Below are 72,089 nucleotides of genomic sequence, written 5' to 3'. Positions count from 1 at the left end.
TATATGTTTTGTACGCGTTACTACCGCCATCTGTATATGTGCACATCGCTATCCCATCACTTTAGTCGTCTCAGTCTGTATGAATGATGCCAATTTTTTGGACAACTACAAATATGTGAATCTGTTTGGCTCTTATGTTTCATGAGGGACGCAGCAGCTGCACAATGTGATCAAAAGTATCCGGACACCCGCAAAAACATACTTTTTTCATATTAGGCTCATTGAGCTGCCACCTACTGCCAAATGTTCCGTGTCAGCGACCTCAATAGTGATTAGACATCGTGAGAGAGCAGAATGGGGCGCTGCGCGGAAATAACGTACTTCGAACGAGGTCAGGTGATTCGGTGCCACTTGTGTCATAAGTTTGTATGCGAGATTTCCACACTCTTAAACATCCTTACGTCCTCTGTTTCCGATGTGATAGTGAAGTGGAAATGTGAAGGGAGAGCACAAAAGCGTGCAGGCCGACCTCGTCTGCTGACTGAGAGAGACCGCCGACAGTTGAAGAGGGTCGTAATGTGTAATAGGCAGACATCTATCCAGACCATCACACAGGAATTGCAACCTGCATCAGGATGCACTGCAAGTACTATGACAGTTAGGTAGTAGGTGAGAAAACTTGAATTTAATGGTCGAGCGGCTGCTCATAAGCCACACATCGTGCCAAACGACGCCTCGCTTGATGTAACGAGGGTAAACATTGGTCGATTGAACAGTGGAAAAACGTTGTGAGGAGTGACGAATCACGGTACACAATGTGGCGATACGATGGCAGGGTGTGAGTATAACGAATGTCCGGTGAACGTCATCTGCCAGCGTGTTTAGTGCCAACAGTAAAATTTGGAGGCGGTGGTTTTATGGTGTAGTCGTGTTTTTCATGGAGGGGCTTGCACCCCTTGTTGTTTTGCGTGGCTATCTCACAGCACAGGCCTACATTGATGTTTTAAGCACCTTCTTGCTTCTCACTGTGGAAGAGCAATTCGAGGACGGCGCTTGCAACTTTCAACACAACCGAGCCACTGTTCATAATATACGGCCTGTGGCGGTGTTGTCACACGACAGTAACATCCCTGTAATGGACTGGCCTGCACTAAGTCCTAACCTGAATCCTATAGAACACATCTGGAATGTTTTGGAACGCCGATTTCATGCCAGGCCTCACCGACCGACATCGATGCCTCTCCTCAGTGCAGCACTCCGTGAAGAATGGACTGCCATTCCCCAAGAAACCTTCCAGCACCTGATTGAACGTATGCCTGCGAGAGTGGAAGCAGTCTTCAAGGCTAAGGGTGGGCCAACACCATACTGAATGCAAGCATTACCGATGGAAGGCGCCATGAACTTGTCAGTCTTTTCACGCAGGTATGGGTGTGTGTGATGTCCTTAGGTTAGTTAGGTTTAAGTAGTTCTAAGTTATAGGGTACTGATGACCACTGATGTTAAGTCCCATAGTGCTCAGAGCCCAGCCATTTTTCACCCAGGTGTCCGGATACTTTTGTTCACATAGTATAAGTGGCAGCCGAAGGGATCTTCAACCTTGCATGGAATACTGACGTCGCCGAATGTCAGTTTTAGAGAGCCGACGGCTGCACATAAGGAGAAGATGCCTGAAACTTCTCTCTATGGCTCTCTGTGTCCTATGTTTTTAAAACAATGTGAATGTGTCTCAAAACGAAAAATGGAATATCTGAAATTCAGTTGTGTGATAGCCTTTATATAACAGTCACATTTGCTAAAACATGTATGTAAAACTGCTTACGTAGCAGTGTTCTGTATTAGGTGTTAAGAAATAAAACGGGTAGTGTTTCGGAAGGGAAGAGAAAAGTGTTTCTGGAATTTATATATTTGCAGAATGTTCAATCCACATTATGTGCAGTGAGATGTGTGAAGATGTGTTTTAGAGTCATATTTTTCTGAAAGGAAATTTATATTCTATTACGATGTGATGGGGAAATGCTGTTTACTCTCTCACTTAGTGAAATCATGAGAACCTGTTGTAAATGGAATATTTTCAAACGTTAAGAAACCGATGGACGTCATCAATGAAAAGTGATAGGTTTTATAATTCAGAAAGCTACAGAAATGATTAAAAATTATTCAGATTTTCAATACCCTAGCCAGATATATTAGCATTCGCTAATCTTGGTGTTAACAGTCGTCGTTGATCGGCATCGTATCTTTGATTCAGCTCGTGTAATTACATTTGCACGACAAATTTTTAAAGTACTAATTTTACTCATTGTCCGCAAGTCGGTCACTAGGGCAAAATGAACGTGTCTAAATAATATAATTGCTAATATTCGGATATCCCTAAAAAGAGATTTGCGATGTGACCACCCTGAAATAATATCTCAAGTCCTTTACTGGACGACGAAGGTGGATTGGTATGTGGTTAGCCTCCGCAAAACAATGGGGAAGTTGGTTAAGTAAGACATTTCTGCGCCGTTATCTAGAAAACAAAATATTAGCACACAGCGAACGAAAACTGGTTTGCGACTGAACTGAAGATATGCCGTACAGTACAACACAGTGTGTCGTTTGTAAAATCGAAAGGGGAATCACGGTCATAATCGAACGGAGCGTCCAGCGTAATTCACGTCCGTCTGACAGCTCCGTTACTGATCACTCATGAGTAGACAATTAGCGGACAAAGATTTTCGATCGCAGAGATAATTCGCAGGAGGCTCAGTTGTATGCAGAGAAGTAATGTCGTTAGAAAATATTCTTTCAGTGCAGAGAGCGTTGCTACAAAAACTGACATCAAACGTAAATAAAAATGTTCTAATGGAGCTGATTGCCGAGAAATATGATGCGGTTCGACTCCACAATCTGTAATCTGTTACCGGTGGTGAGCCTAGAAGTAGGTATCGGGAGAACGATATAAAAGTTAAGAACCAGTTCTTGTGGGAAACATCGAGAACAAACCGATGTTTATCGAAGGAAATAGTGGTTGAGCCAAGATACTGCACGTCTTCAATACTGAAAATTCAATAACTTTTTCCTATATCCGACGTTATTCATTATTTTGAAGTGAGCTACATCGAAAGACACATCCATATTCGAAAGTATGAAGTCTGACGTCTTGATGGTGGCTTCATTGCTTTCTTTGGAGGCTTGATAACGAGCGAAGGTTTTCTGTTGGTAGGGCTATCGAGAAAGTAAACTTATGAAAGGATCCCTGAAAATCGAGTAATTATAAAAATACTGGTATGGTGTGGTATGTAGAATGTATGAGACTGATGATGTATGGTCAGACATTCGGAAAAACCTCAGCCACACAATTCCGACAGCAAGATCCGACCAGTGCGAGAATTATCGCACAGTAAGCTTAACAGCTCATCATTCCAAGTTGCTGATGAGAAAATGTAGAGAAGAATGGAAAAGAAAACTGAGGACCTATTAGATGACTATCAGTTTGAGTTTAGGAAAGGTAACGGCACGAGAGAGGTAGTTCTAACGTTGCGGTTGATAACGGAAGCAAGAGTGAAGAAAAACCAAGGTACGCTCTATAAATAATATGAATAATAACATTACTTCTGCGTGTGTGATTGAGAATACGGATCGGATAATTAATAATATTTCAAAGTATTAAGATTAAACAATTTTATTTCCTCACACTTTATCTGGCATGCGAACAATGGCATTGGTGGTTGAGGTCGTCCGTTTGCTAAATATTTTTGCATTACTGTGTGCCTTGCAAGTTCCCAAAACAAAATATCGGACCTCTTGCAGTAAAAATAGCCGTGAAGAATGATTTATGGTTCTAATATGCTAAGGCTTTATAACTTTCCATTAGATTGCACACAAACCTCTACCATGTCAAATCATTGTTAAAAGTACTAAAATTAAAAAAAAGAAGACATAAGGTGAATGAAATATATACTCAAGAACTCAAATATGCACATAAATAATAATTGTTGCTTGGCAGAATATTAATATAAATGAGTACGTGGACGCATCTCTTTAAATTTGCCTATGTGCAGCATGTAACAAAATGTCGGGAGTCACGGAGCAATGACAAAATGCGTCCTGACAGAAACAGATTGTCTCACCATTCTAAGTAGTGCGAGAGGAGTCAGAGCTGAAGTACATTATTATAACATGTGCTGTTTTTTACCGCAACTACATATTGTTTATCGATAGCGCTTCATATCATGTCGTTGACACCGCGAAAAAGTTATACTATCGCTTTCGCGTGCAGATGAGCCCTTAAGGCTAGTAGGATTTTTTGATCTACAAAAAGTGTTCGAGAACCTAAAATGGTGCAAGATGCTCGAAATCCTGAGCAAAATGGGGCCCAGCCATAGGGAAATACAATACACAACTATACGAGAACCGAGAAGGAACAAGAAGAGTAGAAGACCAAAAACTAAGTGTACGGATTAAAAAGGGCGTAAGACGGGGATGTAGTCATTCGTCCCTGCTGTTCAGTCTATACGTCGAAGAAACAGTGACGGAAATGAAAAACTGATTCAAGACTTGGATTAAAATTCGAGTGAAAGGATATCAATATTAAGATCCGCTGATTACGTTGCTGTCCTCAGTGAAAGTGAAGTAGAATCACAGCTCCTGTTGAACAGCATGAACTGTCCAGTGAGAACAGCATGTGGACAAAGAGTAAGTCGTAGGAAGGCAAAAGTAATTAGAAGTAATAGAAATGAGAAGAACGAGAAACTTATCATCATAATTAGTGATTACGAAGTGGACGAAGTTAAGGAACTTTGCTACCTAGGCAACAAAATAACCAGTGGTGCACGGAGAAAGGAGGACATCAAAAGCAAACTAGCGATGGCTAGAAGGGTTTTCCGGGGGAAGAGTAGTCTACAAGTACCAAACACAGGTCTTAATTCGAGGAAGAAATTCTGAGAATATACGTTTAGAGAACAACACTTTATGGCAGGGAAACTGGACTGCGGCAAAGACGAAATGTAAGAAAATAGAAACATTTAAGATGTTGCGGTCCAGAAGAATGTCGTAAGTTAGATGAATAGATAAGTCAAGGAATGAGGAGGTCTCTCGTTGAATCGGCGAAGGAAGGGAAAATAAGGAAAACACAGAGAAGAAGAGGCAACAGGATAACAGGACATGTGTTAAGACACCATGGAATAACTTCCATAGTACTAGAGGGAGCTGTGGGGGCTAAAAACTGTAGGGGAAGACAGAGATTCGGATACATGCAACAAATAATTGAGAAAGTCGGTTGTTACTCTGAGATGAGAATGAAAAGGTTGATACAGGAGATGAATTCGTGGTGGCCCAAAATGGAAAGGAAAGATGCTAATTAAAGTGTCTGAATATTTACAACCTTGTATTCTACAACATTTCACATATTAATGCGGCATAATATGAGTAAAGAAAATGAATTATGTAGCTGCTTTCTGCAGCCTCACGAAACGATTTGACTTCCATTTACAGCCCCTTCTAGCCAAATCTCTACAGAACGAAGATGAAAATAGGTACTACGAAAGCAAAGAGACAGTCCCTGGTACATACTCGGCAAAAACAATAGAACTGACAATTAAAGGCATAGCGACATTAGCTGCCAGAGGGGCTTGATACAATTCAGTGGAGAAAGTTGAAAACTTATGCCGGATCGGGACTCGAACCCGGATTTTCCCTTTTTCCGTAAAGAGTCGCCTTCCTTTACCCGCCACTTTTCAACCTAGCCATACGCTACTGACGTAATGCCCCCGCCCATAAGTCTCAGCAGTCGCAACGGTCGCTGATTCCCGTAGCAGTTCAAGATTGTTCATGGCTCCCCACCGAAAAGATCATTGGGCTGTCTCGACCTAGTTGTATATACGATAAAACTGAATTTACAATATTTATTGTTAAAACTACATTGCTCTAAATACGTAGAATACAAATATTTTGACGTGAAATAACTAATCTTTATGAATAATTTTTATATAAATTTATCTTTATGTATACGCAGGAATAAATATTCGCAGAGAACGTGGCATTACTAACATGGGACTGTCGTGATCACATTACACCACCAATAATGTGGCTGCCCAATTCCCCGTACTGCTGAATTTTATGTTTACTTCATCGGTCTGCTTCAGTTAGCAGGTTGGAAGAGCGGAAGAGAGAGACACAATTCGAAGAAGAACATGGCAGTGGCCCAGGGGTTGGTTTATTATACAGTACGATATCATCGAAACAATTAACCGGACACGCTGACGGGAAGGAAGCACACTTTGCGGAAAGCCTTACTCCCAAAATTACGATTTCCCTAGTCCCAGTATGAGAGATGGAACATAGTGTGTCTCCCAGCTCGAAGCTTACGTAATCAACATGAAGGTTTGCACATGGAAAACCAAAAATTCTTTCTTGTGCCATCCACTATCGGAACACAAAGAAGAGAGCAAATGAAGGCAGTGTTTCAATTGTGTCAAAGAATTGTTGATTGTCATTTCTCATTTTTATTTTAACAGAACCTGATTAAATGAATGGATTGGTTGATAGGACGCTTCTTGAACCACGAAGACAATGTCATTTAGGTAAGTGTGTGTGTGCGTGTGTGTGTGTGTGTGTGTGTGTGTGTGTGTGTGTGTGTGTGTTTGTCGCTCAAATGCCTCTGAGCACTATGCGACTTAACTTCTGAGGTCATCAGTCGCCTAGAACTTAGAACTAATTAAACCTAACTAACCTAAGGACAACACACACATACATGCCCGAGGCAGGATTCGGACCTGCGACCGTAGCGGTCGCTCGGTTCCAGACTGTAGCGCCTAGAACCGCACGGCCACTCCGGCCGGTTGTGTGTGTGTGTGTGTGTGTGTGTGTGTGTGTGTGTGTGTGTGTGTGTGTGTATGAGTGGGAATGTAGAGAGAACAAGATTTGAATGGAAAAGTAGGTTCAAGGTAATTTACGTTTCGGTAGCCACGTAGAAATTGCAAGCGACAGACAAACATGGAGAGCGGCTTTTAGCTGTCTACAAAAACAATGACGATGGTAGCGACATACTTACTTTAGAAGTTCACACTCAGATCAGAGATGAAGCAGGAGTTTTTGTCATCCTTTTCTTCTTATAAGAGTGGCTGTGTACGGTAGTAAATCAGCAACGGTGTAAAGCAGAATTTGTAGGTCCTCGGATGTTAGGCCAACCTCGGGCATGGATGTGTGTGATGTCCTTAGGTTAGCTAGGTTTATGTACTTCTAAGTTCTAGGGGACTTATGACCTCAGAAGTTAAGTCCCATAGTGCTCAGAGCCATTTGAACCATTTTGTTAGGCCAAGGTGGCAGATACGAACGTGATAGGAGAAATGAGAAGCTGGGTTGGTTTACTGGTCTGCTTTGTATTGCTTCTTCACATGTTAGCAAGGAACATGTAGATCAGCCAAGACACTGCTTTTATACACTGACAAACTAAAACATTATGACTACTGCCCACCGCGAGGTTGGATGTCGACTGGTGGCGTTGCGGGAATGTGACACGGTCATGAAAGTATATAAGTGGACCAAAGAGGGATTGGGAATCAGTCTAGCGACGACACAGGCCGCAAGTGGGGAAATCTATGACATAAGCGAATTTGACAAAGGTGATCCTGTATTACCCAGAGCGTGTGAACGTGCCTATCGAAAACGGTGTAGCTGGTTGAATATTCACGTGCTACTGTAATGAGCATCTACGGAAAGTGGTGGCATGAGAGTGAAACTACCACTGGGTGATAACTGGTTGGACGTCCGCGACTCTTCACAGAACGTGGGGCTGGAGGTTTGCCTACTCTGTAAAGCAGGAAAGGTGGCGGTCTGTGACATTTCTGCCGAAAGAGCACAATGCTGGCGCACGCACAAGTGTTTCGGAGTGTATCGTACATTACTGAACATGGTGCTCCGCAGCAGACGACGCCTACATGTTCACATATTTGCCCAATGACATCATCAATCACGATTGCAGTTGGCACGGGATCGTCGAGGTTGGACCGTGGGTCAATGAAAATATGTAGTCGGATGAATCAGTATTTGCTACACCAGGTCGATGGTAGTGCCCACAAATGCTGTCATCCACGCGGTTCGAAATGAGGACCGCATCAGGCACGCAGGTTGGTGGGAGCAGTATTATGTTATAGGGGATATTCTGCTGCACTCGTATCGGACCTGTGGTAGTAATGGAAGACACGCTACAGGATGTGGACCACCTGCACCCCTTAATGCTTGATGTCTTCCACACTGGCGATGTCATCTTCCAGGAGGCATGTTCCAGAGGCAGAAGCGTGCCACAGTGTCATAAGCAGCATGATAGTGTACGATATCCCAGAACCAGAACCGTGCTACACTGGTTTGAGGAGCATGGTAGTGTACTCACGTAGATATCCCAGAGCTAGAACTGGGATACAGTGGTTTGATGGGCACGATAGTAAAAGCGGTAGCTCGTTTTTTTACAGGTTATTGTCCCTTGCAGTAGGGGCTGTAATTTTGATATTTTTTCTAAACCAGCAAGGTAAAACAGAGGCCACTACTTCCACCACATCAAGTGGATTTAGTACTCACGTACTCACACTGAGCCGTGAACACTTCCCAGTTTATCAATGGGGGATAATCGAAAATTATTATTACTAGTATCGGTACCACGCGTGCAATGGTCGTGCCAGGCGCGTGGTATTGAATCTTTTTCCTATAATTAAAGGCGCTAGACCTGCACGACCTTATAGCAACCGTTATCATTAGAATAGTTCTGCATTGTTCTTCTGTGCAACTAAGGGTGATTTCACGTAATGAAAGGGAGAATGTAAATATTAAAGGACTCATTTATTTAACAGTTGAATATTGAACACTTATACAACCAAATGGGAGTGGGGGAAGAAAGAAATGAGTTCAGCAGCCTGCCCCAACGCACGTTCATAATAAGCCATGATGGCAGGAGAAAAGGAATTTTAGAAACGATCGCCGTATTACCAAATGGAGTTCAATTTACTAAAGGAAAGGTTTGTGGGCATGCAACGATCACCACCATGAATTAGCCAAAGACTAAGAATGATGCTACGGGGCGTGAATCGCTAGGTAGCCTCCTGTACTAAAGGAATACAACCAGCAAGACGCGAAACTATTCATACAGGTGATACTAGATAACTCTGGCTCGCGGTCCGACTACGTTAACGTAACATGAAGGGGCGCCAGACACTCACCACGTGGCGTAGGACAAAGTGAACAAGTTTTCAAGCTAGGAAGACCTAAATTCTGAGTCAAATTTAGCACGGGGGAACTGAAAGAGCTACTGCCAGACGAAGCGGGAAAGTGAGCATGAAAGTATACACTTTAGTGCCAAACTGCAATCTACTATGACTAACCAACAGATCGCTCACATTATGCCCAACTGCACAGGGAAAACCTACAGTCTTATAACCCGAAAATATTGCGTAAACCGTAATTTAAGGAACGCAAATCAATAAAATGACCTATAAGTTTCCCTCTGGGCCGCAGGGCGCGAAGCTACAGTGCACGTCATGCTTACCGAAACTTCATCTTCTGTAAGCAGCACCTCCAGCCTCAGGCGCGGTCACACTAGAACTGCACACTTCTCCTTTGTCCACTATCCACCTCCGGAGGGTGGTTGGCGCCCACCCGCGAAAAACGGGCGCTTACCTGAACTGGCCAATCACATGGCCGGAATCCCGCAGGGAGGCGACCTCGCGACGTTAAAATTGAGCAGAATTGGCAGTTACAAGGTTGGTAAGGCACGTTGGGGAACTGAGAACAGGAGAAACTTTGGTCACTATTGAACGTTCAAACGACACCACGTGCTATCCTGGCGATCGGGAAAAGAATGGGAAACCGGAAGCCATCATGGCTGCTAGGAAGGCTGTTGCTCTCGCCCATAAAAAAGATAGCGCCAAACTCCTCTCACAGATCAGTGTGATGCCGGCCGAGGTGGCCGTGCGGTTAAAGGCGCTGCAGTCTGGAACCGCAGGACCGCTACGGTCGCAGGTTCGAATCCTGCCTCGGGCATGGATGTTTGTGATGTCCTTAGGTTAGTTAGGTTTAACTAGTTCTCAGTTCTAGGGGACTAATGACCTCAGCAGTTGAGTCCCATAGTGCTCAGAGCCATTTGAACCATTTGAAGATCAGTTGAGACAAACTGTAAAAATGGTCAAAAAAATTAGGCAACCTCTAGAAATTAATAACAGGGCCTGAATTATTATATTACCGAAAACCAGAATGCTGGGATCATAAATATGAAATACGAGCACTGAACGGTGGATGAATTGCACGTGTTTCAATAGTGTACTCACTTTGATATCTTGCCCCTTAAATTCGCTTGATGTGAACCCAATGGAACCCTTTAGGGTCGCTAACAGGCCCCATAACCGCATACACAAATCAGCGGCCAACTGCGTACAGAAATTACATAGCTTGTGTGTAGACATGTGGTGCGACATAGGCTTACTGACCTACCAACTGTGGAATCAATGATACCCAAAATCGGTGACGTGCTGTTTTACAAAGATGGACCAACATATTTTTAAGCAGGTGGTCATAACGTTTTGGCTGGTTAGTGTAAAAACGTACATGAGGTTTCCAACCAATTTCCACAACAAATGGCCATCCTGGCCTATAACTTAATTAAGAATCGTTATATACGGGAGTGCAAGGTACCACAGACCACGAACCCTGGAGGTGTCAGATTGTCAGATTCTACTGTTGCAATTGAACCCTTTACCATCGAGTACTTATCAGAACAGGTGACATACAGACACAGGTACATGTAGACTAATGTACTGTGGAAACCAATTATCTAAGGTAGAGGTACATAAAGGCAATTTTTGCTAATCCGCCTTGGTGCAAAAAGTTAACTGAGTCAGACTGTTCACTCACACAGCATCTGTTGTAGGCTCGTCCATCCGACGCTGCCGTCGCTCGCTGGAACTTCCGAACTCTGCCTAACTCCTAACTCTACTTTACTTGCCGTTTGAGGGCCACATTTGTGGCTATAAGCTTATAGATGATAACGTGACTGTGTAGCTTTTTACCTGCAGCTCGTATTCGGTGCGCATGATATGATCAGTTTCTCAATGTGTATTACTTCTTACTGGACTGATGAAAGCTGCACTGTGCGCCTCTACCTAAGATACAAGACGTAGAACTAGCATTCGCAAATGGATGGATTTCTTTTTTTCTGGCAACATTTCATGATTCGATCGTAACACATAGCTCATGCTTCATCGTAGACGCGGGTGTCAGGGTGGCGTACAGGACGCTTCTTCTTCAGCAGTTCTTCTGCAACCTATTGCTAAACGGAATACCGAATCATATTAACTCCGTGGTCCGGGAGTAGTGTCTTTCATTGATAATAAAAAAGTCATAGATCCCGGGTTCGAAACACGCCTATGCTTAAATTTTGATTAATAATGAGCATAGGCAATGAAGGCTTCCGGTATAAGAAGTTACCCTCATTAAGTCAACGGCCTTGTGAAAGAGGGCGGACGAGCGGACAGAGGTTCAGGACACTCTTTTGTCCTTGCGGTGGGAAACTTCCTCTACTGGCGAAAAAATCAGCAACGATAAACAACATGAGCATGCAATTGAGGAAGTGTCATGATGATCTCTCCATTGGCAAAAGATTCCAGAATAGCCCCCATTCGATTCTCCATGGGGGGGGGGGGGGGGACAAGGGGGCGGTGACCATAAGAAAAGGGTTGAAACAGCAACGAAAGGAGATCTACCAGTCGGGGCGTGGAACGATAGAAGCTTCAACGTGACACGGATGCTAGAAAATCAGAAAACGGATATGCAAAGGATCAGTCTAAATATAGTAGGAGCAGTGAAGTGAAACAGAAAAAAGACAAGGATTTCTGAGTATTGTAATTCGTGATGAATAGGAAGATAGGGCAAAGAGTGTGTTACGGTGAACAGTCCAGTGATAGCGTTGTTCTTTTCAGAATCTACAAAAACCATGTATACAAGTCGACGTCGCAAACTGAAGATGAAGAGACCGAAAATGTATTTGAGGTACTGAAAAGGTAATACTGTACGTAATGGGAGATGAAAATCTAATAGTCATGGGTGTCAGGAATGCAGTTGTAGGGAGTAGAAGAAAGGGTTACAGGACAATGTGGGCTTTGGATAGGGAATGAAAGAGGAGAAAGACTAATTGAGTACTGTAATAAATTGATGCCACTAATAGTGAATACTCTGTTCAAGAATCATAAGAGGAGGAAGTATACTTTGAAAAGGCTGTCTGATACAGAAGGATTGCAGTTAGATTACATTATGGTCAGGCAGAGATTCCGAAATACTGCATTATAAGACGTATCCAGGACGAGATGTAGACTCAGATCACAACGTAGTAGCTGTGATGAGCAGTCTGATGTTTAAAAGATTAGTGAGGGAAATTTTTAAAGTGGCAGAATAAATGAAGGTCACATTCGCACATTACATGAGAGGTTTATGCATTGCTACGGGAAAGTGCATATGAGACTTTACTTAATTAGGTGGCAATGATCAAATTTCCCTATCAGTATGACGTAGAAAAAGGTAATGGTTGTGGAAGGAGTGGTAATCGACCATGGGGTAACAATAATAATTATGGTTTTGGAAACGCACAGATGGCAAATAACAATTATGGTTATGGTGTGAGTCGTGGAATTACAATGGTGGATTTGGTCCTAGAAACTACGGTGGTAACTATGATCCGAGATACAATCCCCGTGCAAACGAAGCCGGAAGATTTAGAGGTTTTCAGCAGCAAAACACGCGAAATAAACTGGTAGAAGAAGTCGAGTTGAGGCCACCAAACCCACGTAAAAGAATTGACGATATGAACGGTACGAAGACCAATAGTAATACTCAAGTTAGAAGTGAAGTCCCTCCAGTACCTGAAGTAAAACATCGACATTTTGGCCGGCCGGAGTGGCCGTGCGGTTCTAGGCGCTACAGTCTGGAACTGAGCGACCGCTACGGTCGCAGGTTCGAATCCTGCCTCGGGCATAGATGTGTGTGATGTCCTTAGGTTAATTAGGTTTAATTAGTTCTAAGTTCTAGGCGACTGATGACCTCAGAAGTTAAGTCGCATGGTGCTCAGAGCCATTTTAACCATTTGAACCATCGGCATTTTGTAAAAGCCAGCATCAAGCAATAGGAAGGTTACAGCGATGAAAACAAATTCTTTTCTTTATACAAAGGCCCCATGGAAGTAAGTAAAGTGTTCCATAATAATGCAGTCGAATTGATGAATCCAAAAACAAGAAAATCATTGGGTTTTGCATCACATGAGTCATTTAGCAGCAGATCTTTATTAATGATTTTTTAAATTTTTTCTTCACAAATCAATAATATTTTCTTATACTGCATACTTTTTTTTCCAACATGTTGAAGTTAAGAAAACCTAATATTAACATTTTTGGAGGGTTAAAATTCTAGATTAATGTGTTCATTAAAATATAGGATAGATAAATGTGAAGGGGTTTGCTATTCCATGATGTCAGTTTAAATTTTGTAAAGTAATTAGTAGGATTAGAAATTTACTATGTTTGTAAAATTCTAATTTGAAAACTTTTGTAAAGTCGTAATGTGTAGAGTTAAGACTTTTGGGGAATATAACCAAGTTAATGTATACGATTATGCCTGTAAAGTCAAGGATGTGGTTGAGTTATAGATCATAAAGCTTAATTGAAAGAAATGAATGTGTCTTCAATTAGGATTAATATGAAAGCTGGAGAACAGTAACATTTATTATAAAATGGGAGGATAATATTAAATGAAGGTTTCCTCAACTTCAATATATTTCCATCATCATTTAACATAAATTAGGCAAACAAGAAAAAGCCTGATCAGTCTACAAAAAAGAAAATTTTTGAGATGTGCAAACGAAGCCAGAAGGTTTGCAGCAGCAAAATCCATGTTATTCAGGTGGTAACGGAATTTGAACCTGTGAATATATATATCCAATTATTTGAATTAAAATTAAAAATGTACTCAACTATTTTGTAACAAAAATTCCTTAGATTAGTTAAATAGAATTGTATTAAAAAATTCGAGGCAGTGTCACATTCTAAAGGGAAAAAAAGAAAATCACTTAAGAGGTCTAATCCACAGACAGGCAATCAAGTACAATGTAAAAAAAAAAAAAAAAAAAAAAATGCGAGACTGAGTCGAACCAATGTTTAAGTTAAACAAAATATTAATATAGGAAGTTGGTCAGTAAATATGTCAATTGCTATAGTCAGCAGTTGCAACCACTTATGCACTGACATCAATCAGTTTCTCAACCACTGATTGACCTAGCACAAAACTGAACGAGGAAGGAGGAGGATATGTAAGGTGGCAGAATAAATGAAGGTCAGATTCAAATTTATCATGAGAGCTTTATACATCGCAATGGGAAGATGAATATGACACCTAACTTAATTCTGTGGTAATGAGCATATTTGCCTATCACTATGTAGGCAGTAGTTTGGATTTCAGAGGGACGTGGGAAGAGACAAGGCCGCCCTACAGGTGGTACCATAGAAACCACTTAAAGGGGTGTCCAAGGCAGAAATTCAACGACTGACCAAGTGACTCACATGGGGAGAGCGAGTATAATGGCCCATCTGAGGCAGGACAAGAAAGAAAGCTTTTAGAAAACTGAGTTTTGGAATTCAAAATGGATACGGAACAAGACCAGTGACGCATTTTCGATCATGTGTCAGGGGACTGATACCCACGTGAGAGAGTCAATGTACGCATTTAGGCGTCTGCAACGAGCACAAAACGTCCAATTGGCGGAAACGCGGTAGGAAGGAGAATGCAGCCAAAATTTCGACGCAGTTTAATGGTAGGGACCGTGCAATTGGTAGAGAGAGTTTCCACAAAATAAGAGAAACGCATCTGTGGTCGAAAAAAGCCATGACGTTAAGAGCGAAAGAACCCAGGTGGGGAGACAGTTCGGCTATGAGTAAGATAAGACGGTAATTTTCAAGGACTCTTCTTTGAAGTGGCGTGAATTGCGGAACGGAGCGCATAACGCTCTGTACGAAACAAAGGAGTAATTTGTGTGAACACTGCGTTCACAGCGGCGGAAATTATCTGCAGCATCGTTTAGCTACAACTGTGGAGAAACAAACCAGCCAATTAGTTAATTGTTCTTGCGAGAACTGAGAGGGCATTATAATATGCACACTGCTCCAACCATGCGCGTGCGTATCGCCACCTTCTAAGACTTGGAACGAGTACATGTTCTCTCAAATAACGAGAAACATGGGGAAAGTTTCTGCTGGAAAATTCAGCATAGGTGTAATTATTTTTATAGGAATTCCAGCGAAAGAGGGGCTAGCAGATGACAGCTCATCGCAGCTTAAGGTAAGTACCACAGGCAGAGGCGTAGACTTATTGGTTCACCAGCTTGCGTTCACTGTAAACTCGAGCGACCTTGGGTAATCTTTTGCTCAATTTGTCACATAACTAAGCATCCATCGTAGACTTGATTGTCATCCTAAATATAATACCGAACTTTGAACCAGAGTCGGACGATTTTCGTAGTACTGACCAACATCGTAACGTAAGTGTAGAAACAATTTTGTAAAGAAATTTGTAGTTAAACTTTAATATTGTCGTGTTTAGGATAATTTGACCTTCTGGGAGTTAATATTTAATATTCTTATGTTTAGGATTATTTCACTTTTTGATGTTGACGAGATGCATTATCCTGACAACTGTTTCTTGTTGTCACATTGAAAACTGTGTAAAAGCGTGTATTTTTCTGCTAATATTGCGACATTAAACATGTCATTTCAACTAAACACAATTGTCTTCAATCCTAGAATAAGTAAACCACATATATTGCACCTTACAAAATGTATAGGCAGACAAGTTAAATACAGGGGTACCAACGAATGAGGTGATACGCTTTAAGTTCTCTGAGACTGTAGATACAGGAATAAGAATTAGCTCAGTATGCAGTAGAGCAAAGAGGAATGGACATCTCTAAAATGGGCAAATACAGAAGTTTTAAAGCAGAATGTAGGTACAAAGAAGGTAACTGCCAAGAAACCACGGATAACTGAAGAAATACTTGTCTATAGATGAAAGAAGGAAGCATAAAAATATTCAGGGAAATTCAGGGATGCAGAAATAAAAGTCGCTGAGGAATGAATTAAGTAGAAACTGCAGGGAAGTTAAGACAAAATGGCTGCACTAAAAATGTGAAGAAATCGAAAAAGAAATCACTGTCGGAAGGACTGACTCAGCATAAACCAACCATAGGTGAAATTAAAAGGAAGGGTCGTAACTGTAAGAGTGCAACAAGAATTCCACTGTTAAAAGAAGAGGAGAAATCGGATAGGTGGAAAGAACACATTGAAGACCTATATGGCGGGGAAGATTTTTTTTGATAGAAGAAGAAACAGGGGTCGATTTAGAACAGATAGGATCCAGGATTAGAATCAGAATTTAAGAGAACTTTGGAGGACTTCATATCAAATAAGGCAGAAGGGATAGATAACTTTGCATCACAATTTCTAAAATCATTTGGGGAAGTGGCAACAAAACGACTATTCTCGTTGGTGTGTAGAATGTATGAGTCTGGCGATATATCGTCGGACTTATGGAAAAATATCATCCATAAACTTCCGAAGACTGCCAGAGATGACAATTGCGAGAATTGTAGCACAATCAGCATAACAACTCTTGCATCCAAGTTGCTGAAAATAATAATATACAAAATAATGGAAAAGAGTTTTATATTCGAAAAGACGATCAGTTTGGTTTTAGGAAAGGTAATTAGGACCCCTTGCGATTGATAGTGAAGCAAGACTGAAGAAATCGAGGCACATTCATAGGATTTGTTGGCTTGGAAAAACCGTTCGACAGTGTAACATGATGCAAGACGTTCGAAATTCTGAGAAAGATGGGGTTGGTTCAAATGGCTCTGAGCACTATGGGACTTAACATCTATGGTCATCAGTCCCATAGAACTTAGAACTACTTAAACCTAACTAACCTAAGCACATCACCCCAACACCCAGTCATCACGAGGCAGAGAAAATCCCTGACCCCGCCGGGAATCGAACCCGGGAACCCGGGCGTGGGAAGCGAGAACGCTACCGCATGACCACGAGGTGCGAACTGAGAAAGATGGGGTTAGCTGTAGGGAGAGACGCGTAAAATACAATATCTACAATAGGCAAGAGGGAATAATGAAACTGAATGACCAAGAAAGAATGAAAAAAGGCGTAAGACAGGAAAACACCCCATCGCCCCTACTGTTCCATTTGTGTATCGAAGAAGCAATGATGGAAATAAAAGAAAGGTTCAGGTGTGAGATTAAAATTCTAGGTGAAAGGGTATCAAATATACGATCTTCTGGTGAGACTGCTATCCTGAGTGAAAATGAAGAAGAATTGCGTGATCTGATGAATGGAATGAACTGCCTAATGAATATAGAATATGCCTGAGAGAAAATCGAAGAAGACGAAAGTAACGAGAAATAGCAGAAATGAAAACTTCGAGAAACTGAACGTCAGAATTGATGATCACGAAGTAGATGAAGTTAAGGAAATCTACTACCTAGGCCGCAAAATAATCGGACGGAGCAAGGAGGATATCAAAAGCAGACTGGCACAGACAAAAATGACTTTTCAGGCCAAGAAGGGACTACTAGTATCAAACACAGGCCTTAATTTGAAGAAGAAATTCTGAAATGTACGTTGGGGGCACAGCATTGAATGGTAGTGAAACATAGGCAGTGTGAAAGCCGGAACAAAAGAATCTAATCATTTCAGATGCGGTGCTACAGATGAATGTTGAACATTAAGTGGATGGATAAGTTAAGGAATGAGGAGGTACTGTACAGAACCGGAGAAGAAGGGAATATGTGAAAAACACTGGCAAGAACGGAGAAGAAGTTATGACATCTGGTAAGACATTAGGGAATGACTTCCACGGTACTAGAGGGAGCTGTAGATGGCAGAAACTGTAGAGAAAGATAGAAATTGGATAACGTCCATCGCGTGTGGTAGGAGATATAAGCATCTATGCTGACGCAGCCACACAGTGAAACTGAATGAAATTTTACTTCGCCGTAGATTCCCCAAAACCATTGTTCTACCATTTTGACGTGTTTGAATGTTTTCTGAACAAATTATAATTCAATTAAACATGCTAGTATGAGAATACACATAGCACCGAAAATTAAATAACTTTCAAGAACGGTATGTGACCTAAGAACCTGACGTATTTAAAAACAAAAACTCTAAAATTTTTCAAACCTATTTTTTGACTACCATAATTCTAGTACAATTACCGTATTTTAAGGAAGGTGATGTAATTAATCTTTATACCAAGCTTCATTGACGTAGATGTACAACGTGAAATGTATTCGCAGCTACGAATATGGACAACCATTAACTGTATAATGGAATGACAGTGAGAATTTGTGCCGGACTGCGCTTCCGATCCGAATTTCCCGCCAATCGAGATCGTTGGCCTTACTATTAAGCTATTCGAGTGCAACTAGTTTCGAAACACGGAGAAAACAACTAACACATGCTAGTTCTTAAAACAGCTACGAAAATGCGTCTGATATTCCATACAAGAGGTCTTCTCCGTGACTTAAAGCGAAATTTTACATCTGTAGTCGACAGAGGTGATTCATGACACACTACGGTGGCGTTCGACCGAGATGCCTTTTAGTCCCGAGTGTGTTGCCCGTAAATGGAAGAGAGGTAGTGGTTCCAGAGAGCCTTAGCACTACTTTTCTGCATTAAGCACCATATCTGACAACAGAGCCTCCAGATATCAGATCTTATTGTATTTGACTTTGCTGATGATCTTTGGCACTTAAGATACTTCGCATGAGTCCTGCGAAACAGCGTAGACAGAAATACTTGTATATTCATCACAAGAGAAAAAGAAATAATGAGACAATAATGTCGATGAACACATTTGAACGTATTTTTGTAGAAAAGTCCGTTAACAGTTGGTACCCGCCGGAGTTTTTATCTGACTCGTTCGGAAATTCTAATAAAACATGCTACCTACATCGACACAAGTTAATTACTCGAAAGCCAATATTGGAATATCGACAGTCCTTTTAAATCTAACTATGTCGACTTACTGTGAGGCAGAGAACCTACTGCGCCGTGGTACGTAATTATCTGCGAATACAGAGCAAACTTCGGTAATTAACCGTTAATGTGGAAGTGCAAACTTCCGAGACAACGTTGTAACTCATTGGCTTCACGGCTGCTTTGTTATGGTGAACGACTTAGAGACGATAACGATACTAGTGTATATGTTACGCAGAAGCACCGAAACGAATCATATGAATGGACGGTGAACTGTAATTATTACATTGATTAGGCTATTTCCCGGGTACGATGGGTAGGCGAATGTTACGAGACAATAACTTCAGACGTGGCGGAGCACGCCTGTCACAGCATTCTCGTCGCTGCTGATCAGGCACGCGTGTTATTCCAGCTCTGTTGCTAATTTCCAGCGGATGGCGCCTCCCCTCCTAACAGGTGGCTAATTAAACAGCGACAGATCGCACACAATCCCGCGAAATTAACCAACAATCGTATCGGTATTAGGAGTATGTGAGCAGGTGCGTGTGTGTGAGCGGTCTGCTGTCAATAGAAGCCAGTAGTCGAGTACCTCGCAGTGCAAGGCTGCCTACATATAGACCACTCGGCGCGCGGCACTCGGACACGGCGGAATTCCAAGCAGCGCGGGACTCGCAGCGTAGTCTACTAGTACCTTTGCCATTATGTCTCACAAAGGAATCGTTCAATAAGACACGTCGAAATCAACCCTTAAAGTTTTACACAGGAAGAAGACAACGAAAGAAATGCACTGTCAAAATTTTAGGTGCAAAGAGGCACTGAAAATATTTTTTTTTTTTTTTTTTTTTTTTTTTTTTTTTTTTTTTTTTTTTTAAAGAGGCTGTGAATTGTTAAATTCGTAGCGCGTCAGGCGGTGGTAGAAATGCACACCCCCACTGGCGCTGTAACAACTGCGCATGCGCAACTCAGCACTCAGCACGTACACGATCGAGGTCGGCGGGCTCCCGGTGTGGCCGTGCGGTTCTTGGCGCTACAGTCTGGAACCGCGTGACCGCTACGGTCGCAGGTTCGAATCCTGCCGCGGGCATGGATGTGTGTGATGTCCTTAGGTTAGTTAGGTTTAAGTAGTTCTAAGTTCTAGGGGACTGATGACCACAGATGTTAAGTCCCATAGTGCTCAGAGCCATTTTTCGAGGTCGGCGGTGCATTTGTAAACAGGAAACACGACACAACCCGATCGTAGTTTATAAAGGTCGTTCCAGGTTACCGTTCGTTGACAGATTCTTTGTCTCTATAGTACACAGTTACTACCCACTCACGTAATATCTATTACAAACTATTAAGGCATGCCTGCTAATAGTATTTTCTTTTCGTTCCAGTTTCACAGTAATGTGGGATCCAGTTAACGTTCTCAGTTTAGCAATGATGAAATATGAAGAACGTAGTTTCCAGCCGAAATCACCTACTTCTCCTGAGGACGTATATATGTGTCATTTGTTAGTTTCCTTGATACCGGCATATCGTTTGAAATTGTGGACACGTTGGAAGAAATAGGAAATAACTGTGACGATTCGGTGAATTGTGGTACAAGTGGTACGGATAACGTTCGTTGTGCCAGTAACAGTTCGGAATAAGAATACCTTAAAAACCTAAAAAAACAAACATGTACTGCTACAGCTTTCAGCGACAAAGAAAAGGTAGTGAAATACTGGTTCAACGAAGGAGGGAAAAAACGCTTGAAGTTACGCGGTATCCTAAGGCGTTTTCGTTTCGTAAAATCGGAGCGTGAGTTTTACAAATGGAAGAATGAAATACATGAAGTAACAGATACGCGCCAAATACAAATCCGAAACCATCTGAATGAAAAACTGTTAGAAAGATTTAGAACTGTTCGTGAGAGGCTATGCACCGTTACCGATGGAGATCTACCAGAGTGCGACCTCCGAATTGTATCTGACATGAACATGACTAATTTCCAGCCTTTGCCGACTTGGCTACGCGAGTTCAAGACATCGTACAGAATAGGGTGTGGCAAAATTACCAAGTTTACGTCACGTAAATGCGTAGAGTAACTGAAGTGATGGACAGTGCTAAAGAGAAATTCATAGCTGACGTAAAGAAGAAACATGCTGTTACGCCGCAACAGCTGTTTATAACGCTGATCAGTCAGGTTTCGTGGATGAACTGCGTGCACACCGCACATTATCATTTAGGGGTTGAAAAAAGACGGAGTTCGTTGCCCAATCAATGAATACAATGACACATTCATATAAGATAATGCTAGTGGTAAGTATGAGCGGTTTGCTGTTTCTGCAGCCGTATATATTTGTCTTTCTAGAACCGCAAGGCAAATTAGGACCAAAATTTAGAAAATGGACTGTTTAGTTGCAAAAATCTTGTAATCGACGTGTCAAAATTTGGAAGAATGGGAAAGAACAATTTTCAAGATTTCGTTCGAAACGTATTCCTACCGGCGGCATAAACTAATTAATTGCTTTCGCTGAATTCATGATTTGGACATAACGACATCTTTATTTTTGTGGAGAACGACGAAAAATCTGTAGATGTAAGTTGGATCCGCCTGGAATTAATAGTGTGATTCAACTTTTCGGTAAAGAATTTTTTCGACAGTGGAAAACATTTTCCAGGAAAATATCAGACAGCATAATGTATCTTGCATTCGGGTTTATCAGTGGAACAGTATGCTTAAGCTCCAGTCATTTGTTCACGACCAATTTTCTTCGGCACACTTTACGAATTTGATCAAGTATGCCTGGTATGCAGCGCAATATGCAGAAAAACGGCTGGGATCATTTCTGAGCCGGCCGAAGTGGCCGTGCGGTTAAAGGCGCTGCAGTCTGGAACCGCAAGACCGCTACGGTCGCAGGTTCGAATCCTGCCTCGGGCATGGATGTTTGTGATGTCCTTAAGTTAGTTAGGTTTAACTAGTTCTAAGTTCTAGGGGACTAATGACCTCAGCAGTTGAGTCCCATAGTGCTCAGAGCCATTTGAACCATTTTGAACCATTTCTGATTTCATCCCAGTTCTGTCTAAGTAAAACTAGTGGTTACTGTGAAGTGCCTGACTGTATAAATTTTTCCTTTGCCCGTAGCGCCTGCTGCAAGATAAATGTTTGTTTTTGTCATTAATTTTTGTGACGACAACAAAGAATAGAGAAAAAACTGTTCCACTGATAGTCAAATGTACAGCTTTCAAACATTATTATAAGGAATTTCCTACAGGAATTGTTATAGAATGTAGTACTGTAAGATGCACTTCATTTCAACAAATTACAAGCCCAATTGACGGACGTCGTCTATGATATGAAACACTGCCACTTTTATCAGAATTACATGTGCAAGAATTGAACTGTCGATTCGAAGTTATTCAAAACAATGTTTGTATAGTTAAAGCCAGGTTCTCATCGGAGCAAACAAGTCAACATGCATGAGCAAAAGAGAATTCGGTCTGGTGTACCCGGTAGGCCTCTTGCAGGTCTTCGAACTGGACGCCACTGCAGCAGCTTACGTATCGCTAACCTTCCCCAGTTTCATAATACGAAAATGGAGACCTGTAGTATAACGCGGAATCCGAACCACATGTCTTTCATAGCCAACCCAGCGTCTATGATGAGTGAATGCTCGGTAAACATTGTAGCAAAAAAGCTATGATCTGAACGGGATTTGATTCCAGGCTTTCTGAATCACGAAGCTCGTGCTTAGCCACTAGACCATTTTTGTTTTAGGAATAAAAAGAGCAAAAAGAATATGACCATTAGTCCGCGTAATGGAAACGCTAGCTGTGTCACATCTTGAAATGATGCTCGACGTTGGTAATTGGTGTTCTGTTTATAAATTTCCCCTTAATGATAATGAGAATACAGGAAAAATTTATCAAAACTGGACATAATTGTCTGAATGGGAATTCCGCGATCGTTCATTAATAAAATATGACGTTTCAGTCTTCGATCGCTATACTTTATTTTCAATTACCCGTTTCGGGCTAGCTGCCCATCTTCAGATCATATATTGTAGTTACAGAGTAACTTCTCCGTACAGAACACTCGGTTCGCTGTCATAAGCGAACCGAGTGTTCTGTACGGAGAAGTTACTCTGTAACTAAAATATATGATCTGAAGATGGGCAGCTAGCCCGAAACCGATAACTGAAAATAAAGTATAGCGATCGAAGACTGAAACGTCATATTTCATATTTTACACAGGAAAAAATTTTGGACCAGTGCTAAGGAGAGAATCAGATGCAATTCCCTGTAAAGTGCACGATCTACTCGCAATTATGGCTTCCATACAAATTAAGACACTTAAATTCTTCTTTCCCTCCGCTATTTTGCATACTCCGTCAAGAACAGTGCGCTCGCCATGCAAAATATACCTCACTGAATAGAAAAATTTCGTATTGTGGTTCTAGCAAGATAGATTTGTATCCTGTCTGCCGAATATTAGCTCCAAAAACTAAAAGCTCATAACACAGCAGTTCGCTACCTCGTGTTCTCTTCCGTTTCTACTAGTATAAACGATTCTACTCTTATACAAGCGAATGGTTGTAAATTTTATGCAAATGCTAATTCGCACGTGTTCGTTTCCATTCTCTCTATTGTAAACCATGCTTAGGTGCTTAAAATTGGTGTCTGTGAACTCTGGATAATTCCGCTACGCGGCGTTGCGAAAGTGATTCGCTGAGTCGCGCGCTAGGCGGGCAGAGCAGTACAAACCGTTATTATAAGCTGTTCTTCGCTCGCCAAAAATTTGTAACTTCAACATTTCTTACAAAATATTTGCAGTGCCTCCTAAAAGTTAAAATTTGGGGAATGTGTTACTTTCGTTGTCTTCTTCATGTGTAAAACATTTCAGGGTAGGTTTCGACATGTCTTATTGGAACATTCTCTTGTCAGTAACAGAGATATAGGCTAAAGGGATACGCATGCTCTTGCTAGACACTATAAACACATGTTCACAAAGTAAAATGCTGATGAGTTGCTGACATTACTGATATGATAAGTACATTCATTATTATTCGTAAAATTCCTAATACTAGATTGTGACGTTTTCAAAGCTGCCCGTCACCATGCTGCTCAGTCCGTGTATGTATGTCAATGAGCAGAAACAACCAGGAGTTAATTTTAAGTTCCCGGAAAATTTCAGCAACCTTTGATGCTTTAATCACCGTTCATTTGCTGTCACGACTGCATATGTCAGTTACGTGTTGACTCATGTCACTCTATAAAAACTTCATTCAAAACTCATAGGAATCAAGTGAACCTAGATAACAATCACCAGCGTTGTATACTATTAGTCATCACTAGTCACACGATCTTAAAGTGCAAATGATAATCAGAAAATGGGATAATTCAGAAAATACATACAAAAAGATACAAAAATGGTGGTGATGAAATTGCTTTATTTGCGTTTACGTCTGCTATATTAACTTTCTTTTAGTCATAAAAGTGTTCTTTTATTCTGGAATACACACATTATTTCAGTGTTTTTGACGCTGAGGAGTTGGCGCTTTGAGCTCAATAGTTCCTTATACACGGAAAGATTCCGTTCGCCACCTGCAGACACCAATGTAGTATATCTTCAAAGCACCGGTAGAGAGAGCTATTTCAACATTTCAAAGGTTTCCACACTTGCATTGTTCTTCAAATTTATTTCAAATTTGTCTTTAGAAAATTCATCAAAGAATGTCCCTCACTCATCAACGTCTCCCACTACTTCTCCTGCTCCATACCTTCTTCTTCCTAACTCGGAATCATGTCAGGAAAACACTTGTAGCCAAATAGTGCAAAAAGTTCCAACTGTAGGTCTTTGTCGTTGCTCATTGCTGCTTGATGGCTTTACCCAATGAGTCAGCGCAAATATGAAATGTCTCATATTAACGAAGTTTTTGTACAAGGAAACTGTGCATCTTATCCAAGTATCCAATCTTGTGATGAAAGGAAACTGTGGAAGGTGAAGCCCTCTTATTTCTCGATACAAAGCTTGGTGACTGGGAGTCTTTACCAGACTCCTCTTCAGCACAGTAATGAAGTCATTTAACTTATAGTAATTATCCCTAATACTTTTGCAAACACGGTGTTCACCGTGTGCAATACATGTCACGTGTCTGAGGTTGGGGTTCACGCCCATCAATTGTTGTAAAGTAGGATGCATTTGTTTGATCAGTCACCACAAGGCCGACTTTTTCGTGTTGTATATCCCTGGTCACAGATGCGTGAACGAATCGTTGAATAACTGTGTCATGGTGCAGGCATTTGTCTCCTCGAGCTGGTACATTTTAAAAAGCATAGGTTTTATCCATTTACCACATAATGAAAAAACCAGCACATTCAAAATATATCATTACAGCTCGTCAGTAATTTCAAATGTTCAAATGTGTATGAATTCGTAAGGGACCAAACTGCTGAGGTCATCGGTCCCTAAACTTACACACAACTTAAACTAACTTAAAATAGCTTATCATAAGAACAACAAACTCACCCATGCCCGACACACACACACGGACTCGAACCTCCGGCAGGAGGGGCCGCGCAGTACGTGACATGGCGGCTCAAACCGCACGGTCACTCCGCGCGACCCGGTACTTTCATTGAAAACGAATCACACTTCATGTTTGCTGACTGCATATTTTATTTTGTCTAAAATTTTCTCAGAGGCCTCTATCCGGTATTGACCTTTGTGTATACTTCTCAAGAAACGATTTGAATGCTGGATCATTTGCCTTGTGGATTAGAATTTCTGACTGGATTAATGCAATGGAAATATTCATTAAGTACTGATTTTTAGATCCTCAAGAGTAGACGTGGTTCAAATGGCTCTGAGAACTATGGAACTTAACATCACAGCTCATCAGTCCCCTAGACATAGAACTACTTAAACCTAAGTAACCTAAGGACATCACACACATCCATGCCCGAGGCAGGATTCGAATCTGTGACCGCAGCAGGAGTGCGGTTCGGGACTGAAGCTCCTAGAAAATACGTGTTTCAGTTAACTTAGGCAACAGTTTCTTTCGGTAACGAATTGTGAAGTTCAGTGTTCGTAAAATTTTTGGTTTTTTGCATGTGCTGGTTATTCTGTTAGTTTGATACTTTTCATTGATTGCAATAGTGCACAAAACTCTTTTTAACCTATCGTTCTGGTGAAGCACTAACACGGCCAACAAAACAGTACACCGTTGATAGATCGAAACGGTTAAATTCATTGCAGCACTAACTGTATTTTGGTTTAAATTCTTGCAACATCATTGATTGAATTTTATTTCACCACTGCAAGTTGACCATTGTTACTGAGGCTGACTATTGTTGCTGAGGTTAGTTATTGTTGCTGGAGTAACTAATAACTACTGGTGCTTTCCATAAATTATATTTTAACGTTTATTAACCACTGTTGACTTCTGATCATACAAAATTTCAAAAGGCTCTTTAAGAAGGGCAACTAATTATGTCTAGTCCATTAAACACGCAGATAAAAATGGATGGGAAGGTGACTAAGCATGGAATAGGGAGGAAAAGGTATAAGATGTAGTAATCTCACAAAAAGGTCCAAAAAAAGGTTCAACAAGCTGTGCTTACTTTGCTTGATTTTATGCTCGTATTTTTGCCTTTTGTGTGAAACTTGCTACGATCTTGGAAAGGTGCTGCACCTAGAAATTCTTTGTTTAGTCGGTACAAAGCGGCCCATTAGAGCAGTAGCGTGAAACTGCTTTATCGTATTTTAACGTATCTCTAATTTTCTGGGATTTATGAGCGCGTAACATAGAGGGTATGGTTGTACGCGTGGTCTAGTGGTAGCGTCTTCGATTCGTAATGGAAACGTGTTCGGTTCCGGGTTCGACCCCAGTCACTGCCTAAATTTTGATAAATAATTAGCATTGGCGGCCGAAAGCATTGTATGGTAGTGTAACATGGACTGTGGGAAAACCGGAACAGAAGAGAATCGAAGCATTTGAGATGTGGTGCTATAGACGAATGTTGAAAATTAGGTGGACTGATAAGGTAATGAATGAGGAGGTTCTACGCAGAATCGGAGAGGAAAGGAATATGTGGAAAACACTGATAAGGAGAAGGGACAGGATGATAGGACTTCTGCTAAGACATGAGGGAATGACTTCCATGGTACTAGAGGGAGCTGTAAAGAGCAAAAACTGTAGAGGAAGACAGAGATTGGAATACGTCAAGCAAATAATTGAGGACGTAGGTTGCAAGTGCTACTCTGAGATGAAGAGGTTAGCACAGGAAAGGAATTTGTAGCGGGCCGCATCAAACCAGTCAGCAGACTGACCAAAAAAAAAAAAAAAAAAATCGTAGAGGGGAATCGGACATGAGAGGGAGGGAATGGCTGGGGTGCTGAATTGGGTGCCGAATGTGACGGAGGTGCTTTGAAATTATGATTATTGTCTGACCTCGATGTATATGTTGAAAAATTATCACATTGATTTGAATATTGAATGCAGTGTGTTAACGAAGTATACAACACCCCTGGTCTACACTCTGAAGAACCTAGACACCATCCTGTGGTGCCCCCTATTTACTGTCAGTGATACAACACTTATCCTCCAAACCACATGACACAAGTGACTTACGTGCTTGATGGGCTTAGTTATGGTCAAGCACAGCTCCTAACCGATCGCTTTTTGATGAATGACAGATTTAATACAGATTATTATTCATTATTTTTATATCATTCTTCTCTTCTGTTATGTGTTTATTTAGTCCTTTCATGTCACTTCGTGATACATTGTCGTTGACCGGTGCGTGTGATCTTTGCCTCCGTGCAGTGGCGCCTGCTGTGAGCTGTCGAAGATCGACGAGACGGGTCGGAGCGGCCTCGAATAGAGCTGGGTGTGAGCCTACGAAGAGGAGAGACCAATGGTGATAGGAAACTGCCAGTTATTCCGATGGTTCGTTCCTCGACTCCTAGTGCTTTGGTTCGGGCCAATGAGCTGTAATGAATCGCAGCCTGCAGTGGGGTCAGTACTCATGGACCCTGTTGTTGCTGTGGGTGCCATGGGTGAATGGGACATGGCCCATTCGTAAAAAGTAATCTACTGGCCGAACATTTAACCTGGTGGTTCCTGTATTAAATCTACCAAAAGTTATGAACCACAGGGGGTAGCCAGGATGTGTTATAATAGTCATTACTAATTTAAAGAAGTACCTGTCGTTGGTATTAAGCACATGTGGTGGGTTACATGATGAACGATGTTATCCTGGGCATTTCAAAGTTAAGTGGAGCTTCTCGTTTTAGATACTTTGTATACTGTTACTTTAGGTTGCTTTGAACTCTGAGCTACGAAAGTGTTGTTTAAGGTCATGTTCTTCTGCACGTCTTTCTCATTTTATGAAGTATAATTTGGTCCTTGACTAGTGTGCTATCTTTCGAAAACTCAGGGTCAGGAGAATATTATGAACAATTTGAATAATTTGGGCGGAAGGAATTGTACCGTCATACCTGTAAACGCTTAATTTAGTCTGTGAATTACATATCCTTTTCTCTTGGCGGAATCCTAACGTGATTTATTCTGTAGACCATCATACTATCTATTGTGTATACCATTTTGTGAGTGGGTACGAAAGACCTTACTTGTGAGTAGTGAAGGAAGGCTCTTTTCAAAACAGCGTAACGAGGTCTAACGCAGAACCGGCATGTGACAGCCAAGCTCCACGCGTGCTGTGAAGGACGTTCACAGGTCCAGTGACTGTCTGCACAAAAAGAGGCAGTATAGCTACGTATCTTCACAATCCTTTAAAATGCATGGAAATGACGGAAGAGAAGAATGAGAATTCTCAATTCGCATAAGCGACGCGTACTGCTTATTTGCTACGAAATGACATTACGGCACTACGCATGACAATGTAACTGCAAAAAATTGTAACGATTGACAGACGGGATTCACTGTTCTGTACAAGGATTACTTTGTATTAAATTTGCAGGCATGGAGAACTTGTACAAATTGGTGATACGAACAGTACAATTCCTGAAGTTGAACCCTTTACTCCGTTAATACCGTCCAGGACGTCTGTATTGGTTTATTCAGGTAGAGTTTCCACGTATCCATAAGGAGGTTGCAAAACGGCTACAATATTTCTATCTAGATATATGCATGTTGACATTATTTCGATTATGAAACTAAATAAGTGACGATTACGTGGCAACTTGAGCGTGAAACTCTGTGAATGCGCTTGTCGGTACGCCAATAGTTTGTACCAAATAAAAAAATGTTTTATGGTTCAGCGCACCAAAAATATTTAAATAATACTGCAAATTTGTTTCGTTTGTGATCCACGTTGTTGAAAAGCTTGAAGTATAGGACGTCTTAGTTTGCAGTGCGACTTTGCCATTTAACTGCGGTGCGTTCGCAGTTTTCTACCCTTCGCGCTCGTCGCATTCTGACAGCGAGGCGTAGCGGTGGGGAATATGTGAATCATGGTTGAGCCCCTGAACTTTAATCTTAGCCGGCCCTGGTCTAAAGGTTTACTGCTAAGGCAGAAAAATATTTAAATTTTGATTATTTTTGCAGCTGAAATATTTCAATTAATAAACATTTATTAATGTTAAGCTGCCATTTTGCTCTTTATTAAACCAGTTCTCGCGCTCATTATGACCGGTGGTACAGTTCCCTAGGTTTAAAGTTTGTCGATGCGCAATAAAATTAGTTGTTCTGTAGCTGTGCAACGATGAATGAAGGTAAGTAGTTACTGGGATACGAAAAAACATTCGTGGATATTGATATAGTGAGGGAATACGTGAGTCATTTTTGTAGTAGTAATTAATTAACAGTAAATTTTTCACATCATACACGAAAATTGCAACAACAACAACAACAACAACAACACGAAAATTTATGATCTGTAGTGTCATAACTGCAAAAGGAATTTGAAAATGAAAATGACCTCAATTTGAGGTCAGAATACCACACATAAGTGTAACTTACACGTTTATCTCATAAAATTTCTTTCGAGGTGATATGCTGCCTTGAATCATGTAAAATGCGAAATAGCTCACACGTACATGTTATTGTCACATATTCAAACAACTCATCAGCAGTGCAATCATAAAACGACGTTTGAAATGTGTCACGATTTTTGAATGAATGCGAGAAATAATCAGCCACAAAATCTACAGTTCAGTTCAAAAGTGTTATTTAGTTAATTTTTTTAAATATATTCTTCTGGCTTGTCAAATTTTGAAGAATGCATGTTCATCTCACCAGTTTTTGTCTGGCTTCATGTGGCCCATCACGATTTCCTCTTGTGCCGCACTTTATACAGTCCAGAGTAGCACTTCAAACAAACGTCCTCAATTATTTGATGTAAATTATTCTAGTCTCTGTCGCCAGCTACGGTATTTCGGTAGCTTCATCATGTATCATATAAATTAATACTCGGTGATCTAACAAATGGCCCATCAATTTATCTTCTATTCCGGTCCCTGTTTCCTATATAATCCCTTATTAACTGACTCTTCAGGGAATATGATCATCTATTTATCAGTTGTTGTGTTCTCTTCTTTAAATCTTATCTTTTAGAACACAGTTTTACCCCAACGCTTACTTTCCGGGTTTGCTCGGTGAGTAAATTTTAGGCGAAACTATACACCACTACCGTTCCTGATCTTTAATAATACCTCATGCGTATTAAATTAAAGGAACCTAACATCCATTACTATTAATTTAGTGGCCAATTTCCAACTTAATCGTCCATGAAGATGTCATATGTAACTTCAGCCATTTCACACACAACAGCCCCCTTACTCGGTTGAGCAGCAACAATATTTCAATTAATGTGATAATGTTATTAAAGTACTACACTAGTGATCCTTCACTGACTTTGCTTTTCTGTGCGTAACATTTTTAAAAATAAGCCCATTCAGCGTGATTGATTTACGACACAGAAATTCATGCTGAATTTAACTCAAAATTATTTTGCTTTTGTGTTATGGATTATGGTAAGACATTATCTGCCAGACGTTAATTTTAATGAATATCTATCTTGAACTGTATTAGCAGATATTTCACCAATGTAAGAACACGTTCTTGAACATTCAGTCTCTCCGTTTTTTTATTTCGTTTTCTTTGAATTAAAACCGATTATAGTAGGAAAATTTAAACAAATTCATTAATATCTCATGTTAAGTAGGACTGAAATGAAAGTAACTTTAAAGTCTTTTTATTTCACATCCAAATATCAGACGGAGCGAAACATCGGGTATGAAATATTCACTGACAGTATCTACTTATTAAAATTTCAGCTTTACTGCATTAAATAAATAACATTTTTATTACTTCTTTCACCTACAGCCGTGATGTCACACTCTGAGGGATAAAATAAATCTGTTCCCACTTCTACCAATGGCCTTTGCCTCAAAGCCGCTGTAAAGACAATATAACACTCACAATATCTAATCAAAAGTGCTACTTTTCCACTACAAAATAAAACTGACTCTTTGACTTGAGGCGTGACCTGACTAATCTCACCGCACAAGTACGCTATACAAATTGATCGGCTCAGATACTGCCCACTCAAAGCCGATACCTGAAAAATGTTATTTACTTGCGTTTCTTCGCTAAATACGCGTTTTCTCATGACATCAGGCGATAACCGACTCTCCCAAGTTGAAATTAAGACATAACTCATTACCCCCTTACACCAGTAGAAATTCATAATTACGTCTACTGAACAACTGTAAATTGCGGACTACTTGTTGCACGATTTAGCTTATATTCAGCTCAAGCTTCGCTGCTGATTGACGCCGTGCTCACTTCTAATTTCATTGCTTTTACTGCAATAGACAATCTCCTCTGCAGCTAAGCAAATACTGGCGCCTGCCATTTCAACGAGATGTCACTCAAGATTAAAATTACATGCGGAGAAGATAACAATATACGTATTACAGGCTTACCTTTTCTGTTAGCAATATTCACCACTTGTGAGTACGCACTTTGACGTATACCACTTCCGTCATAAATTTCATTAACAGAGGTTTCCGTCCCGTCCCCTCCTCCCTCCTAAACCCTACGTTAAATAAGTAGGACTTACGCAGACCACTTTTGCCGGCCGCGGTGGTCTAGCGGTTATAGGCGCTCAGTCCGAAACCGCGCGACCGCTACGGTCTCAAGTTCGAATCCTGCCTCGGGCATGGATGTGTGTGATGTCCTTAGGTTAGTTAGGTTTAAGTAGTTCTAAGTTCTAAAAAAAAAAAAAAAAAATGGTTCAAATGGCTCTGAGCACTATGGGACTTAACATTGATGGTCATCAGTCCCCTAGAACGTAGAACTACTTAAACCTAGCTAACCTAAGGACAACACACAACACCCAGTCATCACGAGGCAGAGAAAATCCCTGACCCCGCCGGGAATCGAACCCGGGAACCCGGGCGCGGGAAGCGAGAACACTACCGCACGACCACGAGCTGCGGACTCTAAGTTCAAGGGGACTGATGACCACAGATATTAAGTCCCATAGTGCTCAGAGCCATTTTACGCAGACCACTTAACTCTACGCATCGTTCTAAACAAACAGATTCCAGACGCTCCAGTTCTCTTCTTCTGTGGTTTTCCCATAACGGACGACCTACTTCCATACAATACCGTGCTCCAGACGCATAGTCTCTTTCACATATCTAGATACGTTTTTCATTCTTCTGGACGTCTTTTGACATAAATGGCTCTCTTAACCTCTTCTAGTTTCATTTCTCATATCTTCCATGCTTCGTACATCATGCATTAATTTTCTCCAAAGTTGTTAAAATTCTTTCAGTTCTTTCAGTTCTCGAATTTTGATACTAACTTTGTCGTAAATCACTCCATTTTTGGTTTGCTCTCATTCTATACTCTCATTAAAGCAGCAATCCTTTCTTCCTGAGTTTAAATCGTTCTTCGAAGTGAGTGTTGAGTGGCAAATATCACAAAGTGTTTTTTTTTTTTTTGTTAAAATGACATCGGATATCAAAGGTCTTACTCGGAACATATCCGAAGGAACAGATACCATCTTCATATAGATAAGGCTTACTGGCCAATCATCTTCTTTAGTGGGGATACACACACATTGCTCAAACTCTTACGGGAATCGGTAGATTGACTGCTACGAGTAATGAGTAAAGTGGGCAGGGGAACGGTAAATGTAATGCATGGACAGTTACTGGGAAATGTGAGTCACGCGGGGAGCGTGCCAGAGGTAAGTCCCTGCAGTCGCATTATCCTCTGTGTCCTCGTTAGCTGGTCAGGGAGCTGTTTGCCCTCTGTAATAAAAGAAACTGAGTAAGGGAATGAACGATCAACTTGAACGGATGTCTTGCGACATCCGCCCAGACCAAACGCAACGGACTATATCTAACAAAACGGAAAAAAATGGCTCAATCGGATAGAGCGTCTGCCTCGTAAGCAGGAAATCCCGGTTTCGAGTCCCGGTCGGAGCACACATTTTCAACTGTCCCAGTTGATATTTATAAATGCCAGTAAGCAGATAATGTTCTGGATTTTATTGTACTTTCATTATGAATGTGGTCAAGGATGAAATTTAAACAAAGAGACATTAATTGAACTACCCAATATTTGGACAGATGAGTATAATTTATTTCCTCCTGGGCCCGCAGCATGTCTTGCAATGACATAATAAAATTAAAGACGGTAATGTACCAGAAAGCTGCTATAATTTTAACTGCCAAGCGTTTTACGTTAGCAACAGACTTATTTCGGCATTATCACCATGTTCAAGCAATCTGCAACCAAAATTGTCTTCGTTAGAACTCGTAGCATTATACACTACTGGCCATTAAAATTGGTACACCACGAAGATGACGTGCTACAGACGCGAGATTTAACCGACAGGAAGAATATGCTGTGATATGCAAATGATTAGCTTTTCAGAGTATTCACACAAGGTCGGGACGGTGGCAACGTCTACAACGTGCTGACATGAGGAAAGTTGCCAACAGATATCTCATACACAAACAGCAGTTGATCGGCGTTGCCTGGTGAAACGTTGTTGTAATGCCTCGTGTAAGGAGGAGAAATGCGTACCAAAACGTTTCCGACTTTGATATAGGTCGGATTGTAGCCTATCGCGATTGCGGTTTATCGTATCGTGACTTTGCTGCTCGCGTTTCTCGAGATCCAATGACTGTTAGCAGAATATGGAATCGGTGGGTTCAGGAGGGTAATACGGAACGCCGTGCTGGGTCCCAACGACCTCGTATCACTAGCAGTCGAGATGACAGGCATCTTATCCGCATGGCTGTAAAGGATCGTGCAGCCACGTCTCGATCCCTGAGTCAACAGATGGCGACGTTTGCAAGACAACAACCATCTGCACGAACAGTTCGACGACGTTTGCAGCAACATGGACTATGAGCTCGGACACCATGGCTGCGGTTCCCCTTGACGCAGCATCACAGACAGAGGCGCCTGTGATGGTGTACTCAAGGACGAACCTGGGTGCACGAATGGCCAAATGTCATTTTTTCGGATGCATCCAGGTTCTGTTTATAGCATCATGATGGTCGCATCCGTGTTTGGCGACATTGCGGTGAACGCACATTGGAAGCGTGTATTCGTCATCACCATACGGGCGTATCAAATGGCTCTGGCTCTGAGCGCTATGGGACTCAACTGCTGAGGTCATTAGTCCCCTAGAACTTAGAACTAGTTAAACCTAACTAACCTAAGGACATCACAAACATCCATGCCCGCGGCAGGATTCGAACCTGCGACCGTAGCGGTCTTGCGGTTCCAGACTGCAGCGCCTTTAACCGCACGGCCACTTCGGCCGGCACGGGCGTATCGCCTGGCGTGATGGTATGGGGTGCCATTGGTTACACGTCTCGGTCACCTCCTGTTCGCATTGACGCACTTTGAACAGTGGACGTTACATTTCAGATGTGTTACGACCCGTGGCTCTGCCCTTCATTCGATCCCGGCGAAACTCTACATTCCAGCAGGATAATGCACGACCGCATGTTGTACGTCCTGTACGGGCCTTTCTGGATACAGAATATGTTCGACTGCTGCCCCGGCCAGCACATTCTCCAGATCTCTCACCATCTGTAAACGTCTGGTCAATGGTGGCCGAGCAACTGGCTCGTCACAATACGCCAGTCACTATTCTTGATGAACTGTGGTATCGTGTTGAAGTTGCATGGGCAGCTGTACCTGTACACGCCATCCCAGCTCAGTTTGACTCAATGTCCAGGCCTATCAAGGCCGTTATTACTGCCAGAGGTGGTTGTTCTGGGTACTGATTTCTCATGATCTATGCATGCCAATAGCATTAAAATGCTATCACATCTCAGTTCTAGTATAATATATTAGTCCAATGAATACCCGTTTATCATCTGCATTTCTTCGTGGTGTAGCAATTTTAATGGCCAGTGGTGTAACTAATAACAGCATTGGTTTATTGAGTGCTACTACTCATTCCCAGATTGCACCGTGGCGTTGTCGCTGTATTATAATCTTATTGCTACTTCAAACGTTTCCAACTGCAGCCAAGTTTTTAAATATTTATTTTACTCTCTATTAATTGCTGTCCTTCGCAAATGTAAGCTAAGTCTTTTATCTTTTGTGTATACTGTTGTGGTTTTGACACCTACGATTGGCAGGTAATCCAGCGATGCTATATGGTTAAAATTTGTTTGTTCTTTTGTCTATGTATCGTATTTATCTATGGGCTGGTATTATAATATTTGTGATGTTTTTGCCACAGACATACAATACTACCTGGCAAAGACGTAGTTTTTACTGAAGCGTGACATTTGGTGAGTTAAGATGGTGGGATCAGAAAGTTTCTGTACGCTAGTAACACGATTTTCTGAAACGAAATGGTGTTGTAACCTTTACGAGATGGTTTAAAGAATCTCTATAGTTGAGCAAATATTCTCGTACTAGTTGAGTTTAGCACATCCAATGCAGAATCATATTACGGGAAGAGCATCACTATACCTATATGTATTTGTTCAAAGCAGACGTTTTTGTAAGAACATCAAATTAAGCAAGACACTTGTTATCAACGCCAAATAACACGTTCTGCTAATAAGCGAACTTTCACGACGAGCATACTATTCGAAGAAAAGCTGAAGTTGATCAAAACTGGTTAAAAGCACACCATTAAGCTATGTCTGTGAATACTAGATTATTAAACCCCTTAAATATATGTTAACTACTTAAATGCTGCCGGAGTTTGGGATAAGATGTACTTCAATTACTCATTTAGGCTCATGTATAGCAGGAAAGCTAAAACACGCAAGACATTTCTAGTTATGTTTGCAACGAGACGTATTCCTCTGCTAGCATCTTCCGTCTGCAGTACGAAAAATTACAGCTAAACAGGATGCATGTATAGACCATTTCGTCGAAACTCTAAATGTATTGTAGTTGTATCAGTTTATTCTCATAGCTTAGAGTGTTTTATCAGTTAATAAACTGCTGTTTATACGTCCTCTGCGCTCGCCGCCATTTTGCTATTTTAATTCGCTAGCTTCAGTGATACCATTGAAACTATGTGCGGTGTTGCCAGTCTATTAATGTACACTATGTGATAAAAAGTATCCGGAAACACTCCCAAAACATACTTTTTTCATATTAGGTGCATTGTGCTGCCACCTACTGCCAGGTACTCCGTATCAGCGACCTCAGTAGTCGTAAGACATGGTGAGAGAGCAGAATGGGGCGCTCCGCGGAGCTCACGGACTTCGAACGTGGGCAGGAGATTTAGTGTCACTTGTGTCATACGTCTGTACGCGAGATTTCCACACTCCTAAACATCGATACGTCCACTGGTTACGATGTGATAGTGAAGTGGAAACGTGAAGGAACACGTACAGCACGAAAGTGTAGAGGCCGGCCTCGTCTGTTGACTGACAGAGTCCGACGGCAGTTGAGGGTCGCAATGTGTAATAGGCAGACATCTATCCAAACCATCACACAGGAATTCTAGACTGCATTAGGATAGACTGCAAGTACTATGACAGACGGGCGGGAGGTGAGGAAACTTGGATTTCATGGTCGAGCGGTTGCTCATAAACCACACATCATGCCTAACGATGCCTCGCTTGTTGTAAGACGCGTAAATATTGGACGATTGAACAGTGGAAGAACGTTGTTTGGAGTGTCGAATCACGTTACACAACGTGGCGATGCGATGGTAGGGTGTGGGTATGGCGAATGCACGATGAACGTCATCTGCCAATGTGTCTTCAATATTTTTGCCATCGAATTTGTATAGATTACGAATTCTTCCAAAACCTTCATTTCAAGTCCTTTATATGTCATATGTAAGATTTTCATTGGGTTCGTTGTTTGATGATCTTCATGACTTTCTCTTTTTTAATCATTATCCAATACCCAAGACGGACAATATAAATACACTTCTCCTCTCCAGTTCTGTACAAGAACAAAAACAAAAAAAAAAAACAAAAAAAAAATTAATCGACATCACTCATGACGTACAAACGTTACAAGGTAAATGTATAAAGCATAATATACAACCAAAACCAAATACCAGAACAATGAAATAGCACCTATTAAATTGGCTATTGACACAGCTAACTTGTCTATTCATCGACAGAATAAATATCCATACAGACATCACATACACTACTGGCCAATAAAATTGCTACACCACGAAGATGACGTGCTACAGACTCGAAATTTAACCGACAGGAGGAAGATGCTGTGATATGCTGTTTTGGTTCAACATAAGGTGAAAACACCAAAAATGCAGATCTTCTAAACAACTTACAAATTAACAATTTAACACATGGCTCACAAAACTACACGAATTATTTCACACACATAGTCTATTACGATAAAACAACTTTATAATGAAAGATGACTGCCTTTTTTTCCCATTCAAATTTCTGCGTAACAGTTTGTACTAACAAGCTACATTTGCTGCCTCTTACTTGCTACAGACAGACCAACACATCTGTCAATAAATGATTGATTAACGAGGTGGTAATTCAGAGCCGGCAACCTCTTGTAACAACTGATTCTCAAATACTGCCCTGAAAAGCATTCTACAAACAGAATTACACAAATTGAAATTCCAATCACTACAAAATCCAACAAATCAATGCAATATAAATAATGGTCACTTCGTAACAATGGAACTGAAAAACATTACACACTCAAGTGTGCTTCTCACTCACAACAGTCCTTTTAAGTGCATACACAACACAGTTCAAAATCTATATCCCAAGCAGTATTAGTAGAATTAGGGAATTTGCAATTTAAACGCGCCCAGTTTAACAAGATCTAGTGTAATAATAAATTGATCAGAACTTTCATAAGATGATCGATGATAGTGTATACCGTGCCATACACTATCAAACCAATTAAGAATTATTCACAGTAGACACCCGGCACGTAATGATATTCAGAATTATTCCAAATCTCAAAATGTTGGCTACAAGTACCAACCTCATGATAAGTAATGATCATGAAATATAATAAAAGTATTATGAAAATTTTGGCCTTAACCAGGTGACAAGAACCACACCAATGCAGTTTCCTGTTACACTCCAGTGCTAAGCCCAACAACAACAGCTGGTCATGGAGAACCACGCTAAGCAAGCGAGCATTCCGTCCTCCCCACATGCAAACAGCCATCGTATCACAGTCCTTAAACGCCAGGCACCAGTTGACTCCTAGCCGCTTCCTTCCTGTCGCCATCCGACGACCAGCCGACCGATCGACCAACGGCCTTCCATCTGCGTCGACCAAGGCCCCGGCGCGTACTTGCCCCGTGAGGACCTGCCTGCTGCTGACTGCCAACTCGTCCAACCGAGGAGTAAAGACGAACCCGACTCAGTACACAACCCAACAGCGACTGAGCCTTACAGCCGACCGACCAACATGTGAGTGTCTCCCTTCTGACTGACTCTGTCGCCTCACTCTACCGACTCCCAGACTGAGTGACTAACCGACTGACCAGAGTCGCCGAGGCTCCTGACAGGTCCTCTCGGCATCTTCCGACCGAGCAGTCCTCCAAAACCGTTGCTTCGCGCACCAGCGCCAACAGAGCTTAGCGACCACGCCCCCTCTCGCTGCAGCGAAAACAAGTGAATAATATCGCGGGTGACACGGCTCAGTCGAATTGTAGCGTATCGCGATTGCGGTTTATAGTATTATTACGACATTGCTGCTCGCGTTGGTCTAGATCCAATGACTGTTAACAGAATATGGAATCGGTGAGTTCAGGAGGGTAATACGGAACGCCGTGCTGGATCCCAACGGCCTCGTATCACTAGCAGTCGAGATGACAGGCATCTTATCCGCATGGCTGTAACGGATCGTGCAGCCACGTTTCGATCCCTGAGTCAACAGATGGCGATGTTTGCAAGACAACAACCATCTGCACGAACAGTTAGAGGACGTTTGCAGCAGCATGGACTATCAGCTCGTAGACCATGGCTGCGGCTACCCTTGATGCTGCATCACAGACAGGAGCGCCTTGCGATGGTGTACTCAACGACGAACCTGGGTGCACGAATCTCAAAACGTCATTTTTTCAGATGAATCCATGTTCTGTTTATAGCATCATGATGGTCCCATCCGTGTTTGGCGACATCGCGGTGAACGCACATTGGAAGCGTGTATTCGTCATCACAATACGGGCGTATCGCCTGGCGTGATAGTATGGGGTGTTATTCCTTACACGTCTCGGTCACCTCTTGTTCGCATTGACGCACTTTGAGCAGTGGACGTTACATTTCAGATGTGTTACGACCCGTGGCTCTACCCTTCATTCGATCCCTGCGAAACTCTACATTTCAGCAGGATAATGCACGACCGCATGTTGTAGGTCCTGTACGGGCCTTTCTGGATACAGAATATGTTCGACTGCTGCCCTGGCCAGCACATTCTCCAGATCTCTCACCAATTGTAAACGTCTGGTCAATGGTGGCCGAGTAACTGGCTCGTCACAATACGCCAGTGACTACTCTTGGTGAACTGTGGTATCGTGTTGAAGCTTCCTTGGCAGCTGTACCTGCACACGCCATCCAAGCTCTGTTTGACTCAATGCCCAGGCGTATCAAGGCCGTTATTACTGCCAGAGGTAGTTGTTCTGGGTACTGATATCTCAGGATCTATGCATCCAAACTGCGTGAAAATGTAATCACATGTCTAATCTAGTATAATATATTTGTCCAATGAATAACCGTTTATCATCTGCATTTCTTCTTGGTGTAGCTGTTTTAATGGCCAGTAGTGTACAACAGAAAAAGCTCTAACCGAAAACATAAATGTAACAAAATAGCAAAGAATGAGCACGACCTCCTTTATAACATAAACCACAAACAGATAACACACAGTGCATTAGCAATAAAATAAGTTTATAGCTTAGTAACAATAAACAAAAATGACTACTTTAACGAAGTTCAGGACTTTTTGTAACAAACCACATTAAAAACTGAACAGTGACCCTCCAAAAAAAATATGGAAGAAACTAAAAAGTAATAAAAATATGTGACACAATGTGAACAGATTTTGAAAAAATAGTCTGTATGAACATGTATCCAGAAACACTCAAAATACACGGACAAGCAAAGATACATCCTGTTTCATGGGCCCACGTTCGACATGAGTAAGAAGCTCAAGTACAGTTTCAAAAAATACTGCAACTATCACAAACACTTCCCAAAAAATCAAGATTTCCAGCCAATAATACAAAAGACATAAAATTCCACAGAATGATAAATTTGTTTCCTATGACATTACTAGTTTTTATACAAATATTACAATACAAGAAACAATAAACATCATAGAGAGGTACTTACGCCAACATAGGAAAACACCTATGAGACGAATACAAGAAATCAGGAACCTACAAAAACTGGTACGAAAACAAAATTACTCCCAATTTAAAAAAATTATATAAACACAGGGTGTTATTTTCCACCATGTACCAACTCTAGGGATTGATTGATGAGAGAATACGGAAGAAAAAATGTCTAATAAACTTGCGTTCGGAAATGCATGGTTTCTATGGTAGGGTGCATTTATTTAATCATACTTTGTTACAGAGACTGCGGTCTAATGCGCGATGTAATGTGCAGTCACAGTTTCTCCTTGATGGTGGTACTGTTCCTCATACGTCTTACCCCTAGCGCCCTCTCCTGCCATAATAATTAGTAATGCTGTATCTGAATCACTTCTCTTGCTAACTCACCTTATAGTGGACGTGATAGGCATTGTGCACAATGGTTCCGTTTTCGAATCGAGAGCTTGCTGACATGGTGTTTACTTACGGAAAGACAAATGGCAAAGGACGGCGGGCAACAAGGTTGTATCAGGAGACAACAACAGCAGCATTCAATGTTTGCAGCAGTGTTTCTCCGTTTGTCTGAAACAGGGTCGTTTCAAGAAGCAGGAAATCATGAACTGCGTGCCCGAAATGATCGGACACCAGTCTTGGAGGAAAATGTGATTGACACTATGGAAGGCGACCGTCGTTTCAGTACCAGGCAGTTGTCCCGCCAGTAGAGCGTTGGCCAGATGATCGTGTGGAACATTTCCCATGACAGTTGTTATTACCCTTATCTCTTACAGTGTGTGCTGGGCTTACTAGAGACAGACTTTCGACATCGGGAGCAGTTTTGTCACTAGTTCTCCACCAGGCAACCATGATTCCGGGATTTGTGTCAGTCATCCTACTCGCAGGTGAGACCATTTTTAGTGATTGGTATCTCCAACTTTCACAAGAGTCATCTGTGGAGAGTATGATGGAATCACATGGTATGGTGACAGCGAATTACCAGCATCGGTGCATCCGGGGTGATTGGCGACTTATTTTGGGACCAGTCTTCCTTCCACGTCATCTAACAGGCCGGAACTATCGGCTTTTCTTGCAGTTAACTTTGTCTCCCCTGCTTGAAGAAGTGCAGTTGATGATTAGAAAGGTTATGTAGCTGCCAAATGATAGCGCTCCAGCCCAATTCGTCACTAACATCCTGAAGAATCTCAGTCATGTCTTCCCTGGTCGATGGATCGGACGAGGGTCTCCAGTTCCATGACCTACTCGTTCACAGATTTCTGATTTCGGGACCATTTCAAAAGTATCGCGTATGCAGAGCCCATTCCAGATATGGAGACACTGGAGCAGCGTATTCACGCTGCCTTCGACACTGTTCGGATGCAGCCTGGCCGATGGGAACGTGTGAGACAGAACACACTAAGGCGCATACACGCATGCGTTGAGGCACATGGAAACCATTTTCTACACATGGTACAGCGCGTATTAGACCAAAGTCTCTGTAACAATGTATGGCTGAATAAACTGTCTCTGGCACGGAAACCATGCATTACTGGACATAATTCATTAGACCATTTTTGCCGCGTATCTTCTCATCGATCAATCCCTAGAGTTTGTACACGGTGGAAAAAATCACCCAATGTGGCTGTAAAAGGTACCGTATCTTTGAAAAAACATCTTTGTACATATATAAACTGTCACCGATGATGTGTAGACTATACGTTTAGGCATAACTTGTCTGAGGACGGTCTAGATTTGCAGAGTGCTGTAATGTAAGAGGTATATGTTTCACATTTTAATAACTGCGATTAAAATTCAGGGTGGAAGGGTATCAATACAAGATTTGCTGATGATTTGGTATCTTCAGTGTAACTCACAAAAAATTAAAAGACCTAATGAATGAAACGAACACTCTAATGAGTGCAGAACGTCGACTGAGATTAAAGTGAATAAATATAAAAATATTGATGACAATCAGCAATCACATAAACGATAAATTAACATGAAAACTGACGAAAACGAAGCAGTGGAAATTGAAATTAATTCTGTTACCTTGGAAGCAAAATAACATGTGACAGACGAAGCAAGGTCATATAAAGCGGACTAGCACAGGCAAAGGGAGCATTACTTGCTAAACGATGTCCACTAACGTAAAACATAAGCCGTAATTTAACGAAGGAATTTCAGGGAACGTACGTTTGAGACACTGCGGCATTGATATTGAACCATGGAATATGCGCAAGCCGGAAAAGAAGAAAATCGAAGTGTTTGAGAGGCGTTGCTATAGAAGGATGTTGAAAATTAGGTGATTAGGGTAAGGAGTGAGGAAGTTCGCCGCAGAATCGGCGATAAGCACAGAGAATAAAACGTTCGCAATTTTTTCATTTTTTATATGCCCTTATTGCTGTGTGTAACAACTTCATAATGCGGAGGAAGAGGAGATGAGTGTTTAACGTCCCGTCGACAACTATGTCATTAGAGACGGACTACACGTTTGGATTAGGGACGGGTGGGGAAGAAAATCGGTCGTGATCTTCCAAATGATCCATCCCAGCATTTGCCTGAAGCGATTTAGGGAAATCACGGAAAACCTGTAGAGGATGGTCGGACGCGTGTTTGAACAGTCGTCCTCCCGAGTGCGAGTCCAGTGTGCTAAACACTGCGCTATCTCGCTTAGTTTCACAAATCGTGTATTAGTTTTTCAGTGTACTCATTCATACCATTTCAAATTAAATCCGTGAGTTTATTGTCACTAAGTGGCATTACGAAACCCATTGCTTGTGTGTTTCATTGTTCAGGTTCATATATCAGTGATCATGTTGTCTGTAGTACTACGCATAAATCATCCAGAGGCATTAACTGATGAAGATAATACCTGAACGAGTGTTTCATTATTTTTAAAGTGAGAAAAATAGAAGTTCTACGAGTAAAAACCTGTAATTTACCTCTGGCGTACAGATTTTCAGTAACATAACTGTATTCAGGTCAAAAATTTCGGAGATACCAAGGGAGGTAGTCGTAAATAATGTCTTTATTCAGAGTGCAGCAGAGATATAAACTAATTCGGCAATGTATCTTACTTTTGTGTTTCTACTCGGTATCGCACGATGCTATAAAATGGAAGGATTAAATTTATAGAGAAATATTTTCTACAGATACCCGTTAACGTAATGAAGAAGAACGACGCCTGGTTTCTGAAATTTTGTTATTTCTTTTCTTATCGTTATTCCTGCTCATGTTTGAAGCACTGCACAGTGAAAACTGGCCACATTTAAAGACAACCTAATTCTTTACATTTCTGTAATTATTTCGCTCGTCTGTGGTGTGATAGGACCAGTCTAGATTATTGAACTCTCATAAAGCAGACACTGTTTTACTCCATTATCGATCGTAAAACGGTTATCTATGTCGAAAACTGGAAGGGCTGTGGATGTAACATTTTTTGTAATGCATAGCACGCCAGTTAAATTGGATATAGTCGGGCACATAATCCAGCGCAACTTTTCACTGATGAGGACAGTACACTGACATGTGAGAGGAGCGGGATTCACATGTTCATCAGGTGAAGTTGATTTCAAATGTTTCCTGTTGTTGGACTACATACTTTCTATAGAATGCTTTGCACAGGTGGTGGGAGGATTAGACAAAAGACCATGGATGACTGCCATTCACACATTTGCCCACACCGAATTAGTAGTCCACGTCCACCTATGGAAAACTATAGTCTCTTTTTTCCTTTTGCATCGTAAGGTACAATACTGATAACATACTATCACGATTGCCAAACGCGGCACTGAATGCGTCTGCGGGTACTGGTTGCGGTAAAGAAAGAATATAAGCGGAACAAAAGCAAATGGGAAATCAATATAGCTACCACAAGGTCCGGAGATGTGGAAATCCACTAATGTAAGAGACTCTGACAAAGAACGGATTGTTAGCGCAGAGGAAAGAGCATCTCTGAACGGCAGCCGTGGTGGGATGTTCGCGTACTGCTGTCGAAAACACCTACGGAAAATGATCGAAGGACGACGAAGACACGATTACAAGACAAGCATGTGTACGTCCATACCGCATCAAAGAAATCGAAGGTCGGAGGCTTCCAGGCTCTACAAAATCATAATCGAGGACGATCTATGTAGATCGGAAAGATTGTATTCTGGCGGGTCCTTGAATCAACGGAAAGGGTCACCTGATAGGATGAATCACATTTCACGCTATACCAGATCGATGATAGCGGGCACGTACGCCATTGCCCAAGGGAACGACAACTCAAAACAATGCACTGCGCGGCGGATGCAGACCGATGGTGCAGTGTTATGCTAGGGAGGACATCCACCTGGGCTTCCATGGGACTTGTGGTACTGATCGAAGACAAACATCAGTGAAAGTGTGAACATTACTGCGTACCACCTACATCCGTTTATATTTGATGTCTTTTCCGACGGCGATTGCAACTTCCAGCAACACAACCGTTCTTGTGACAAGGCAAGCCTCGTGCTGCAACGATTTGAGGAGCTTGACAGTGAACTCGTATTGATGCGCTGGCCACCAGATTCGCCTGATGATGGCTCTAAAGAACACATCCAGAGCGCTGTCTGGCTGCAGCTCTGCACCCAGACACGATTGGCTCGTAATTCAGGCCAATGCGGGACCTATGCGTCAACATCTGATGCCGCATATCCCCTGAAAGCTACCATTGATTTATGGGAGCAATGTTATGCAGATCAGTGCGATGCAGAACTGGTTCTATATTACTCTAGAAAAGTAAATCACGACGCTAGTAAAGAGGTCGTCATATGGGTTTGGCTCACCAGTCTATGATGGTACTATATAGTGTAATTTTCTGGACTTTGAGGCAACTTTTTAGCATTTTCAGTTTATAATTTTTACCTTTCCATTTCGGCACCCCAACTGATAATTATTATGTGCACGATGCCAAGGAATATTCCTTTAGCCTGATGTATCAGTGAGCGTTTGGCGTACCCAATGGCTCACCTCAATTATTTTCACTTCTTGTATTTCCTGCATATTTTTGTTAAAATATAGTTGATTTGTTAATGATTGCTTGACTGGTTGTCCATAAGTAAATATATTCTATGACAAAAAAAGACGTGCCTCGAAGGAATTGTCCCAATCGGATGCAAATCAGTAGAAGTGAGAGGGAAACAAACGACACAAGTATCAGAAAAATTGGATGATTTATTCAAAAGAAAGAGCTTCACAAATTGAGAAAATCAATAACGCATTGGTCCAACTCTGGCTCGTTACAAGCAGTTATTATGCTTAACATTGTTCGACAGAGTTGTCGGTACTGCTGAAGGTTATCGTGACCAATTCTGTCCAATTGGTCAATTGTATCGTCAGAATCAAGAGCTGGTGTGAGGACTGGGCCCATAATGTTCGAAAATGTATCAATTTAAGGGAGAACCAGCCACCTTCCTGGTCCAGGTAGGGATGGAAAGCGTGAAGACAAGCAATAGAAACTCTCGCCGTGTGCGGGAGAACATTATCTTGTTGAAATGTAAGTGCAGGAAGTTTTCCATGAAGGGCAACCAAACGTGGCGTGGAATATCGTCAGTGTACCGCTATGTCTAAAGGTGCAGCGAATGACCACCAAACGGGTCCTTCAACGAAAGTAAATGGCAATCCAGACCGTCATTCCTGGTTGTCGGGCCGTACGGTGGGCGACGGTCAGTATTACGTGTGTGGACGGGCCCGAGACACGTCTTTGTTACTCTTCGGGGCTCACTTCGAAGAGGGACTCATCACTGGCAGGTCTACTCCAGTCAATGAGACTCCGGGCCGAAGACGTCTGTAGTCGCCTCGGACAGCGGTGGGCTACCAGCTTGACTGTCGCTGCCAATTTCCTTCCTCTATGAGTTTGTGGAATACATTGAAAAACCTTGGTGCCTTCATTGTCGTCCTCTTGGTACAGCATGATGGTCTGGGGTAGGACATCTTTTTATAGCGGCATCCTTGGGCTGTCATCCAGAGCATCCTTTCAGCGACGATACGTTGACGTCATTCAACGCCTTGTTAGCCTTCATAGCATGCCACCTTTCGCGTTTTTTAATATCGCATATACGAAAAGAGACGCGAAATATCTGTTAATAATGCCGTGCTTTGAATTTCTTTATCATCATTACCTTTTAACAAAGCAAAATATATATATTGAGATCTTATTGTTCTGTATCTGGCCTACAATTAAAGGAACGTTTTTTCGTGACTGTAACTCATTCTAAAAATCAACATATCTTCCCTACTTTATAGTTATTGAAAATTGAAATTACTTGGTTATGAACACTGATGTTACAGTTCGTATGATCGTTCAACAACAAAATTTTGCAGTGGATTTTGTTTCTCGGTAAAACACCATTCAATACCACGACTAGCACAAGAACATGAGACTATTAAAAAAATACGTTTTCACTATAAAGTTTGCCAGACCAGAACGGAGCACAGCAAGATTCCTATTAGATTTTGACGGTACATTAACTTATTTGTACTGTGAGTTATATACTATCAGCAGCCCGCGTCAACCTGCAACACATCATAAAATCTGCTGATCTGCACTGCAAGTCTGGAAGCTAAAAGATATAATATTATTTTACTGTTACTTTACCACTTCCTTGCGGTATGATAGACTATATTGGAAGTCGTTTGAATACGCCGCGGCAGCGGCTCTTTCGTTCGCCACGCAGCTCAGCACCACAGATAATATTTATATAACTGAAAAATGTCTCAACTGGATGGGATAATAGGCAAGCAAGCTTTAACAATTAATAATGCAAGTTTTCATTTACATAACTCTATTAAAACATTATAAATATTTCAATTGTTACACACCTTTATGAATTCACACGTAATGGCGTACATCTCTTAGTCTCGACAAAAGAATGCTACACTAGCGTTCGCTACTACGACACAGGATATCTTACTCGCTCGACTCCCAGATGAAGAAGGCAAAGAAATTGATGTTTGTCACGTATTATATACTAGTTACTTATTTTAATCTTTGTTCGACATTTATCGTCTCTGGCGGTTTCATTACTCGCCGACGCAGATATTCTCAGAAATAAATAATAATAAAAAAATACATAATTTTATACAATAACACAATATGATACATATAATTTTCTCGTTACTACATAATATGTTGTTTTTGTTTCTTACTAGACGTTACACACCCTGGACTTTCATTTCAGCAAGATAACGGCCGGCACCACACGCGAGAGTTCATGCTGCTTGTCCTAGTGCCACATCCTACCTTGGCCGTCAAGGTCACAGAATCTCTCGCCAATTGAGAAGGTTTCGACGATTGTGGGCAATTCCCTCCAACCAGCTCCAGATTTTGTCTATGTAACGCGTCAGTTACACAGAACTTGTCAGGATAAACTCGTGCGTCGAGGACATCCAACATCTATGTCATACAGTGCCAAACCGAGTAACTGCTTTAATAAGGGTCAAGGTTGTACCAATGTGTTATTGACTAGCTCACTTTATGAAGGTCTTTCTCGTGAATAAATCATTCAACTTTTCGAAAACAGTAACAATTTGTTTTTCTGTACAAACACGTCTCATTTACCGATTCCCGTCCCATTCTGATAGATCCTTCATGGGAGTCGTTATTTGTTTTCTTACGTAATATAACCTTTTTTTAAACGTGTTGAAACTGTGCAGCACTGTTTACAGGAAATCCACTTCAAGCTTTTCGTGGTTACCTAAGTCAACCAAGGCAAGTGTGTCAATTGTTACGTCGAGAGGCCCTCTGGTGTTAGGTTCCTTTTACCGCTTCTATGCTGCAATCTGGCGACTGCGTTAACAGAAAGCGCTGATTACTTACTTCACGCATTGGTTCATCCATTTGGTTTTTCTTCTAGTTATCATTCTTATAGTATTCTGTTAGCTCCGTAAACTTGCTCTTGTGTATGTTATCATTTTGATCTAAAATCACCGCAGCAGTATCTCAGTATTGTCACTAACTGTTTCCTTTCTAACAATTTTAAAACTTAATTCTATTTCTCTTCTTAATTTGATATATAAATTCACTGCAATTACGTATACGCTTTATAAGCCCTTTAGGGATTTTATATATTGTATTTTTTCGTTTTATGGCATTTTGTACAATTAATTAATGTACGAATATGTTTAGCTTACAGTAGCGACGTCTAATAAGGTTTCGACGCAAGCATGTGTTCAGGAGACTGTACTTGACGTTCTTATGAACAATAACAATGTTAACAGGATGACTCTTCCAGCACTGTGGCCTAGTTTGCACCACATTTGAAATACGTGTAACGATGATAAGCTAATTTTGTGTATAGTTGTCGACGATGCCACAATCACTTTTTTTATTTTAGGATATGTTTTCAAACAGGTATGCCTTGTCGTATTTTATGGGCATATTCTCCACATGTATGGAAGTAATATTTTTAATAATGGCATATTTTACCCTTTTAAGATGTAGACAGCCCACTAGTTTTTATGTTTTCCCAAGGCTTGCTGAAAGTGGCCTTCAATGACGGAAACGTTAGTCTAAGGAGCAAAACGTTCATTTAATTGTACTTGGACTGTTTTCTAAACGAGATCACATCGTTCAAAAAGACATTGCTGCGCCTCGCACGTCTACGTTTAGTTTCTCCCATAGCCACAATTTTTTCTTAATTTTTTATGTCACCTGTCGTCACCAGCATCCCGGTTAACTAGTCACAGAATCAGCACACTGACAAATGAGGCGATGTCGTTTCTGATCAGAATCTAACTATATTCCTCATTGTTTCTACTTATGGTGTATTAGTGTTTACACGAGTCCTTGCTACTATATTATAGATTACTGGATCTCAGGTTAACATATCCATGTCTTCATGCGAGTGCGTTCACATTTGCTCAGCAGCCATTAGTCCCTTTTATACCCACTTTTAACCTGGTTAGGAAGTAGAAAGATCCAAGCGCTCCTTCCTTACTTCTACACTCTGTGCCATTCAATTTCGGATCCTTACTGAATGTTCGTGGCTATGGTATCTGAAATTCACAGCATTCAGAGACTCTAGCAACTCAACTGAGAATGGAATAGCACTTGAAATTCATTAATTATCTTATGCATTAATGAGATGTGAATCCAAATCTATTACAGGCCTCCTTATAACGACTATAAAAGTATTAGGGGTCCTATGGTACCTGCCGCATCCTTTATTTTAGTTTCCATAGACACCTTCTCTCTGTTGATCATACTCCTTTCTGCCTGTTGAACCCACTTAAGTCGCGGCCTTGCACTGCGCCTCCTGTTTGTCGGTCTATATTCAAACATATTATTGGGACTTGTCGCATTCCCATTGAGTGCCCAAACAACAAATATTGCGTGTGTCCTATATCAGCCTTCAGAATCTCTCTCTTGTGTGTAATTTCGCATACATGCATTTTTTTCTATTTTATAAACGGGAGATGCTTGATGCTCTCCTTACTTATTAATATTCGCCAAAATATTGACTTTACGACGAATTCTGTGCTACCACGAAGTCATACTTGATACAAGGGATTTTCCTATACTGTTACATTCTCAACCTCGAACGGAGCCACACTGGAAAAGTATCAGTATCGCAACACGTGCTCCAAAATTTTTAAAATCGAGGGCGCTCTCAATCATAGACGTAACTGATAAATAAACAAAGGCCAGCTCCTGGCACACACTATTTAAAAGCTTGAAATGACACTAGGCTACTCCGTCTGAGTCCCAATCTCACTGAGAAACGGCTTTTTGTGGTTAAACGGAATCCTTCTCCGCTCTTCAATTAATATTAGTACCAGCTTGAGGCTACTTCAAACAACCGATGGATTAGAGTTCGGATAGCAATAACAGCTACTCCCCACGTTCAACACCAAGTATTATGGAGCCCATGAACGATTTTTATTTATAGCTCGGCAAGTCATGCATTTTCTGGAAAGACACCGTTTCTCCATGGTAGAAAATCATTTACTTTACCACTTGTATAAAGTGTACTTTCTTCGTAAGAGGTTTATATTTATAGGATTTCCTGAGTTATTAAATGTAACTTTACACTTCATTCTGTTACAAATATTCTAGCTATTCTGATACTTCAAGTACAGATCTATGAATCGTCATTGATTCAAACAATTTTTCTAAGCATTGAGAGCGTTTCCCATTTCGCAAGTTTTGCAGATACTTTGCTTCATCTGCCTAATCTGCCTCGGTTATAGCAACGTATTCTAGTTTATCTATTTTAAAGGGTGATACCACATGTATTTGGAAAATGGTAGTATTGTCTTTTTATAAGTAGGGAACAGGTAATTCGGCGATGAAGAAAGTATTCGAAAATAATTGTGGAAGCTGTAACAGAATATGGATATGACGTTGTGTGTAGTATGCGCTTGGAACTGAAGAGACTGTCACTGGATAAGCTGTTATAAACATTTATACATACTCAAAATAGTTGAAATACTTGTGTCATTGTAGTGGGAAGGGAAATAATTATGGGTTCCTGACAGCTCTGTGGACACCTTTATTGAATACAGTTGCTTGCAACAATCACAGGTATTTGAATCGTAACATGGGTTCATAACACAGGAATTTGTTAATGAAATTCCCCTGTCTAAAATAAAATGAAAGAGAATTATCTAAGACTGACGGGTTTTCAAAACGTCCCAAGCTTAGGCCGAAACTAACGCACATCATGTTTTCACCCAGCATATTCCAGCAGTCGAAAGGCACTGGAGGAAGGAGCGTAGCTTGCCAACCAACCGGTACCGGTGGCGTCGGCAGACGCCTTAGTTGCTCTTCCGGCGCTACAATGTAAACAACTCCAGCCAGGGCCAGGGCAGGCGGCCGTAATCCTGCGGCCGACCCCTGACTGTAAAAAGCAGGAAATGTGGCGACCCGGCCAGGACAGGAAGGCGGCACGTGCCAACCAGGAGAGCGGGGCGTCGACCCGCCTCACGCTTACAGGCTTCTGCAGGCTGATGTTGACGGCGAGGTTCTGAGCTAATGGTTGCCTAGATACCATAAAAAAATTCATGCTCTATGTTGTTCCTCAACAGTAACTGGTAGAGGACGTAATGAATTTTGTGTATTATGCCGCGGTCCAAAGCTTATTTCTGTGCCTAAAGTTTCGTTTCCTACTGTCGGAGCCATCATGAGAGACCATAAAGACTTACATAGCAAATTCAGACTTAAGCAAACTCTCGATGTTCTACAATATTTATTTATTTTGTGAACTTTTTTTTCAATGTATCGCTTAACGGTACTAATGTCTCCAGCATTGATAAACGAAACGGTAGACATAAAAGCATGGTTTGAAGCATGACCTAATGCCTGTAGAATAAATGCTCAGTAAGGATGTAAATACCAGCCGTGAACGCCTGCAGTTAATGATAGCAGAGGACTGAAAGAAAATGATGGGTACTAGTTAATTTGTAAAACTATTATAGGAAAATAAATTGTTTGGCAAAAGGTAGCGTTATTCCTGACTTATAAGCAACTACATTAGCGTTTATTTGTCTTTCCAATACTAGATTTTTCTTGAAATCTCAACCACAAGTTGAAAACCGAATGAACCGATGGTAAAAACGCAGAGGTCGCTGCCTAAAGTACCATTACATGTGGTAAAAATAATATTTATTCCTCCATCGTAGCTTGGCAAAGACAATTCCTGATAAATAATTAAACAACAAATTGTTGATGTTCTGTGATATTTATCATGTGTACTATTTTTTCCACACATTAGATTTTGATGAAGTGGCCTTGCAAGCCGACCAAATGTACGTAATATAACAAATGGTATCTGAAGAAAACTTCGCAAACCAAGACCATTATAAAAGCACTGTATTGCACTTCCGGTTTCGACCTAGCTATGCTGTAAGCGTCGGACCTTATGCTTCTGAATTATTACAACTTATTACCCATCAGTGTTACAAGTCCCTTCACATTGCATATGTACACCCTACTATCACAAAAATCACTATATATCGACAGGCCAAATGTAAAAGCATTACAAACACACATAAACATAATTACACAGTGACAGTTGCAACTGTTCATGATAACTAATAGAAGGGTTGCCATCTGGTAGTGAACAAGAACACTAGATACTTTATGTTTGTACGAAATGCTTTGAGATTTAATAAGCCGATGTGTCGTGATCTTCATATTGAAGGGGTGTACATATGCAATGTGAAACAACTTGTAGCACTGTTGAGTAATAAGTTGCAGAGATTCAGAAGCACAAAATCTGATGACGAGAGCATAGGTCTGTCAAAAAAGATTAAATTAAAAGCGCTTTTAGTAGCCCTGGTTGTGAAGTTTTCTTGCATTACCATTTATTAGACATCGCCCCTAGGCTAATCATATACAGAAAATATAAAAACTATGTGTTATAAGTAACTGACACATTTCATTTCATTATTCATTGTAGAAGTAAATGGTGAAACAAACAGAGCAAAACAGCAACGACTTTATAGTCTTTTCATCAGCGTCCTGACTAATATAATGCGACCCGCCACAAATTCCTCCCCAGTGCTACTAACGTATAGGGAAATATAAACAGCAGCTGACAATGGAATGACGGGGGTAGTATTCGTTACGAATAGGAAGGTAGGGCAGACAGTGAGTTACTGTCAACAGTTCAGCGATACAGTTGTTCTCATCAGAATCGAGAGCAAACCAACACCGGCAGTGATAGTTCAGGTATGCACGCCGACGTAGCAAGCCGCAAATGAAGAGACAGAGAAACTATAATTTAGTTCGTAAAGGAAAATGAAAATCTAACTTGCGTGGGCAGTAGGAATAGGGACGGGGAAGGAGCAGAAAGAAGGGTTACAGGAGAATATAGGATTAGTAGTATGAATGAGAGAAGCGAGAGACTAATTGAGTTCTGCAATAAATTTAAGTTAGTAATAGCGAATATTCTGTTCAGAATCATAAGAGGCGAATGCATATTTGGAAAAGGCAGGGAGGTAGGAGAAGGTTACATTATGCTCCAGCAGAGATTCCGGAACCAGGTACTGTATTATAAGGCGTATCCAGGAACAGATGTAGAGACAGATCACAATTTAGTTGTGATGAAGAGTTGGCTAGGGTTTAGGAAACTAGCCAGCAAGAGTCAATGTGCAAAGAAGTGGGATACGGAATTACTAAGGAATGAAGAGATCCAGAATGAGATTGTCACTCTGCAGCGGTGTATGCGCTGATATGATGGTAGAGCACTTGCCCGCGAAAGGCAAAGGTCCCAAGTTCGAGTCTCGTTCAGGCACACAGTTTTAATCAGCCAGGAAGTTTCATATCAGCGCACACTCCGCTGCAGAGTGAAAATCTCATTCTGGAAACATCCCCAGGCTGTGGCTAAGCCGTGTCTCCGCAATATCCTTTCTTCCAAGCGTGCTAGTTCTGCAAGATTCGCAGGAGAGCTTCTGTGAAGTCTGGAAGGTAGGACACGAGATACTGGCAGAAGTAAAGCTGTGAGGACGCGGCGTGAGTCGTGCTTGGGTAGCTCAGATGGTAGAGCACTTGCCCGCAAAAAGCGAAGGTTAGGAGCTAGAGTCTTGGTCCGGTACCCAGTTTTAATCTGCCAGTAAGTTCGAATGAAGAGATGCCCATGAGGTTCTCTGAGTCTATAGATACTGCAATAAGGAGTAGCTCAGTAGGCGTTCAGTTGAAAAGGAATGGACGTATTTAAAAAGGGCAGTCACTGATTCTGGAAAGAGAAACATAGGTAAAAAGAAGGCAACTGCGGAGGAACCATAGGTGACAGAAGAAATAGTTGAATTAATTGACGAAAGAAGGGAGTACAAAACTGTTCAGGGAATTCAGGAATATAGAAATATACGTCGCAGAGGAATGACATCAACAGAAAGTGCAGGGACGGCAAGGTGAAATGCTGCCTGAGATATCGAAAAAGGAATGATTGTTGGAAGGACTGACTCAGCATATAGAAAAATCACAATAGCCTTCGGTGAAATTAAAACCAAGGGTGGTAACATTAAGAGTGCAATGGAAATTCCACTGTTAAAGCGGGTAGGATGAAAAAGTACGAAGACGGTCGCTATGAAGGGGAATACTTACCTGATGACGTGACAAAGGCAGAAACAAGTGCCGATACAGAAGAAATAGGGGAACCAGTATAAGAATTTAAAAGAGCTTTGGAACAGTTAAGATCGAATAAGGCAGATGTAATAGATGACATTCCATCAACATTTCTAAAATTACAAGTATTAGGAGAAGTGACAACAAGACGAGTGTTCACGTATGACTCTGGTTCACTCTCGGGAAAACTTCATCCACACAATTCTGAACGTTGCAATACGCGACAAGTAAGAGAATTATCGCACCATCAACTTAAAAACTTATGTATCCAAGTTGGTAACAGGAATAACATACAGGAGAACTGAAAATTGAGGACGTATTAGATAACGACCATTTTGGCTTTAGGTAAGGCAAAGACATCGAGGAGGCATTTCTGTCGTTTCGGCTGATAACGGAAGCAAGACAAAAAAATCAAAACAAGTTAATAGGATTTGTCGACCACGAAAAATGGAAAAAGCGATCGACAGTGTCAAATGGAAGAATGTGTTCGAATTTATGAGGAAAGTAAAGGTAAGCTTCAAGGAAAGACGGGTAAAACACAATATGTAAAAGAACAAAGAGGCAACAATAACAGTAGAAGACGAAGAACGAAGTGCACACATTTGAATTGGTGTAAGACACTAATAAAGTCTGTCACTCGTACTTTTCGATCTACGCGTCGAAGAAGCAATGACGGAAATAAAAGAAAGCTTTAAGAGAGGAATAAAAATACAAGGTGAAAGGATATATATTGATAAGATTCGGTGATAACATTGTCGTCCTCAGCAAGAGTGAAGAAGAATTACCGGATGTATTGAATGGAATGAACAGTCTAATGAGTACGAAGTATGGACTGCGACTAAATCAAAGAAAGACGAAATTAATAAAAAGTAGCAGAAATGGAAACAACTAGAAAAGTAACTACAAGACTGGCGACATTATCTTTTCGTTGCTTATTCAGTCTTTTTCTCATGGTCACCTACCCCTTGGCGGTCCTCTCCCGATGATCGGAATGGTGGACTAGTCCGGAATATTTTGCCAATGGAGAGATGATCATAATCCTTTTTCATTTAAAGGCCGCATGTCCTGTGGATACATATCACTTGTCTTTAATGCAGTCGTTTTTATAGCCTTCTGCATCCTCATTTCGTTGCCCATTGCTGGTTCTTCCTCCTTTATGGGCAATTTCCTACCCCAAGGGAGTGCCTTGAACCTCTGTCCACTCCTCTGCCTTTTTTGACAAGACCGTTGGCAGATTGGCGTGACTTCTTTTGCCGACAGCCTTTGGACGACATTGATGACGATTTACATTCAAAATTTAGATGGCGTGTACGAACCTGGGACCAAGGACGTTTCGATTACAAATCAAACACACAACCCTCAGGCCCCCGGTGGTCCACAGCGGCCATCCAATAAATATGAAAAACTAGTGTTTAAAAGTGGAATGCTGTGATAAGGATATCACGATGGATTTCGCTGACGGACGTATAACGGCTGACCATCAAATGAAATCAATATGCAGGGTATCTCAGAAGTCTTTCTCCGATTAGACACGTGCGTAAAGCAGGTAATGTATTACAGCTTTGGTGTACACACACACACACACACACACACACACACACACATGCACAGACAGACGCACTCACACACACACACACACACACACACACACACACATACAAACTCAAATAATTCAGGTAATGTATTACAGCTTTTATGTACACACACACACACACACACACACACACACACACACACACACAAATAATTAATAAATTTAGATCTGTGCACGTTAAGTTGCACTAAGGATGTCCAGGCGGTATTCGATTTCTATTTAGGTGTTGGTCAACATTTCGTGAGGGATGGATATTGTTGTTGTTGTGGTCTTCAGTCCTCAGACTGGTTTGATGCAGCTCTCCATGCTACTCTATCCTGTGCAAGCTTCTTCATCCCCCAGTACCTACTGCAACCTACATCCTTCTGAATCTGTTTAGTGTATTCATCTCTTGGTCTCCCTCTACGATTTTTACCCTCCACGCTGCCCTCCAATACTAAATTGGTGATCCCTTGATGCCTCAGAAAATGTCCGACCAACTGATCCCTTGTTCTAGTCAAGTTGTGTCACAAACGTCTCTTCTCCCCAATCCTATTCAGTACCTCCTCATTAGTTATATGATCTACCCATCTAATCTTCAGCATTCTTCTGTAGCACCACATTTCGAAAGCTTCTATTCGCTTCTTGTCCAAACTAGTTATCGTCCATGTTTCACTTCCATACATGGCTACGCTCCATACAAATACTTTCAGAAACGACTTCCTGACAAATCTATACTCGATTTCTCTTCTTCAGAAACGCTTTCCTTGCCGTTGCCAGTCTACATTTTATATCCTCTCTACTTCGACCATCATCAGTTATTTTGCTCCCCAAATAGCAAAACTCCTTTACTACTTTAAGTGTCATTTCCTAATCTAATTCCCTCATATCACCCGACTTAATTCGACTACATTCCATTATCCTCGTTTTGCTTTTGCTGATGATCTTCTTATATTCTCCTTTCAAGACACTATCCATTCGGTTCAACTGCTCTTCTATTTATCATGACGTATATAATTCTGTGCCGTAACGACGCGATGTCTTTCACTGTTCTCTGATAAACCTGGTCCTTGATTTAGCCCAAATAAAAAAATCTAGTGGTGTTATGGGACCACGCCCAGTCCATCTTCCAACAAATGTTATATCCAAATAGGCACGAACATCCAACACCCAATCAGATGGCGCATTATCTTGTTGGAAAATTATGTCTAAAACGTATTGAACCTGTGGCACTACCAATAACTATAACATATCAGGTTAGGTATGGGCTGTGATTATTCTTTCACAAAAGAAAAAAAGGTTCTGTGGTTTTATTGTGCTTAAGACCCCACCACCTCACCACACGTTCGGGCACTCTCTGACGGCCTCAAACACAGCCTTGGGGTTATCCGACTCCCAGATCCCGGCAAAGTGTCCGGTGATAAAACCGTTGAAATGAAACGTGACCTCATTTGAGAAGAGGGCAGGTTTCATATAATCATGATCTTCCACAATCTCAACCAGCACGCGAACAGCAAAATAATAACGACCACCGTAATCCGTTGGTTGGATGGACTGCACGATCTGGACTTTGTACGCACGGAAAGCAAGTCGCGTATTTAGGATGCGGTGCACTGACGTCTTCGGAGTCTGCAGCTTACGTAAGACTCTGCGGACTGTCATCCTGAACTTCTCACGAAGGCAACTCTCACTGTCGAAGTGGTCTGCGCACTATGTCCAGGCCTCCCTTTTAGATGGGGATGCACTTAACATCTAGGGACTGTCTATGGTGTGCCGTCTGGAATTTTCTCTGGACTGCTTTCGGTGACTGTATCTTGTGCTACCTAACAACGCGTTGGGATTTTTGCTGATACGAACACATATTGCTGTAGTGTCCGATTCAGCTGTTGTTATGTCATTGGGCCCTCTAAAAACAAAGTAACAGTGAGTGTGTATGTACACATAAACTTGAATGTCTCGTATGTAGTTCAAGATGAAAAGTATTTCACTAAGTGTCATATTTTATACATTATGGGTGGTTTTTAATCAGAGGAAGACTTCTAGGACACTTGATACACTGAATTGACAAAGATTTCAGTTTTCTTTGCGTTACTGGCCTAAGCAAAGGATTTTAAGTGAAACCACAGTTGACAAAAATCGTCAACACAGTGCTACGAACTACGTCCCTGCAACAAAACTGTGCTATTTGAAGTGAGTTGCTTCAAGAGCTTAATTGTAAACTATGTCAAGAAAGTTGTTATTGATACCGACAAATCATGATTGGCGTACGACGTTACTGTCAGATGCACACAATCTAATCAGAGCGAACGGAAGGAACGAATGGAACACTCGACTCAAGAGTTTCTCGAGAGGTCTAATCCCACCACAAAGAATTCAAGAATCTCAACGTGCGTTAAACCATAACCTCATATTTTGATCAAAATCTGACGTTTTATGCACACGAAAGTATATGACAACTGGTAGATGATTTACAGAATGATGAGACGAAGGTAAATATGGCTCAAGGATACGTTACTGCCGGCCCGTGTGGCCAAGCGGTTTTAGGCGCTTCAGTCTGTAACCGCACCACCGCTACGGTCACAGGTTCGAATCCTGCCTCGGGAATGGATGTGTGTGATGTCGTTAGGTTAGTTCTAGGGGACTAATGACTTCAGATATTATGTCCCATAGTGCTCAGAGCCATTTGAACCATACCTTACTGTTTTAATATACTTATATATAGCCTTGGTCGCAAATCCACCTCCAGCTTCATAGTCTGTAGACATTTTCCGCCGGCCATTATGATCACCTGTTTAACAGCATTTTGGTCCACCTTTGGAACACAGTACAGCAGCATTTCTGCTTGGTATTGATTCGGAAAGTTCTTGGTAGGTATGCTGCAGCAGATGCCTGCGGACAGGTCACGCAATTCCCATACATTTTTGGCCGTGCGGAGATGGCGTCTGATAGCGTACCGGATCTATTGTATTTGGTGCAGATCAGGGGTGTTTTGTAGCCGAATTGTCAATGTGATTCAGTATCTACTGCAACTCGATTCTGACTTTTGGCGATCATCCTGCTGCAAGATGCCATAGACATGGGCGAGGGGGGGTGGCGGGGGCCGTAAGGGTCCAGGGTAACAGGAAACGTGATTCACGCAACCAGTATACAAGTTTCCATTGATACAAGACCCACTCTCCATTATCCCAGAGCTATTGCTACAGTGATTGACGATGCCGTTGGATGAAGACATAGGTGCCGCCTGCCGCAGACCGCCAAGTTCAACAATGTATGTCGAATGTTATATTTCAAAATTCTTCTTGTAAGATCAGTCAAAGATAGCTGCTAATTCGCTTGGCACAGTGGATAAGTCTTCGACCTTCACGCTGTGTGAAGAGGTGTGGACGTGAAACTCTTTGCCATCCACACAAAGCTTTACCGTCCTTGCATCTCTTTTCACAGATGTTCACGACAACAGCACGTGAACAATCTACCACTTCCGCTGGTTTTCGACATGCTCGTTCCAAGGTGTGGAGCCATAACGATTTTCTCTTTGCTAAAGTCGCTTATATCAGTGGGTTTAACAACTTTTCAGGTTATCAGTCTTCTGACTGGTTTGATGCTGCCCACCACGAACTCCTCTCCTGAGCCAGCCTCCTCATCTCAGAGTAGCACCTGCAACCTAAGTCTTCAATTATTTGAAATTATCTGCTTTTCCCTACAATTTTCGCCCTCTACCGCTCCCCCTGGCACCATGGAAGTCATTCCGTGATCTCTGAACAGATGTACTATCATCCTGTCCCTCCTTCTTGTCTGTGTTTTCCATATATTATTTTCCTCTCTGATTATGCGTAGAACGTCCTCCATTCTTGGCAGTCCGCCTAATTTTCCACATTCCTCTGTAGCGCCACATTTCAAATCCTTCTATTCTCCTCTGTTCCGGTTTTACCGCAGTCATTGTTTCGGTACCATACAATGCTATGCTCCAGATGTAAAATCTCAGAAATTTCTTCCTCAAATTAAGGCTTATATCTGACACTAGTAGATTTCTCTAAGCTAGGAATGCCCTTTTTGCCACGAATCGTTGTCTTTTTATGTCCTCCTTTCTCCGTCCGTCATTGTTTATTTTGCTTCCTAGGTAGCAGACTTCCTCAGCTTCTTCTGCCCCGTGTTCCCCAATTCCGATATTAAGTTTCTCGCTCTTCTAATTTCTGCTACATCTCATTGCTCTCGCCTTATTTCAATTTACTCTCAGTCCATATAATGTACTCATTAGATTGTTCATTCTATTCAACACCTCCTGTAATTCTTCTTCATTATCACTGAGTATAACAATGTCATCAGCGAATGTTGTCAGTTGTATCCTATAACCCTGAATTTGAATCCCGTTCTTGAACGTTTCTCCACACGTGACCCACATCATCGCTAGAATAATTCTCTATTCGCCTCTGCTCAGCTTATATTCTTTCCTTACAGAGTCACGCGATCGCGACGCCACCAGGCGACACTCATTCTTGCTGTGGGCAGCGGTCACAATGTTTCCGCTTCTCAGATGATAATCATATGGTGTTTTAATATGAGTCTGAGTCACAGGTAATTATCCAAGATAAATATTCAGGTTTTCAGCCATGTGAATAACGTCTTTTTCTCATACAGGATACTGCTATCACGCTACCTTCAGCGAGGTTCAGCTCAGTTTTAAGTTTTTGTGGTAAGGCAATATAGATTCATTGTACAACGTAACACCTAAAAGAGAGACATACCTGCAGTAAAACTTGGTATTGCTATTTTTCTTAATCCCCACGTTCTAATCCACATTGAACAAACAGAACAGTTTATAGTAGTCAACACCTGATATATATGAAGAACTAAATATTTCACGTAAGGGAAAAAAAGTCATCAAAATTTGGATACGTACTTGAACCTGAGTCCACATTTATGGAGTGTGATGCATTCTCTAGTAGCCTTTCCGTCTAGTTCTCCATGTTGATATACCCATTATGAGCTGATTGACACAGAAAACCTGTGGTAAAAGCGAAGTAGGAGTCAACTTTTTAAAAAATTACGGATATTTATTTGAAATTTCATTCTAATATGAGACTCAGTATTTCTGGTTGGTGTTACTTCAGCTACGTTCGTATTGAATGATTTGAGTTCTCACGAAGAGGTACTGTTCCGGTTGTCTCATCGTCATTTGGTGAAAAATTAGGAAATTGAAGGACTATTAGAGTTCAGCGTCCCGCTGCCGTGAAAGGTCGTGGTTTCCTTCTCGTCCTGCGATTTCACTACCAGATATTGCGACAGAGGACACGTCTGTCATTGAGGTATGGTGTTTTCCAGTGAAAAAGACTACTGATATACACATATGAAAAACTGTGTCCCAGTTTCTTGCGTAGTATACAAGATTCGGTGCAGGAAGTAAATGACCAGTTGCTATTACAAACAGCATTTTAGAGAACATTTCATAATAGATCACAAATAAACTGCAGCTGTTACATTAACTGTAATGTAAACGTCACGTAAGAGACTGGAGTCTATTGAGAATTTTACGAGTTATTGAACAGTATGATGTTTTGACGGAACGAAAAATTATGCCGCGTGTAGCAACATCTTACGTTAAACAAGTAATCTTGATAATTTTGTACTCTACTGCTGATTCCTGTTAATGTTAATATGAACCACCTCAGCTGTGTTAAGATTCATTTATTATGTCACGATTGGTTTTGTTAAATGATCATCATTAGGCAACAGTGTCAACAGTTTATCAAAACATCAGAGAACTGTGTCGATATCATGACCCACGAAGTCTAATTGTGTTACGTAACGTATAACGCACGTTGTGTGCTAGTCGTGTTCCAGAATGTGCCCAACGTTACGTACGATGGTAGACATTTTGGAACATGATGTCTGCCCAAATCTGCAACAGTTTTCTGCGAAGACTGTGTCAGTGTGGCCTTGTGAGATTCACTGAACGAAACCGATCGTGACGTAATAAATGTACCTTAATAAAAATGAGATGTTTCTTATCAACATTACATGTTAAGATGTTAATTGGCACGATGTCTGAACTTGACAATCTGAAAGATCAGACACAATAAATGAGGCCGAATAGGGTATTTACATTGCTCAACGATAGTTTGGAATACTGTGGTAAACTGTAGTCTACGATGCTAGAGGTCTCATTGACCTAGGAACGTCATGCGTAATCCACTTAGATCCCATATATTGGACGGTGTTCACTACTGGCACGATTTGCGGTCGTTCCCTAATGATGTAGACATATGGCTACTGCAGCGGCATACCGCGAGCAGTCCATAACGACAACAACCTCATTCAGTTTGTATGGAGATGTTATCTGTTTTTTCGGACATGTCCGAAAGAACAGATAGTATCTCCATATAGTTAAGACAAATCGGCCATTGACCTTCTTCTTCTGTGCGGATGCACTCACATTGTGGACAAGGGTACTATGAATGTAGTGTGTGGACATTAAGTTGGGAATGTGGGTCCCACGGGGAGCGTGCAAGGGATAAATCCCTACAGTCGTACTATCCTATGTGCCCTCGGTAGTTAAGATGGATAGAGCGTCTGCCATCTAAGCAGGAGATCCCGGGATCGAGTCCCGGTCGGGGCCAACATTTTCAACTGTCCCCGTTGATGTATATCAACGCCTGTCGGCAGCTTAGGGTATTGATTTATTTATCATTTAATTCAGTTTGTGTTCAACACTGTAGTAACATGTCACATAGAGGTATGCAACACTTTGATAGAGTCCGGATAGAGACATTACTTTCAGCAGGTCGTATAAAGCGAGATGTTGCCGATAGGTCTTTACTCAAAGCGGCGTGTTTAAGGTGAGCGGAAATTACAAAAAGACGGTAAATGTGTGCTCGTTCTCGTATGACAACATGAATGCAGGATCGTTTCCTCCAACCGTCGGAACGCTGGCGCTCAACATCAACTAAATATGGGAAATGACTTTTCTGCACAACAAGGATTCGTATCTCAGACCAAACAGTGCGTATAAGATTGCATCAGGGTGGTCTTCATACCAGAAGACTAGTGATAGGTTTTGCCCTGAACTAAAGAAACCGATGCAATCGAAGGACCGTTGCAGAATGGAGTAATGTATGTTTGCTGACGAGACCTGGATTGCTTTGCAACCGGACACTAGACGTGTTAGTGTTTGGAGAAGCGCTGCGGACGCCAGGAAAGCCAATACGTTTAGGAAGTTCTACCGTTTGCAGGTGGAAGCGTAATGTTCTGGGTGGCAATAATGATGCGAAAGTGGACCCCTGTAATTCCTATGTAGGTCAGTCTGCTTCGTCCCCCGTACCTGCAAGAGGTCCTACAGACGACTGCAGGGTGCTGCAGACGTGTCGTAGGTGAACTTCATCCTAGTCGATGACAATGCAAGGCCCTACCGTGTCTCGGTACCTTCAAAGATGCAAGATTAACCAAATGCATTGGCCAGCACAGTTCCAGACATGAATGCAATAAAGCGTGAAGGGGACTTGCTGAAGGTGGCCATTACACAACGACCAAATCCACCTGACAGTCTTCAGGACGTTACTGAATCTGCCATTGAGGAGTGTCATACTCTCATCCAAAGCACGCCTCGCAGAATGGAAGAATTTGTCCGTATGCTGGGACAACGTACTCACTACTAAAGGTTAATAATTGTCATCAAGAGATAAATATTTCCACATTTTTGTTTTTCTAGATGTACACTTACGAGAGAGCCAGCTTCGTTTTGTAATGATTTCTTGTAACTAACCAAAACCATTTTCGTTTTCAGAAGGAGCTATATTTATTTTATTAATAAGGTACTATAGAAACCTCAGTGGGCGTGCTGTCAGAAGACCTTGTGACAAACTCTATGATATTCCCAACCTTTATTGAAGTGTGTAGTTAGTGTGTATTTTTGGCCTTCACTTGTTACCGGAGAGAATTATTGTAGGCGTTCCGGAGAAAACGGTCCAAAACGATGTAGAGAAATGTACTAGTCACCAGAAAAGCAGCTGAATACACTGTCTTAATAAATATTGAGTAGAAAGAAATACAACTGAATATATCAGTTTAGATTCATTAAACGAATCTATGATTCATTAAATTTTATGTTATGAGTGAAATCGCAATCAGGCAATGAAATAATTCGGTTGCCACTACTAATACAGTCAGTTTATTTTGAAACGTCCCCTTAGAACAATTATACATGACTGTGCTTAAACTGACACAAAATATTTTTTTTTTTAGCGCAACGCAATCTGACTTTCAATAATCCCCACAAGAGAATGGCCCTGACTAAATGAACCTAAACGTTTCACAAATCACTTACCTCACAAAAATCTTAGTTACTCGAACTACTACAATACAGCGAGCGCCAATAGTACTAGCTAAATAAAAGATTCAAACTACTGAAGGCACTAACTACTGATAGGCATAGTTAGCAAATGAAAGATTTTGATGGAGAACAAACAATGTATTTACCTTAAAAGTGTTCAAAAGTCATAGTATATATAGCAGTTCATGACATCCATTCTTACAAATGTACTGCTTCTGAAAGACACACGTCCAGATCACCCGCTCTCAAAAATCCGCCATCTCACTTCACCACATCCACCACTGCTGGCGACTCACCTCCAACTGCGCAACGCTACGGGCTGTTAATAGCCAACTGCCCAACACTACAATGGCAGACAACAATGCAAACTAGCCACAGACTGCACCCAGCACACCCAGTGGTTTTCATACAGTACGTGACGTTACCAATAAGAAAACCTAAACAGCCTACTTACATAGCCCCCATGCTCCCCACAAAAAATTTTACAAATTGTTTGGACACTGGCCAATACATATTTGTTAAAGTTTTTTCACAATTACAATAACAAAGAAATTAAATGCACACACTTACTGATACAATGTTGGTCAAAAGCTAAAATTTTCTCACAGTCCATAAAGACAGTGCTGATCGTTCATCACAGTAAAATAGCAGTGTTTTTCTCATAGTCTGAGCAGTAAAAGAGAATGTACACAGTAGTAGTGGATTTCCATGCAGTCTTGAAGAAGTAGTGTTGTCCTTCCAACGGAAAGACAGTGCTGACTCTTGACATGCAGACAGGTAATGGGCCACAACAGAGCAAACCCACCGCAGAGTCATTCGAAGTTTTGAAGACTATTGGTAGGTAGGTCATCACAGAGTAGACCCACTGTAGTCCTGGTAGAAATTACGGTGTTGGTGGGCCACCAGAGGTGCAGACCCAGTGCAGTCCTTGTAGAAATAATGGTATTGGTGGGCCATCAAAGATGCAGACCCACTGTAGTCCTTGTAGAGACGGCCAGCTGCCATCTGTTGCGACTGTGCAGGTGCACAATCACCATCGAAGAGTCTTGCGGAGAATATAGCATGTCCATAAATCACCACTTGTGCACGCACAAAGTTTTTGGAATTGTCCTTAGAAGTCTTGCAGACAATATAGCAAGTCCATAAACCACCACATTTGCACTCACAAAGTTTTTGGAATTGTTCTTAGAGCCAGCAATGCTGATAATCAGTCCCATGCTGAATTATTAACACACGTCCAAACACTAACAGTCCTCTTTTTTTTCACATACTGTGCATGTACTATGACCAACAGAAATATATGCAGTGAAATGAATGCTTACAAGTTACTTAACTTGATGAACTAGTGTCAATTACAATTTTAAATTTAGGACATGAGAATACAATTACAAAGGTACAAAATACATCATTGTAGAAAACAAAAATACAGATAACATTTGTCGTAATACAGGCTTTGCAAAAGAATCGAAATAACATATACATCAGTGTTACAGGAATTATGACATAAGTACATACATAAAAGATCAGAATAACTTTTGAAACATCAACTTCAGACATGAGCAACAAAACAGAACAGATAAATAATGTCTAAACATCTTTACAAAGTAAAGAACATAGTATTAGAAAAATTCTACAACATAACTTTCATCAGCTAAACGCATAAAGACAGGAAAAACAAAAATACACAAGGGTACACAACCACATAGCAGAATAACACAGGAGAAAAGGACAGGGTTTGTTTTCAGTATAACATTTGGTACTGTAGTCCAACCCAAAACTTCATTCCATAGATCTTTCGTCTTATATCAACATTTGTTTCCACCAAAAAAATCCAACGCAAGGATGCTTTCTGTATTTATATATTCACATATATCTTACCTCATTATTTATTTTCCATTATCTTACCTCATCATTTATTTACAAGAAAATCCTACCTAATCCTGTTGTCCCTAAACCCTATTTTTTTGTTCATATCCTATTTCAAAATACTTTTCTTTGGCCAAACCATTTTCTTATAGCTTCTCAATGCATTTCTTCCAATTCATCACAACTCGTTCTCTTACATAGTCTACCCCATCTTAAGCTAACTTAAATCTACTGAGCTCAGCTGCTGAACTAAGGGACGAGGCAACGCAGCAGTACAAAACAATTAACACAAACAGCAATGACAAAAAATGCAAATTGGCAAAGCAAGCAGCAATAAATATAAATTGCCATATTACAACTAATATAAGGCACTGTGCAGCAAACAAGAAAAATAAATCAGTAGTAAAGCTGGCTTAACAGAGTAATACGAAGTGAAATTCAGTAGCACTATGCCTGGCAAACAGCAGCAGCAAATGCAATAACTTATATCTAAACATGACAATGCTCAAGCAGAAAAAATATTACACTAAAGATGGCCATGTCTAATACCTACGTCACATCTTAACACTAGAGTGATGCATCACTATAATTTACTCTGTCAGACAAGTTACCAAGCCGTAAAAAAATTATTTATGCAAATCCTGTGAAGGGAAATGTCTATTTGTGCTCTCTTTTCTAAGAAAGTACATCATAAAATTATTCTTTACTGGGTCTGTAGACAGAAAATAGTGATATTAGTACATCTATTAAATTTTATTTTAACCAAAGCTGCAGTGCAACTAGAAACTAGATATTAACCAAAATGAGCAAATAAATACATAAAGCAAGGGATGAAACGTCATTCACTAGCCATATGGCAATTCATAAGGCAGTAAAAAATATCTCAACTAGCATGACAATAGCTGTGAAATGTTTCTCATCGTTTCATTAGTCATTTTAGTAAATATAAGAAAGTGTTGTCTTTGCGATGCTTTCTAGAAAGGAATATCAATATCGAGGTTATGTGGTCTCCTTTTTTTCACCTAATGGCTCTTTCTGCAGGCGACTGGCACACCTGGGCGCCACCTGGGTCACTTAGCTTCCTTACCGAAATATTTACGACAGCAGTTTGCGCTACAGTGCCAGTCTGATATAAAAAATTTCACAGGTCGAGAATTTGCGTTACAAATGTGTAGAAACAAAATCCTATAAATATAACAGTGTCCAAAAAATTTTCACCGGCATTGTAATACATTCACGCAGGTACATACATTTCATAACTCTTAAAGTACGATTCTTGGTTTCCAACAACCTTTTTCACAAACCAGAGTCCCTAACCACTACTCATTATTCCTTACCTTATTACACATATACATATTCGTCGACACTTCTTCAATATTCCAACATAATAAATACGTAGCATAATCAAATTCCTCATATAGCATCAGCTTATTGATCATAAACATACCTCGACGGCACAACACACATTGTCATCGTAATAATAACATCACAAAAACTCAGCCAAATCTCAAAAACGTCGCAGCTTTGTGCAATAATTTGAAAACCTAAAAAAATTCTCTGCTCATTTCAATAGTGTCATCTACCTCAAACGTACATTAAAATCATGATTCCATACCAAACACATCATTCAAAGCTCTCATAGTATCACAATGATTCTGAAAAAATATGAAGAGTTCACAAAGTGCAGACAAAATACAATTTCATAAGTATGAAGTTATTCAACTGTGTAATTACGTAAACTCTGTCATTGATGTAGTAAAAAAACATGTTTGACTCTGTGTAATTTATGTGTTAGAGAAATATGGAACTGATATGTAAAGTCGTATAAGCAAATATAATATTAGCTAGGGCTCCTTGTGCTTGCCAAACACATGGTACACAAAGTAAGCGTGTACCCCCCTGAGGATTAATGTAATTATACCCTCAGGTGTTACAGATTACAGCAATGAAATAAATTGTATCAGGGAAAACTTTCTTTGTAATTCAAAAATCTTGAAAAATAAATGGTTTAAGTACAAAATCAACCACTCAAATGGGTATCCTGTAGCGCTCAATGTGCGTCTTTCTGTAAGATAATTCTGTGAAAATGTCGTAGTTATCGACCTCTGTAAGCAAAGTTCTGCTGAAGTCAATGTACTTACCTCATAGAAAAGAAAGTGAAATGCTTTGCGTATAGATATCGTAGTTATTACGTACCTTACTCTGATAAAGAATGTACTATAATGTAACGTATTGTTGTGCTACGAAAAAGGCTGTCTCATTGTAGCTATACGACAAAAGTTACTACTAAAACATGTTTTACTTTCCAGAATAATACAGAAAACTGTGCAGGTATAAAACAGATACACCGCAAAAGCAACATTGTAAATTGTCACTCATTAGTAGCGTCGTGATATAGTCGTGTAGCTGTCAAATAAACTAACCACTGTGTCATCTGGTATCTCTCAGGAAGTATTTCAAATAAAGAATGTCTTTTCAAGTAAACCAAAATGTTGCATTAAAATCTCATTAGCAGTATATGTTCTAAGTATGTAAGCCTTATAGTCGTTACGTAATCGTGCAACTAACAAGCAAGAATGTGCACACACAATAACACTGTGACGTCTGTTCACTATAACCATGCATTCGTGATTTCTGTTTAAATAAGTTCTCTAGGTTCTTGACTGGATATTTAACTTCAAACATTGTTGCATGGTAACAGTTTCTTAAGTCTGACAAAGCATACTAGAAATGTGAAGTGAAAAGTTTTATGTCAAAGACAAAGTTAAAAAGCAGATTATCTTTCAATATACGGTTTTACATGTGAAATGTGGTGTAAACCTTTACACTTCCTAGTACGCAGAGTTTCAACTTCAGCGCAATTATCATGTGGTATACGTCGGATTCTGTAAGGTCCATTGTAAACTAGAAAGAATTTGTGACTCAAGTGTTTCTTCTTATGTGACAAGGAATGAGCTTTAATGAGAACTTTCTGACCAATATATAATTTCTTTGCATTTGCATTTGCTTTACCGTGTAGTTTTCTTCTTTTGTCTGCTGCAGATTTTATATTATTAATAGCAAAATCAATTACGTCTTTGTGTCGAATTTTCCGTGTATTCGAGAAAGGTAAAAGCTCTCTGATTCTGTTCGGTGGTTCTTCATTCTTCAGTACAAAAGTAGGTGGTAAAGCAGTGGAGTCATGAGGCATTTCATTCAGCACGTTTTGAAATAAGTGTAAATACCTGTCCCAATGCTGATGCTTTCTGTGACAATAAAGTCTGCAAAGCTTATTGATTTCTTTCATAATCCATTCAGACGGGTTACAATGTGGTGAGTACAATGAAATAAAAACAGGTTTGATTTTATGGTTCCGAAGCATGCGTGACCAAACAGCAGATCTGACTTGCGGTCCGTTATCTGAAATGACTTTAGCAACGTGGCCAACTACTCGTAAGAAATTTTTTAATAAGGGCGTTGGATACAGACCGTCCAGTGGCTTTACATGACGGAGTGAAAGAAACAAATTTTGAAGTAAGTTCAACAGCGACTAGAACATACGAAAATCCATTCGATGTTCTGACAAGGGGTCCCAAGAGATCAACAGCAGCAAATTCTTTTAATTTAGAAGGAATGATAGGAAACAACGGAGCACGATGTGAGATAGTAGATGGTTTCGCCTTTTGACAAAGTTTACAAATAGACAAGACTCTTCGAATTCTCTTTCCCATATTGTTAAAATAACAAGTCGTTCGAAGAGTATGATAACATTTTCGTGGACCAAAATGTGCGTAGCTGAAATGAATGTGCCAAATGAGCTTATTAACAAAATCATCTGGAATGCAAAGTACCCATAGCTTGTCATCAACAGTGCAGCGTTTGCAGAGTATGTTGTTTCTAACCAGATAATAATGCCGAATCTGAGTGTGTGTCTTTTCATGCCATTTACTTTTGATGTCTTTCCAAATCGGATCTTTATCTTGTTCATGAGCAATGTTCTTTAAAGATGTGGTGATGAAGTTTTCAAAGGCGACTTTCTGAATGTAAAGAATACTGAAATATTTGTCGAGGTTGCCTTCTGTGTTACTTTTCTCAAGCCCAGCCGGTGCGCGTGACAGTGCGTCCGCAACAATGTTCTCCTTGCCGAATGTAGACTATTGTGAAGTGGAATTCTTGCAGAAACAATGCCCAACATTTAACCTGTCATGATTTGCTTTTGAAGACATAAGAAATTGTAATGCACGATGATCGCTGTATACTTTTACGTGCTTACCAGAAAGAAAGAAACGGAATTTGTTAAATGCCCAAACGATAGCTAAAGCTTCTAATTTAGTAACGGAGTAATTTTTTTCCGATTTTATTAGCACTCGGCTAGCAAAAGCAATGGTTTTCTGAACAGTAGTGTCATTTTCTGTGGCTTCTTGAAATAAATGGGCACCAAGACCGACTTTAGAAGAATCCGTGCTAAGGCAGAAATCTTGTGACAGATCTGGATGAGCTAGTATTGGGGCGTTAAGTAGCGATTCTTTCAAAGAATTGAATTCCAACTGTGCTTGTTCGTCCCAGTTCCAAATAGTATTTTTTTCCAGTGAGACAACAATGTTTTGGTGTAACTAGACTTTGGATATTCAGAAAACGACGGTAAAAATTTACGAGACCTTGATAATTGCGGACTTGTTTTTTTATGGATGGAACTGGAATGACTCTGATTGCTTCTAACTTTTCAGGATCCGCCTGAATGCCTTCAGAAGAAATAAAATGCCCCTAAAACTTCACCTTTGTCCTACGGAATTCTTACTTTTCCAAGTTAACTGTAATTCCAGATTCTGCAAAAATATGTAACAAGCTGTTGAGGATGCGATTATGTTGTTCCCATGAGGCTTCTGCTATCAGAATATCGTCCACATATAAGGTGATGTGACGTTTTAAGAACTTAGGTAATATGGAATTTAGCCCGCGAATGAATGCTGCCGAAGAAATGTTCAAACCAAAAGGAAGTTTCCGAAACTGATAACAAACACCGAAACAAGGGAAAGCTGTCCATTTTCTACATTATGGATGAAGTTCGATCTGATAAAAGCTGGATCTGAGATCAATAGAAGACAACACTTTTACACCATTAAAATTTTGAAGTTCTTCCAACGTTTACCGCCTGTCTGTTTCAGGAATGATGATAGTATTGATTTGATCCATTTTTCTTCTCAACAACATGTAATGGATTGTTGTATGAGCTTACTGCAGGCTCAATAATGCCCTCGTCAAGCATAGATTGTATTTCTCTTCTAACACGGTCCCTATAATGTGCCGGAATGACGTATGGTTCAAATGACTCTGAGCACTATGGGACTTAACTTTTGAGGTCATCAGTCCCCTAGAACTTAGAACTACTTAAACCTAACTAACCTAAGAACATCACACACATCCATGCCCGAGGCAGGATTCGAACCTGCGACCGCAGCGGCTGCGCGGTTCCAGACTGTAGCGCCTAAAACCGCTCGGCCACTA

This window comes from Schistocerca americana, chromosome 1 (genome assembly GCF_021461395.2).
Source record: "Schistocerca americana isolate TAMUIC-IGC-003095 chromosome 1, iqSchAmer2.1, whole genome shotgun sequence".
NCBI classification, from domain to species: domain Eukaryota; kingdom Metazoa; phylum Arthropoda; class Insecta; order Orthoptera; family Acrididae; genus Schistocerca; species Schistocerca americana.
Note: the sequence above shows the minus strand (reverse complement) of the source record.